Consider the following 72,089-nt stretch of genomic DNA (forward strand, 5'->3'; position numbering starts at 1 on the left):
AAAATATAGCATTTTTAAAAGGCACGGCAATGTTGCTTTGATGTTAATTCTATCTGCTGGGATTTCTGTAATCATTTAAAGAAGTGAAAGAATTTTCAAAATCGACTTAAAAATGAGTAAGTTATGAGCATTTAAATATTTGATAAAAAATGGCAACAAAAAACAAAATGGCGGATTTATCAAATTTCTAGACACATATTTGAATTGTATTTACTTATTTCTATAAAATAATTTCTTTATTTGTTCTAGCTATAATGCAAGAAAGTAGACCTACCATGTTTTACATCTTACACTCGAGAAACATATAAAATTAAATAAAGACTTCAGCAGTGTGTAAATGACGTCATAAACACACAAAATGGCTGCCTCCATGAGCAGCAATTTTCTTAAATTTCAAACTGCCATATCTTTTCCAATAGTCGTCCGATATTAAAAAATTCTTTCAGCGTTATGAAAGGCTTGAAGATGGCTTTCATATGAAATTAACTTACAATAGGCTTTCCTTGTCCTTCAAAGTTTAAAAAATCTTTTGAAAGGGGAACGTAGTGGTACACGCAAGTACAGTTCATAGAAATTACACCTCACTTTGTTTCGTCTAGATCCCTTGAAAATTCAGTAATATCTGGCATTTTGTAAAAGTCATGTCTCCTAAACTAGTTAAAGAACATTCATGCCCTGATAATAAGCGCAACTTCACTGCACAGTGGCACTGTCTGTAAGTTTGGCTCAGATTTTTGGAAAACTATAGCGGAAGCTATCAAGACACGGTTTAGCATCATTATGATATTATGCGCAAGTTCAGTTATACTGGTATATTTCTTTAACTTTGGGCCAAATATCTTGAAAGTGTAAGTTACACGGGAAAGGGCTGTAAGATAACTAAGCAACTTACAGTATAACTGCAATCTGTAAAGAAACTATGTCTCTGAATAGGACAAAGTCAACCATGTCCTAACTTTATGAGCAATGTCACTTCATCTAGTGATAATTTCTGTAAGTCTGGGCCGAATCCCTTGAAAACTGTAAAAGTTATGCAGACAAAATCAGACTGACCGAAGGACGGACAAGTCGGCAGCTATGCCTCATCCACTATGAAACATTTTCAAGGAGCATAAAAAGTACCTGCAGTAGCTTTTTAGAAAATGGTAAAATATGAAGAGTCGTGTTAAAAGATTGGTTAAGTGTATATACCTGAGAGAATTATGGCTTTGCACCATTAGTTCACCAAACAATTTATAGTTGTTATTTTCCAGCGCGTTGGCAGCTTCTTCTGTTCTTTTAATTTCACCAATCACGTGTCGTGCTCGTCTGTACGTGACGTCATCTAAGTTCGATTTGTGCTCTAGAATTACAAAAACATAATAAGTTATACATCTTACATCAATTTTAATGATTATCACAGTATAACGGTACACATAAACTGCCTATTTTCGTAACACCTTTCCAACACTGACAGCAGACGATTCAAGAAATTTCGCTTTTCTAGTAGATTCTAAGTGGAATCTTATAACCATTAGGGCCTAATAATTCGACAATTTCTATAGGAGCATAGATCTACTTCTCTGTGTCTTGTTTTGTCGGAATTTAAATGTAGCCTAATATAAATGAAAAATAAAACTGAGATTAAGGAGGTAAATATTTTCCTAGTTTCCTGGAAATATAACATTGCTGTACTTTGCAGTTTACTAAACAACGTATTTACTTCAATAAAATTGATTGTTTTGATACGAGTTGCTGTACACGTTACTATCAGTTCTGGCAAATTTGATATTATGATATACGTTCCCATGTATGCCCCTTTATACCCCCCTTCTTATTTCCACCCATTTATTTCCCCCACCCCCACCCCCTTTATTTTCGTCGCTGTGTTTCCGTTGCTTTATTTCTATGCTGCTTAATTTCTGCCCCTTCCGTACCGCCACTTTATTTCCATCGTTTAATTTCTGCCGATTGTACTTTTGGTAAGTTGTCTGACGCATGTTAAGTCAGTCAGTGACCAGTATATTTATATATCTTGATTAATGAAGTAAAGCTGAAGAGGAGACAGTAGACTCATGAGACTGTTGACTTCGGCTGGTGATATTGTATGGGCAATTAAGGTCATCATGATTGAAGACGGTTGGCATGGATATGGACCGGTGTGTATCATACGAACGAGAAGTTACTGCACTATGTGAAACCGTGACTTGAGCGACCTGTGGAGTTTCCACTTTTCTATTTTACAAGGAATGTGTCTTGCTGCAAATTCTCCATCGCCTGTACACTCAAAATCGCTTGGTGGTCGGCATTAACTGACAAGACACTCTAAAACTTTGAGAAAATGCCCTGGTTCTTGCGCGAGGCACACCGTATATTCTCATTGTCTGATTTATGCACCTGTCAATAATTTGTCCGCCCGGGGGAGCGGCGGGCATACACGGGACTTTAGACAGAAGACCATTCCCGACAGGCGGGAATTTGACAAACATTTGATGTAGCAACCAGGCTCTAGGGTGGGATTTAGACAAAAAAGGTTGTCTCTAGGGTGGGGATTTAGACAACAAAATTTTTGAAATGTCAATTGCAAAATATTGACAGGTGCATTAGGAATACGAACAATTCTAACAGTTACAGTACTGTTGCTCAAACGTGGCACGTTTTCTCAGACTTTACTTCGTTTTGATTTGAAAGTGAACTAAAATAGATATTGACACAAAATCAATCTGCGGATATAAATAGTAGGGAAACTGAACAGCTTGATTATAATTATCCTACTTCTTTAATATCCGGTGTTTGTTAGACATTGATATTTTCCATTCAGAATAATATGATAGTTCGTGGTTTATTTTCAGCTGTTCTGTAACTATTTTTAGTCTACAGCACGCGGAGAATGACGTAAACATCAGACGTTTCCTCTGCTATACCTGCTCGTATCTGTTATTATGTACTAACCTTTATATTATCGCATTGCGTCATGCATTATCACATTTTATTACATGAGTACCTATAAATAGTAACAAATTTGTGTTGAAAATTCTCCCATTATCGCATTGCGTCATGCATTATCACATTATCATAATAAGCCCCGGGGCCATTATCGATAATGGCCCTGGCGTTAGCGCGGGAAATTAACGTCTGTGAACAGAAATGACGTCATGGCGTTTCGTGGAGGTAAAACAGCGAATATTTCCGTTTTATTTTATCATCTTGAGCGTAACATCGTGTATTCTTCGTGAAATATCGTATTTTATCCCTAAATTATGCAATAAGCAAGAAAGTACAACTATCCAGGTATTTGATTTTATACAGTAAATAGACTCTTATACAAATAATATAGAAACTGAAAAGCTGAAATTTATTGTGCCAGAAGATGCAAGTATCTACCCATAAAAATGACACAAAAAAAAACATTTCTTACTATATTATAGGTAAACATGTAATAAACAGGTAAATACATGGGAGAGCGGTGCCTTTGAGTGATAATGGCCCTGGAAGAAGATAATAGCCCTCGGGCTAAAGCCCTCGGGCTATTATCACCTTGCCAGGGCCATTATCACTCAAAGGCACCGCTCTCCCATTTATTAACCTATACATCATAATAAGCCCCGGGGCCATTATCGATAATGGCCCTGGAGTTAGCGCGGGAAATTAACGTCCGTAAACAGAAATGACGTCATCGCGTTTCGTGGAGGTAAAACAGCGAATATTTCCGTTTTATTTTATCATCTTGAGCGTAACATCGTGTATTATTCGTGAAATATCGTATTTTTATCCCTAAATTATGGAATAAGCAAGAAAGTACAACTATCCAGGTATTTTATTTTATACAGTAAATAGACTCTTATAGAATCTACAAATAATATAGAAACTGAAAAGCTGAAATTTATTGTTCCAGAAGATGCAAGTACCCATAGAAATGACACAAAAATACATTTCTTACTATATTATAGGTAAACATGTAATAAACAGGTAAATACATGGGAGAGCGGTGCCTTTGAGTGATAATGACCCTGGAAGAAGATAAAAGCCCTCGGGCTAAAGCCCTCGGGCTATTATCACCTTGCCAGGGCCATTATCACTCAAAGGCACCGCTCTCCCATTTATTAACCTATACCTTATTCTAGGGGAAAAACATAAAAGGTACATAACCACTGTAATATTTTGAAGTATTAACGTTATCTTCAGGTGAACAGAAATCATACCGACAAGATGTAAATGTTTACCTTCTAATTGTTTTTCATTGGCATCACGAAGACTGGTCAAGCCCATCACTTTAGCACCGTTCTCACACTGTGCACGTCTCGTCGAGTACTCCGAAGCTTCAATGTTGTGTTTCACATTGGAATTCGTCACCAATATCACAACATTAGGATCCTTTAGTGGAACTAAACGACAGTCAAGTGATCTAAACAATAACAAAACATACCTTTTATAAATACACCCTATGATTTTTTAAGTTTTTACCACAACATGTATTTCTCAGAATATACCATGTACATCTAAGTAAGAAGTAGATAAACAAATTCATAACTATAGTTTTCAGAAATTGAACGTTAAAGACTACCTGCAGTCTATGAGAAGAGCGTGGTTAGTTTCTCCCATGATAGATATAAACTGGTCCATTATCCCACACGGTGCCCCAGCAAACACGTGCTCAGCTTTCTGACATGCAAGGGCCTTTTCATTTTTGCTTATCCCGTTTTCAGAGCCGGTTAGTTGATCCAGGAATGTGTAAGTTCCGACTTCAATTGCGGCGGAACTTGATACACCCCCGCCAACTGGCACGGACGATACAATAACACAATCAAATCCAGGAAGAGAGCCACCTAAAACAACAAACAAAAACGCACTGTAAAAGAGCCTTTTCAAACTATGGGTAACAGTCACTAAAGAAACGACTGGCTAGACGTGTATTTCAAAGTAAGCTTTATCAGATCGGCATACATACGACCGTCACGGTTAAGAAAACAGTATTCTGAGGTCCCAAGTCTGGGTCAAGGTCCGGATACAGATGTTTTACTCCGAAATCTACAAGATTTGTCTTCAAGTTATAAGTACACAAGTATCAACTTGGTAGTGTAGTTATTATAATACCTTTATAATTCGCCACAACTCCTTTGACATAGTTGGCCCACTTCGGAGTACCCGGTGCAAGTGGTGAAGTTTCTGACGGGACCGGAAACTCTACATAGTTTGGATCATCTACACCTTCAGTTAAAGTGAGCACACGGCACTGCTGACTCTCCGTCTTCTTGCCCACTATCACGGTGACCAGAGGTAACGCCTATTCATGTAGAAGTTACATGTATGAAGAATAGAAAATGCTAATATATCTAAAGCTCTTTAGCGTATCGAGTAACTGAAAGTTTCACTACACTACACAATAAAGCAGTACGAGTAACTGTCAATTTCACTACACTACACAATGGTGCAGGACGAGTAACTGTCATTTTCACTACACTACACAATGGTGCAGGACGAGTAACTGTCAATTTCACTACATTACACAATGGTGCAGGACGAGTAACTATCAATTTCACTACACTACACAATGGTGCAGGACGAGTAACTGTCATTTTCACTACACTACACAATGGTGCAGGACGAGTAGCTGACAATTTCACTACACTATACAATGGTGCAGGATGAGTAACTCTCAATTTCACTACACTACACACTGTCAATTTCACTATACTACACAATGGTGCAGGACGAGTAACTGTCAATTTCACTACACTACACAATTGTGCAGGACGAGTAGCTGACAATTTCACTACACTACATAATGATGCAGGACGAGTAACTGTCAACTTCACTACACTACACATTGTCAATATTACTACACTACACAATGGTGCAGGACCAGTAACTGACAATTTCACTACGCTACACAATGGTGCAGGACGAGTAGCTGACAATTTCACTACACTACACAATGGTGCATGACGAGTAACTGTCAATTTCACTACACTACACACTGTCAATTTCACTACACTACACAATGGTGCAGGACGAGTAACTGTCAATTTCACTGCACTACACAATGGTGCAGGACGAGTAACTGACAATTTCACAACATTATACAGGACAGGACGAGTAACTGTCTTTTTCACAACATTATACATGAGTTCATGACGAGTAACTAACAACTTTACTATATTATACAGGAGTGCAACGAGTAGTTCACTACATTTGGTAAGGGTGCAAGACGAGTAACTGACCTCTTCACTACAATGTACAGAAGTGCAAGAGGAGTATTTGACAACTTCACTACATTATTCAGCAGTGCAGGACGAGTAATTGACAACTTCACTACATTATGCAGAAGTTCAGGGGACGAATATTTGACAACTTCAATACATTATTTAGCCAAGCAGGACGAGTAATTGACAACTGCACTACATAATAAAGGAGTGGAAAGAGTAGTTGACAACTTCACTACATTATACATGAGTGCAGGACGAGTAACTGACAACTTCACTACATTATACATGAGTGCAGGACAAGTGACTGACAATTCACTACATTATACATGAGTGTAGGACAAGTAACTAACAACTTCACTATATAATACATGAGTGCAGGACGAGTAACTGACAACTTCACTACATAATACAGGAGTGCAGGACAAGTAACTGGCAACTTCACTACATTATACAGGAGTGCAGGACAAGTAACTGACAACTTCACTACATTATACATAAGTGCAGGACGAGTAACTGACAACTTCACTACATTATACATGAGTGCAGGACGAGTAACTGACAACTTCACTATATTACACTATATTATACATGAGTGCAGGACGAGTAACTGACAACTTCACTACATTATATAGAGTGCAGGACAAGTAACTGACAACTTCACTACATTATACAGGAGTGCAGGACAAGTAACTGACAACTTCACTACATTATACATAAGTGCAGGACGAGTGACTAACAACTTCACTACATTATACAGGAGTGCAGGACAAGTAACTGACAACTTCACTACATTAAACAGGAAACATGACGGGTGAACTTCACTACATTATACAGGGCTGCAAGACTTACAACCGACAGCTTCACTAAATAATAGTGAGGTACAGGACGAGTAACCGACAACTTCACAACATTATACATGCGTTTAGGACGAGTAATTGACAACTTCGCAAAATTAACCAAAGGAACATGACGAGTGCACTTCACTACGTCATACAGGGCTGCAGAACTAAAACCGACAACTTCACTACATTGTACTGAAGTGAGGAACGAGTAACTGACAACTTCACTACTTTTTAGAAGTGTAGGATGAGTAACTACGACTTCACTACTTTATATAGAGGTGTAATGACCAGTGACTGACAACTTCAGTACTTTATATAGAGGTGTAGGACGAGTAACAGACATCTTCACTACATTATACAGATGTCCACACGGGTAAATGAAACCTTAACAACATTATGTAGAAGTACAGAAAGAGTAACTGACAACTTCATACATTATACTAGGGCGCAGGTCGAGTAACTGACAACTTCACTAAATTATATAAGTACGCAGAACGAGTAACCAACTTATGACTTGATACATATAACTTTATAACCTTATACTAGGGTGCAGGAAAAGTAACTGACAACTTCACTACATTTCACAGGACTGGAGGACTAGTAACATCAAAGAACACAGGGCATGCAACTGAACACTTTACAGCAATATGTATACCTTATTATTTTTCAAGGACAGAACGTGTAACTGACAACTTTACTTCACAATACACTATATTACATTACATGGGCATGGGACGTGTAACTGACAACTTTACTTCACAATACACTATATTACATTGCATGGGCATGGGACGTGTAACTGACAATTTTACTTCACAATACACTATATTACATTGCATGGGCATGGGACGTGTAACTGACAACTTTACTTCACAATACACTATATTACATTGCATGGGCACGGGACGTATAACTGACAACTTTACTGCTGTATGCACCTTACAACATTACATGGACACAGAATGTGTAACTGACAACTTTAGTGCACTATACACGTTATTACACTACATGGACACAGAAAGTGTAACTGACAACTTTAGTGCACTATACACGTTATTACATTACATGGACACAGAAAGTGTAACTGACAACTTTAGTGCACTATACACGTTATTACACTACATGGACACAGGAAGTGTAACTGACAACTTTAGTGCACTATACACGTTATTACACTACATGGACACAGAAAGTGTAACTGACAACTTTAGTGCACTATACACGTTATTACATTACATGGACACAGAAAGTGTAACTGACAACTTTAGTGCACTATACACGTTATTACATTACATGGACACAGGACGTGTAACTGACAACTTTACTGTATTATGCAGGGATACACGATTTCACCACATTGTTAGGGGAAGAGGATGAGTAACATTATGTTGAACATTACTTATCTGAAATACTTGTTGATCGAACTGGCGCTCTTGCATATAACCTTCTAACTGGGTAACTGGACCTTCATAATTTTGATTTATAGAATCCAAATTTCATTTGCAACTCATAACTTTATTTACAATATGTCCTTTAGCAAAATAAACTTTTACTTTTCCTGACGGTAAACGTTAATTAACACCGTTATAGTCAAGTTTACAAAGAGCTTTGGGCAAATTGTATTTCTCAAAATATATACGTATCAAACTCGCGATAAATTGTGAGTCATTTGTGTGTTGCAAGTTGTACTGCAGAATCGATCAAAATTCCTTTGAATCATGTTAAACGACAGATATGGTCTTGGTGTAAGATAGAAATATCTTTCACGAAATGGACAACAAATAGAATATTTTCACAACTGGCGAAGGCATGCGGGAATATGTCAGATCAAAAATGTTCACGCGTGTTCATGAGAGAAAGATATCATCGCTCCCTTCGAGCAAAAAGGTACCATAATTACCTTCTTCAATTATCAGCACTGCTCCAAGGGGACGTTATGATGTTACACTTAAACAAATACAGATTCTTACTTTATCACGTTTTACAGCGGTTTATCCAAATTTTGTGCACTTTGTATGTTTTATAATTTTCACTCAGTGAAAAATATATTTTTTACTTTCACCGTGAATTATCGGATATATATCACAACTTAGTAATATTTCAATAATATCAAACCCACGTTTTATTTGTTAGTCTTTAAACTTGTAGATTTATCATTTAAACTCTCGCTGTAAAATGTTTTCTTTTCAATTTATTGGCCAAACTATCAACTTGTATTATGTAAGAACTGAAACTTTTAAATCATGTCATGTACAAACACGTGTTATGTAAATAATGTCTAGACAAAGTAAATATCTTGAATGGTCTTTGCGTAAGTATTTGTTTGTATTCCTTCCTATTTTATAAGGAAATGAATATTGTACATCTTCTACTTGAACTGTTTATATACTAACATTTATAATCAGAGAGAACTGTTTAAAGTAGAGTAATGGACAACAGTGCGTCATATATTTTACATCTAAATAAAAATATAAAACTAACAAACCTGAACATTACCCTAAATAAACTTTTAGACCTTACTCTGTTTTAAGGTATTACAAGTGTAGGTAAGTTAAGATACAGTTAAGGGATCTTTGTTGATTATGATGGACATGCCCCTTTGCTCAGATACCCGACAGGGAGAACCAGTACTGGCCTCTTTCTTCGGGTGGAAGACACTTATAGTACCTAACGTAGGACACTGAAACGCTAAATTCATGCAGCAATCGTAACAATATATCAAATAGAATCAAGTACTACCTACATCTAGGTCAAATATAAGTCGCTTAAACACGGTAGAGCGCGCATAATTATACAGACTAACATTCTATGGAATGTTAAATATTTATCATATCGCATATTCATTAAGCAAAATTAAATAACCACGATTTATGTATAAAATACTCATAATAACTGATCTTTTATATTAATTGATTTTTATTTTGTCATGCAAAATCAAACCCTTAAAGGTGAAATGTAGGTCAAACTTTTATAAATACTAAATCTGCCAACATTTTTATTACTCTTTGTGTTATTTATGTACATTTTCAACATTTAATAACCATTTGTTCGTACCAAGTGAAAAGAAAGAGGAAGAAACAAGAAAAAGATATAACAGACAGATATGACGTAAGTATTGCATCACCAGTATACCTTACCATGGGAAAAACAAATCCATCGTTATAGTCCGTGTGTTCACCGATCAAATTAACTCGTCCCGGCGCGCATGCCGCCGTGGTCGGCTCACATCCAAATTTTCCTTTGAATGATATCACTGCTTGTTTAACTAAATCTTCAACAAGAGGAATGGGGCTTTGTAAATCTGCCATTTTGCCACGTTCTTTTCACACGATCGAAAACACCAATTATACTGTAGTACAAACGGAAAAAATCTATAACGTTCCAGTACAGCGAACATTCATTCACTAACACATAAAATATTGGTGTTCTCCCAATAGCACGCTTACAAAAAGTCACATGACTTCCACGCAATACAACAATAGCTTTAAAGTCCCATACGGTAGTTGTTTGAAATGTGCTGCATAAATCAGACTATAGACATAAATTGGAAAAACTGGGAGATAAGAATGCATCTATATTGTGTGAGATCAGCGAAACTGTCCATGTAGATTTATCAGTAGAAAAAAAAACATGTTGATCGTTAATTATAATCATGGCAAAAATCTGATGAATCAATAATGACCAAAATAGCTTTTGGGGCAAGTGATTTTCTAGGTCGGCTATGGTCATATTTTTCCGCAAATCTACCTAATAATAAAAAAATCATGAATGACAATTTGCCGACCAAAACAAAAAGTTATTACTATTTTTGAGGCATCGTTAGGATATTAGAATTCACCAACCGTTGGATTGAAATTTGTTGGCCGACGTTGTTATTAATCAACCCATCACTAATTACCTGCCTTGGACATTCTGATTTTTTTAGAAGTCCTTTTTCAGGTAGTGTCATTTCTACATTAATTGTTAATTATTTATTTCGATTATTAATTTCTTGGATATGAAGTAGGTAGCGGTATTAGACGAAGGTAGCGGTATTAGACGATATTAAATTTAAACAAATTGCAGACTGATTCGGGTGAAATTTGGGTTGAGGTTGGGAGCTTGTTCCTTCAGGCTGCAGTAGTGAGTCTCGTGGTCATCTAATTCTTTAATGCGAGCAAGCCACAACCTGACTCATGCAAGGTCGGTAGTTTTCCTCTGTGTGTGTGTTTGTGGGGGGGGGGGGGGGGGGGGGGGGCGGGTTTAACGTCTTTTTCAACATGTTTTCAGTTATATAAACGACGGTGTCTACTTTATAGTGCTGCCTCACTGGGATATCACGCCGTAGACACATGACATGAAACCCCATCCAGTCACACATTATACTGACACCGGGCTGACCAGTCCTAGTACTATCCTCTTAATGCTAAGCGCCAGGCGAAGAAGCTACTAGTACCATTTTTTCGTCTTTGGTGTAACTCCTCGGCCAGGGATCGAACGCACGACCTCCAGCAGTTGAAGCCCCCACCCCCCACACACACTCACACACGCACACATACAAACACAAGATTAAAACAATAACAACAATAGCAGCGCCAAATTTATACGTCCTTATAGCATAAACGTCTAATTATACGACACCGTGTCATTGTAATCCGTAGACATACGAAGACGCACTCTACAGTCAGGAAATCGGACGCATCATACAGTTATAGGCGGTCCGTAGTAAGTAGGTGGAGCGATGATATTATGATAAAAGTTGTCAGGCGTTTGCGCGGTGGCAAGCAACAGCTAGAAACGAAAAAGACGTTTAAATCATTAAGTAGCCTACATTGAAAGCACTAATCATTGATATTTAAAATATTACAAATGTTCATTGTGTAAATTAATATGAACCCGGGCGATAAATTAATTAATTACCGTAATAAATCTACCAAAAGTTTGTATAGATGATAGAAATATAGATCTAACTAAACTGAAATATATAAACTATACTACAATGTATATAAATCTATAAAGCTTTAATATAATTTTTTAGGGGGGCGGGGGGGGAGGGGGTAATTTTTAAATGGAGCCAAAAACGATACCTTGGCGGTCCATATAATTACAGTAAAATGTATCATACAGCTATTGGACATAGGCATTTATGAGAGCAGGGAGCAGAATGCGAGAAGGTTTGCCTTCTCATTTTATGATAGTGTGGGGGACAGCCCGTGTTACACCCACACTTTAATTTAGCGCAAGAAGAAAAAGAAAAGAAAACAAAACAAAACAAAAACGCTCCTGATTTTCTCAGTAGATAAAGGGGAAAACCAATTTTATAGATCATTTAAATATAAGTTGTAGTACAGCTAAGGATTTAATGAAACTTAGCGGAAGAAGATTGTTTTTGTGTTTCTGTTCACGGTTTCTTTTTATTTTTTTTTTCCTTTCATTATTACTCTTTATTTGGGGTGGGTGTACACAAAGTAATGGTCGTATTTAACTGATTAAGCCTGCTCTAAAGAGAGTCTTTTTAACATGATTCTGGAAAGCGTCTTTATTTCCATTTAAATAGTGGTTTGTTAATAATCTGGCCCTGAGGTGCGTCCTCAACTTTCATAAGATATGCTTAATGTGTCATAGTATAGAAATTAAGGAAACAACCACAGAGTCTGCCTGTATTCGACCCTACTACTGGAAAAGCTGTGGATCCGAGGGCTCTTCAGAGTCAGGTAATACATAAGCTTCTATTGACAGGCTTGGAAATGAATTTATAACTAACTTCTTCTCTAATCCAAGTATTTATTAATTAGTATTTAGGATGCTCTTCAGAGTCAGGTTTTATACGAAGTATCTATTAATGAGAACTTATACTGTAACAGCTGTGTACGCACCTCAGTGTAAAGTTATACATTACGCCTGTATAAAAAAGGAATATACGCTATACACCTTAAAATATGATTATTCATTATGTCAAAATTAACGACGGTTATATTAGAACGTTGAGGATTTTCCTCAGAGTTAATGTTTGAAAATTAACCATGTATTAGAAATTGAGGATGCGCTTCAGAGTAAGGTTATACAATTATGTCTTTATAAATGAGGGCTAACACGTTGAGAGTTGAAGACATCGTAGTGTGATTATACATAACGCCCCCAATATAATACAACGTTAAACGTATACTATGCACATTGAGGATGCATGTCCGAGTAAATTATACATCAATTCATTTTTCAAGAGGACTTTATACGTTAAAGCTTTGGGCGACCGTCAGATTGTTTTTTAGTATTACTTTTGATATGAGATTCTGGTAGAATTTTGCAGACAGTTTTCTACATTTCCTTAGCTGAGTGATGTTTTGATGAGCATGTACATGTACTCTTCAATTTTAAGGGTTTTGTTTTAGCAGCATGTTTGTAAATCGTTTATATCAGTCATTATAGCTATTAAATGAACTGAAAACACCACATGGTGGTGTTATATTTCTTAAGATACAGAAAATAATAATCAATTACACCCGTATACCCCACAGTCATACTTTTTGACGTCTTTGATAAAGGAATTTTTTTCAGCTCAATTTTTATTTATTGTATTCCTCTTTAATAATGACTTAAAATGTATTACCTTACTCTGAGGTGATTCCTCGATTTATATAATGTACATTTCTCATTAATACCGCTTTTTAAACTATTTATTTAACCTGACTGTGAAAGGCACCCACAACTGTTATATAAATAATGCCTCAGTTTAGCCTTTATGATATGTAGTCTTTCTATATACAGTCTATAAATATGTAAACTGACTCTGAGGTGCGTCCTCAACTTTAACAGTATGAACCTCTCTCAAATAAATCTAGTGAATCTGAAGATACGTCCACGATTTCTATTCTGTTTAAGCTGACTACAAGATCGGTATATGCAACTTATATAATATGTATAGTATTCTTAATAGAGGCGAAATGCATAAACCGACTCTGAGACATGTATTCTGTTTCTTTCTATATTTAATATTCCTTCCTCTTAATACAAGCTTAATGTATAATCTGACTCTAAGGTGCGTCCGCAGCTTTTTTAGTAGAAAGTCTTTTTTAACAAGAAGCAAAATGTATATAAATAAATATTTTATACTGACTCTGATCTGCACTCATAGATTTTATAGAATGTAGTCAGTTTATACATAAGGCATCCTTTAAGGAGACTGCTTACTGTAACAGCTGCGGACGCACCCCACAGTCAGTTAATACATAAGGCATCCTTTAAAGAAACTGTTTACTGTAACAGCTGCGGACGCACCCCACAGTCAGTTAATACATAAGGTATCCTTTAAAGAAACTGTTTACTGTAACAGCTGCGGACGCACCCCACAGTCAGTTAATACATAAGGCATCCTTTAAAGAAACTGTTTACTGTAACAGCTGCGGACGCACCCCACAGTCAGTTAATACATAAGGCATCCTTTAAAGAAACTGTTTACTGTAACAGCTGCGGACGCACTCCACAGTCAGTAAATACATAAGGCATCCTTTAAAGAAACTGTTTACTGTAACAGCTGCGGACGCACCTTACAGTCAGTTAATACATAAGGCATTCTTTAAGAAGACTAAATACTATTATTGTAGCTGCGGACGCACCTTACAGTCAGTTTATACATTAGACATCCTTTAAGAAGACTAAATACTATTATAGCAGCTGCGGACGCACCCAGCAGTCGGTTTATACATAAGGCATCCTTTTTACTGTAACAGCTGCGGACGCACCCCACAGTCAGTTAATACATAAGGCATCATTTAACAAGACTAAATACAATTAAAGCAGCTGCGGACGCACCCAACAATCAGTTTATACATAAGGCATCCTTTACGAAGACTAATTACTTTTATAGCAGCTGTGGCCACACCTTACAGTCGGTTTATACATAAGGCATCCTTTAAGAAGACTAAATACTATCATAGCAGCTGCGGACGCACCCCACAGTCAGTTTATACATAAGACATCCTTTAACAGGACTAAATACTATTATAGCAGTCCGGACGCACCCACAGTCAGTTAATACATAAGGCATCCTTTAAAAAGGGATTTAATACTAATTATAGAAGCTGCGACGCACCCAACAGTCAGTTTATACATAAGGCATTCTTTTAAGAAGACTAAATACTATTATAACAGCTGCGGACGCACCCACAGTCAGTTTATACATAGGCATTCTTTATAACAAGACTAAATACTATAATAGCAGCTGCGGACGCCACCCACAGTCAGTTTATACATAAGGCATCCTTTAAGAAGACAAAAATTATTTATAATAGCAGCTGGGGACGCACCCACAGTCAGTTTATACATAAGGCATCCTTTAAGGGAAGACTAAATACTATTATAGAAGCTGCGGACGCACCCCACAGTCAGTTTATACATAAGCATTCTTAAGAAGACAAAATACTATCATAGCAGCTGCGGACGCACCCACAGTCGTTTATACAAAAGGCATCCTTTAAAAAGGGACTAAGTACTATTGTTGTAGCTGCGGACGCACCCCACAGTCAGTTTATACATAAGGCATTCTTTAAGAAGACTAAATACTATTATAACAGCTGCGGACGCACTCCACAGTCAGTTTATACATAAGGCATCCTTTAACAAGACTAAGTACTATTGTTGTAGCTGCGGACGCACCCCACAGTCAGTTAATACATAAGGCATTCTTTAAGAAGACTAAATACTATTATTGTAGCTGCGGACGCACCTTACAGTCAGTTTATACATTAGACATCCTTTAAGAAGACTAAATAGTTTTATAACAGCAGCGGACGCACCCCACAGTCAGTTAATACATAAGGCATCCTTTAAGAAGACTAAATACTTTTACAGCAGCTGTGGCCACACCTTACAGTCGGTTTATACATAAGGCATCCTTTAACAAGACTCAATACTATTATTGCAACAGCGGACGCACCCCACAGTCAGTTTATACATAAGACATCCTTTAAGAAGACTACATTGTAAATACAATTATAGCAGCTGCGGACGCACCCCACAGTCAGTTTATACATAAGGCATCCTTTAAGAAGACTAAATACTATTATAGCAACAGCGGACGCACCCACACAGTCAGTTTATATCACATATAGACATCCTTTAAAAGAAGACTAAATACTATTACAGCAGCAGCGGACGCACCCCACAGTCAGTTTATACATAAGACATCCTTTAAGAAGAACTAAATACTATTACAGCAGCAGCGGGACGCACCCCACAGTCAGTTTATACATAAGACATCCTTTAAGAAGACTAAATACTATTACAGCAACAGCGGACGCACCCCACAGTCAGTTTATACATAAGACATCCTTTAAGAAGACTAAATACTATTACAGCAACAGCGGACGCACCCCACAGTCAGTTTATACATAAGACATCCTTTAAGAAGACTAAATACTATTACAGCAACAGCGGACGCACCCCACAGTCAGTTTATACATAAGGCATCCTTTAAGAAGACTAAATACTATTATAGCAGCAGCGGACGCACCCCACAGTCAGTTTATACATAAGGCATCCTTTAAGAAGACTAAATACTATTATAGCAGCAGCGGACGCACCCCACAGTCAGTTTATACATAAGGCATCCTTTAAGAAGACTGAAATACTATTATAGCAGCACGGGGACGCACCCCACAGTCAGTTTATACATAAGGCATCCTTTAAGAAGACTAATACTATTTATAGCAGCAGCGGACGCAAACCACAGTCAGTTTATACATAAGGCATCCTTTAAGAAGACTAAATACTATTATAGAAGCTGCGGACGTGTGCAGAAGGTGCGCTTACTGTAACAGCTGAGGACGCTCCCCACTGTCAGTTAACATATAAGACATCTTTTAAGGAGACTGCTTAGTGTAACAGCTGAGGGCCCCACCTTGCAGTCAGTTTTTCGCATAAGAACATCCTTTTAAGGAGACTGCTTCGTACTGTAACAGCTGCGGACGCTCCCAGTGTCAGTTTATACATAAGGCATCTCCTAAGGAGACTGCTTACTGTAAACGTTGCGGACGCACCCCACAGTCAGTTTATACATAAGAGATCCTTTAAGGAGACTGCTTACTGTAATAGCTGCGGACGCACCCCACAGTCAGTTTATACATTAATTAATCCTAATTTGAACAGGAATATACAGTATAAAAGTCGCGGACGAATTTCACTCAGTTGATATATTAGTCCTTCATTGAAGAGCACTGTTTACCTAGTCACAATAATAGTTGTGGGCGTTTATATATTAAGAATGTATTACAGATGAAAGTTCGCCGTAGTAGCCGAGGACACATTCTTGAGTCAGTTTATACATGATCCCAACATATTGCAATACTGCATACTATAAAAGCTGCAGACACACTTCCTAATCAGTTGATACATTAAGCCTCTCCTTAAAGAATGTCTTATGTATAAACTGACTGTGGGCAGTTAACAGCCTATACAGCTGTTATCGTAAGCAGTCTCCTGAAAGCATGCCTTATGTATAAATTGACTGTGGGGTGCGCCCGCTGCTGCTATAATAGTATTTAGTCTTCTTAAAGGATACCTTATGTATAAACTGGCTGCAAGGTGCGTCCGCAGCTACAATAATAGTACTTAGTCTTGTTAAAGGATGCCTTATGTATAAACTGACTGTGGGGTGCGTCCGCAGCTGTTATAATAGTATTTAGTCTTCTTAAAGGATGCCTTATGTATAAACTGACTGTGGGGTGCGTTCGCAGCTGCTATAATAGTATTATTATAGGTTAAGGTCAGTAATTCAAATCCTTCTTTGTTTCATATAAAAAACCACAACTTCATGTCGTCTTTACGTACCTTTAGAGAACATCACGTTTTCCTACACCAATTTTTCATGAAAGTTCTATCACAAACTAACGAAAAAATGAAAAAAAAATAGGGGGTTGAAAAGTTCCTAGTGAAATGCCAGTCAGTTGTGGTCTGCTACCCTAAAAATGGCGCATATTTGCTCTCCTCCGCGCAATAAACACCTACTTCCGGTTTCGATCTGCAAAACTTGCCATGTGGGTTGTATGAACATGAAAACCGTCCCATTTCATGCAGAATGTATTCTAGTAGCGAAAAAGTGTGGTAAAAGCACTCGTTCTACACGAATTTGCGCAGAAAATGGGAAAATTAGGATCTATTTATTATGGACTTCTTTCGACTACACCACGGAAGCACATTTTCGACCGAATTACTGACCTTATTCCTATAAAGTCTTCTTAAGGATGCCTTATGTATAAACTGACTGTGGGGTGCGTCCGCAGCTGCTATAATTGTATTTAGTCTTCTTAAAGGATGTCTTATGTATAAACTGACTGTGGGGTGCGTCCGCTGCTGCTATAATAGTATTCAGTCTTCTTAAAGGATGCCTTATGTATAAACTGACTGTAAGGTGCGTCCGCAACTACAATAATAGTACTAAGTATTGTTAAAGAATGCCTTATGTATAAACTGACTGTGGGGTGCGTGCGCAGCTGCTATAATTGTATTTAGTCTTCTTAAAGGATGCCTTATGTATAAACTGACTGTGGGGTGCGTGCGCAGCTGCTGTAATAGTATTTAGTCTTCTTAAAGGATGCCTTATGTATAAACTGACTGTGGGGTGCGTCCGCTGCTGCTGTAATAGTATTTAGTCTTCTTAAAGGATGCCTTATGTATAAACTGACTGTGGGGTGCGTTCGCAGCTGCTGTAATAGTATTTAGTCTTCTTAAAGGATGTCTTATGTATAAACTGACTGTGGGGTGCGTCCGCTGCTGCTATAATAGTATTTAGTCTTCTTAAAGGATGCCTTATGTATAAACTGACTGTGGGGTGCGTCCGCAGCTGCTATAATAGTATTTAGTCTTCTTAAAGGATGCCTTATGTATAAACTGACTGTGGGGTGCGTCCGCTGCTGCTATAATAGTATTTAGTCTTCTTAAAGGATGCCTTATGTATAAACTGACTGTGGGGTGCGTCCGCTGCTGCTATAATAGTATTTAGTCTTCTTAAAGGATGCCTTATGTATAAAATGACTGTGGGTGCGTCCGCTGCTGCTATAATAGTATTTAGTCTTCTTAAAGGATGCCTTATGTTATAAACTGACTGTGGGGTGCGTCCGCTGCTGCTATAATAGTATTTAGTCTTCTTAAGGGATGCCTTATGTATACACTGACTGTGGGGTGCGTCCGCTGCTGCTATAATAATATTTAGTCTTCTTAAAGGATGCCTTATGTATAAACTGACTGTAAGGTGCGTCCGCAACTACAATAATAGTACTAAGTATTGTTAAAGAATGCCTTATGTATAAACTGACTGTGGGGTGCGTGCGCAGCTGCTATAATTGTATTTAGTCTTCTTAAAGGATGCCTTATGTATAAACTGACTGTGGGGTGCGTGCGCAGCTGCTGTAATAGTATTTAGTCTTCTTAAAGGATGCCTTATGTATAAACTGACTGTGGGGTGCGTCCGCTGCTGCTGTAATAGTATTTAGTCTTCTTAAAGGATGCCTTATGTATAAACTGACTGTGGGGTGCGTTCGCAGCTGCTGTAATAGTATTTAGTCTTCTTAAAGGATGTCTTATGTATAAACTGACTGTGGGGTGCGTCCGCTGCTGCTATAATAGTATTTAGTCTTCTTAAAGGATGCCTTATGTATAAACTGACTGTGGGGTGCGTCCGCAGCTGCTATAATAGTAATTAGTCAACTTAAAGGATGCCTTATGTATAAACTGACTGTGGGGTGCGTCCGCTGCTGCTATAATAGTATTTAGTCTTCTTAAAGGATGCCTTATGTATAAACTGACTGTGGGGTGCGTCCGCTGCTGCTATAATAGTATTTAGTCTTCTTAAAGGATGCCTTATGTATAAACTGACTGTGGGTGCGTCCGCTGCTGCTATAATAGGATTTAGTCTTCTTAAAGGATGCCTTATGTATAAACTGACTGTGGGGTGCGTCCGCTGCTGCTATAATAGTATTTAGTCTTCTTAAAGGATGCCTTATGTATAAACTGACTGTGGGGTGCGTCCGCAGCTGCTATAATAGTATTTAGTCTTCTTAAAGGATGCCTTATGTATAAACTGACTGTGGGGTGCGTCCGCTGCTGCTATAATAGTATTTAGTCTTCTTAAAGGATGCCTTATGTATAAACTGACTGTGGGGTGCGTTCGCAGCTGCTATAATAGTATTTAGTCTTCTTAAAGGATGCCTTATGTATAAACTGACTGTGGGGTGCGTCCGCTGCTGCTATAATAGTATTTAGTCTTCTTAAAGGATGCCTTATGTATAAACTGACTGTGGGGTGCGTGCGCAGCTGCTATAATTGTATTTAGTCTTCTTAAAGGATGCCTTATGTGCATATTTACTCAGGGATCCGTCCTCCATTTCTACAATGTATATTTCTCTTTAATATATGCTTAATGTATAAGCAGACTCTGAGGTGCGTCCGCAGCTGTTATAGTATGCAGTCTTCTTCACTGACTCTGATCCGTCATGAATATTCCTCTTTGATATATGCTTAATATATAAGCTGAATCTAGGGTGCGTCCGCAGTTGTTATGTTATGCAGTTTTTTTTTAAAAGGAGGCCTAATATATCAAGTGACTCTGAGACGCGTCCTCAGTTTCTAGACTGTATATTATTCTCCAATATAGGCTTAATGTATCAACTGACAAGGAGGTGCGTCTGCAGCTGTTATAGTATGCAGTATTGCAATATGTTGGGATCACGATTGTATTAACTGACTCAAGAATGCGTCCTCGGCTTCTACGACGAACTTTCATCTGTTATACATTCTAGGTATACAGTGATTTTCGAGGCCTAATATATCAACAGACTGAAATTCGTCCTCGATTTTTATACTGTATATTCCTGTTCAAAATAGGATTAATTAATATATTAACTGACTGTGAGGTGCGTCCGCAACTGTTATGGTATTTCAGTTTCTTATTTAATAGATGTCTTATGTATTAACTGACTCAGGGATGCGTCCTCCATTTCTTTCAATGAATATTCCTCTTTAAAAAATTTTAAAGGGAATTATCTGACTCTGGGCTGCGTCCGCAGCTTTTATATTGAGTGAGTTGCGAATCGACACAAAATGCATGCGCGGATCCAGAGGGGGGGGTGCGGGGGTTCCCGGGCCCCCTCTGACAAATCCCTTTTAAAAATAAAATAGGACCGCATTCAAAGTATATGCGGTGCTGCTTCGTACGACCAGACATAATTCATATTTATATTAATTTTTTAAAAGAAACTAAGAATTCTACCTTGAAGAAAACTTTATTCATTTTCCCCAAATTTAACAGGTTAGCTCAAAAAAAAATTGAAAATAAGGGGTATATTCATTGTTGTATATAAAATTGCAGTGGAAAGGTGTTCTTAAATGCCCTAGAATGCAGAAAATGAAGCGCAAAATTTCAAAAAAAATTTTTTTGGGGGGGGGTGGGGGGGGTGGCGGGGAGAGGAGTCGGACCCCTTCTGAGAAAATAATCTGTATCCGCACATGAAATTGTCATATATCGCCGAGAGTGTTTATGGAACTATGCAGTCCTCATCAATGGAGGCTTAATGTGTAACCTTACTCCGGCAAGATGCGTCCACATGTAGCTTTTTAAGTACAACGTAATCTGAAGTAAAGTGACTTAATAAATATGTTGAATTGCGCCCGTAGCTGAATTTTATGGTATATATTCCTTTTTAGTTTTGACCAATATAATAGGCCCTACTGGATTACGAGGTCCGTAACTCTTCATAAGCCCTCTTTATAGCGTGTAGTCCGCTTCTATTGTGTAACGTATAGTGTACATTCCTTTCTCTAAAAGCTAAAATGTATTTTCTGACTCTAAAGTGCGCCCATAATTTCTCTTTTTAACTTAATCGAGTACCTGTCAATCATTCATCCAACTCCGCCCTATAAATTTACCGCCCCTTACTGTAAGGTGCGTCCGCAGAATCCTAACTGCAAGGTGCGTCTTCGTATATCATTGAAATACTTTTTGTGAAATATATCCGAGATATATTTTGCCAAAAGCTCTTTGTAAACTTGATTATAACGGTGTTATTTCATGTTTACCGCCAGGAAGAAATATTTTGCTAAAGGACATATTCATGATATTGTAAATAAAGGTATGAGTTGCAAATGAAATTTGGATTCTATAAATCAAGATTATGAAGGTCCAGTTACCAAGTTAGAAGGGCTATATGCAGGAGCGCCAGTTCGATCCCTGTGGTCGACAAGTATTTCAGATATGTAATGTTCAACATAATGTTCAACATAATGTTACTCACCCTCTTCCCCTAACAATGTGGTGAAGTCGTCTGCTACTTGCCACGTCTCCCTGAATAGCGTAGTAAAATTGTCAGATATACGTCCTGTGTCCATGTAATGTAGTGTACTGTGCAGTAAAGTAAGTAAAGTTGTCAGTCACAGTTTCTGTGCCCATGTGATGTAGTAAAGCGTATAGTGCTGTAAAGTTGTCAGTACACTTCCTGTATAAGGTCATAGTGCAGTAAAGTTGTCAGTTACAAGCTCTGTGTTAATGTAATGTTATAAGGTGCATAGTGCAGCAAAGTTGTCAGCTGCATGTCCTGTGTCCATGCAATGTTATAAGGTCACAGTGCAATAAAGCTGACAGTTACACGCCCTGTGTCCATGTAATGTTATAAGGTGTATAGTGCAGTAAAGTTGTCAGCTACATGTCCTGTGTCCATGTAATGTTATAAGGTGCATCGTGCAGTAAAGTTGTCAGTTACACGCCCTGTATAACTGTAATGTTACAAGGTCATAGTGCAGGAAAGTTGTCAGTTACATGCCCAGTGTCCATGTAATGTTATATGGTCATAGTACAGCAAAGTTTTCAGTTACAGGCCATGTGTCCATGTAATGTAAAAGGGACATAGTGCAGTAAAGTTGTCAGTTACAGGCCCTGTGTCCATGTAATGTAATAAGGTGCATAGTACAGTAAAGTTGTCAGCTACATGTCCTGTGTCCATGTAATGTTATAAGGTGCATAGTACAGTAAAATTGTCAGCTACATGACCTGTGTTCATGTAATGTTATAAGATGCATAGTGCAATAAAGTTGTCAGTTACACGCTCTGTGTCAATGTAATGTTATAAGGTCATAGTGCAGTAAAGTTGTCAGTTACAAGCCCTGTGTCCATGTAATGTAATAAGGTACATAGTGCAGTAAAGTTGTCAATTACACGCCCTGTGTCCATGTAATGGAAAAAGGTGCATGGTACAGTAAAGTGGTCAGCTACATGACCTGTGTCCATGTATTGTTATAAGGTCTTAGTGCAGTAAAGTTGTTAGCTTCATGTCCTGTGTCCATGTTATTTAATAAGGTGCATCGTGCAGTAAAGTCGTCAGTTACAGGCCCTGTGTCCATGTAATGTAATAAGGGGCATAGTGCAGTAAAGTTGTCAGCTGCATGTCCTGTGTCCATGTAATGTAATATGGTCATAGTGCAGTAAAGTTATCAGTTACACGCCCTATGTCAATGTAATGTTATAAGGTCATAGTGCAGTAAAGTTGTCAGTTACACGCCCTGTGTCCATGTAATGTTATAAGGTCATAGTGCAGTAAAGTTGTCAGCTTCATGTCCTGTGTCCATGTAATGTAATAAGGTGCATAGTGCAGTAAAGTTGTCAGTTACACACCCTGTGTCCAATGAATGTTATAAGGTCATAGTGCAGTAAAGTTATCAGTAACATGCCCTGTGTCCAATGAATGTTATAAGGTCATAGTGCAGTAAAGTTGCCAGCTTCATGTCCTGTGTCCATGTAATGTTATAAGGTCATAGTGCAGTGAAGTTGTCAGTTACATGCCCTGTGTCCAATGAATGTTATAAGGTCATAGTGCAGTAAAGTTGTCAGCTTCATGCCCTGTGTCCAATGAATGTTATAAGGTCATAGTGCAGTAAAGTTGCCAGCTTCATGTCCTGTGTCCATGTAATGTTATAAGGTCATAGTGCAGTGAAGTTGTCAGTTACATGCCCTGTGTCCAATGAATGTTATAAGGTCATAGTGCAGTAAAGTTGTCAGCTTCATGTCCTGTGTCCATGTAATGTTATAACGTCATAGTGCAGTAAAGTTGTCAGTTACACGCCCTGTGTCCAATGAATGTTATATGGTCATAGTGCAGTGAAGTTGTCACGTACATGACCTGTGTCCATGTAATGTTATAAGGTCATAGTGCAGTAAAGTTGTCAGTTACACGCCCTGTGTCCATGTAATGTAATAAGGTGCATAGTGCAGTAAAGTTGTCAGCTACATGACCTGTGTCCATGTAATGTTATAAGGTCTTAGTGTAGTAATGTTGTCAGTAACACGCCCTGTGTCCATGTAATGTCATAAGGTGCATAGTGCAGTAATGTTGACAGCTACATGTCCTGTGTCCATGTAATGTTATAAGGTCATAGTGCAGTAAAGTTGTCGGTTACACGCCCTGTGTCCATATAATGTTATAAGGTGCATAGTGCAGTAAAGTTGTCATTTACACGCCCTGTGTCCAATGAATGTTATAAGGTCATAGTGCAGTAAAGTTGTCAGCTTCATGTCCTGTGTCCATGTAATGTTATAACGTAATAGTGCAGTAAAGTTATCAGCTTCATGTCCTGTGTCCATGTAATTTTATAACGTCATAGTGCAGTAAAGATATCAGTTACACGCCCTGTGTCCAATGAATGTTATAAGGTCCTAGTGCAGTGAAGTTGTCAGCTACATGAACTGTGTCCATGTAATGTATAAGGTCATAGTGCAGTAAAGTTGTCAGTTACACGTCCTGTGTCCATGTAATGTAATAAGATGCATGGTGCAGTAAAGTTGTCAGCTACATGACCTGTGTCCATGTAATGTTAAAAGGTCATAGTGCAGTAAAGTTGTCAGTTACACGCCCTGTGTCCAAAGGTGCATAGTGCAGTAAAGTTGTCAGCTATATGTCCTGTGTCCATGTAATGTTATAAGGTCATAGTGCAGTAAAGTTGTCAGTTACACGCCCTGTGTCCATGTAATGTAATGAGGTCATAGTGCAGTTAAGTTGCCATTTACACGCCCTGTGTCCATGTAATGTTATAAAGTGTATAGTGCAGTAAAATTGTCAGTTACACTTTCTGTGTCCATGTAATGTTGTAAGATGCATAGGCTGTAAAGTTGTCAGTGACGTTTTTTGCGTTGGTGTTACTGCACTATGCACCTTATTACATTACATTGACATTGAAGGTGGAATCATACTGAAAAAGGGACCAGATGATGATACTAAAATCACTGCGACAAGATGCTTATGGGAATGCACTTATCACATTTCAGTTTCATCCAACTGAGTCGGCTTTGATAAAGGTACAGAACGACATCCTCATATCTCTTGACCAAAATTCTGTAATAGTCGTCGTGCCACTCGATCTGTCTGCAGCTTTCAACACGATTGACCACCAAACACTGTTACACCGACTCGAACGTCATATTGTAGTCACAGACAAAGCACTTGCACGGATGTCATCATATGGTAGTGACCGCTATCAAACTGTGTGCGTTGATGGTGAGGTGTCGGCGCCTATATTGATGAAATGTCAGTGTGCCCCAGACAAAGCACTTGCATGGATGTCATCATATGTTAGTGACCGCTATCAAACTTTGCGTTGATGGTGAGGTGTCGGCGCCTATATTGATGAAATGTCAGTGTGCTCGGAGGGATGTCCAAATAACTATATCATATACACTAAACCCATGGGCGCGATATGCAACCGCCATGGACTTCTTCATCATTTCTTCGCCGATGACTCTCAATTATACCTGTCCATTAAGCCGATAGAGACTGTAGCTAGAAGTGAGGCTTTGTGCCGCATTGAGAGCTGTCTGGCTGAAATTGTCTCGTGGATGCATTGCAACATGCTGAAGCTCAGTGCTGATAAAACGGAGGAAATGCTACTCACATGAAAACATATCTCCAAGTACATTAATGACGTCTCTGTGAAGGTCGGTGACTCTTTGATAAAATCCACAAAGTGTGTTAGGAATCTTGGTGCACTATTTGACAACAGTATGGATATTGAACAACAAGTCAACTCTGTATGCCGGGCTGGATATGCACAACTACGCAGAATAGGTCACATCAGATGGTATCTTACCAGTGATGCCACATAGACCCTTGTCAACAGTCTGGTTATTTCACGGTTAGACCACTGTAATGCCTTGTTAAGTGGTATTCAAAAACAGCACACTTAACAAGTTGCAACATGACCAGAACACGGCAGCTGGCGTCATCAATAAGACGCCCCGTCGCAATCATAGAACACCGGTTCTGAAGGAGCTCCATTAGTTGCAAGTGAAATACTGGGTGCAGTATAAGGTTCTGACCCACACCTTTAAGGCTTTGCACAATCAGTCCCCTGCCTATATAAGGGATATGATAGAAGTTAAACCGGTCAGAAACCTAAGATCACAAGAGACGCTGTCACTGGTTATGCCAAAAATTAAAACCATGATGTATGGCAATCGCAGCTTTTCGTTCTTTGGAACTCCCTTCCCGTCAAGATCAAGGGAGCTCACACGCTAGCTGCTTTCAAATGACTACTAAAACCTACTTCTTTGTACAGCATTTCATTAACTGACCGATACATTTTTTTCTGTTCATAAAAACAGCAAAAAACAGTATTTTATCCTAGGGCCACTTAATACTTTTGAATATGTATGTTTGTCTACGTGTTTTACATTCATGACTTTTGTTAAAGTGGAATACATTTTTGTTTGTGTTGAGTGCGTATATTTTGTGCTGTTTGCGATTTGTTCTGTGAAGCACTTTTGAACGTGTACATGTGCATGAAAGAGTGCTATATAAATGTAGTATAATAATAATAATAATAATAATTGTGGTGTTTAATAATAATAATGATAATTTTGGTGTTGGTGCAACGGTCAGAAGAGCTTAAGAGTGTAGTTTTTGTTGTAGCTTTAATTTATTTGTTGAAAAATGCGAAAAATTGCAATATGTTTCGAAGTGCACAACCTAGGGAACCCTTTGTGCAAAATGAATTTGCCGAGAGACCACTCGAAAATTGGTGTTGATTTGCTTACATTCGATGGGAAGTCTTATTAAATCACTTAAGACTACTATTCAAATTTCTTTGAAGATGACTATCTACTAGAAACAACATCTGAAAGTGTAGTGAACAAACTCTGAAGTCAATTTTTAAGATATCGTATTCCATTTATTTCTTCGCCAACTTTTCCTCTAAGCAACTGGAAAGCAGAAAAACAAAGCCATCATGAAGAAAGCTAAGCAGTCAAGGACTGATCCTTATCTTAATCTGCTAGAATGGAGAAACACAAAATACCAGTCCAGCACAGAGAATTATATCACGTAGAATAAATTCTGTACTAGCTATAGTAGAAGGTCAGCTGAAACAGCATCAGATAGATGAGGAGAGACTGAAGCAGAAAGGAAAAAGTGTAAAAGATAAGTCGATATAAGGTCATATTATGTAGCTACACAATCTGCTAAAATACTGCGAACTTTATACACATAGCATAATGATATGATAAATTCAAAGTACATGTATTCTTTGGAATATTTTCAGATGTATTATATGTTACACTAATAACATCAAATGTTTAAAATGCTTAATACGTTTGTGACTCTAGTAGTTAAGAAGTCATTTATCTCTTGTCATGTAAATTGAATTTGATGATAATTGTTCATACGTCTATTCTAAGTTTGGATTAAACATTGCTGAATTAAACAAAGGGAGATGTAACAAAATGGTCAGCTTGTATTTCGTTTCAAAATAGTTAAATATTAATTGTAGATGACGTTAAATTACAGAAACAAAACACAAATATATATTCAAAAAAGGTCAGACGGACAATTTCATGCTTTAGTGTAAACATGAATTTATTATAAGTGAATACATAGTACATATACCATAAAATGATCCCAACGGATATCATCGATTTCCTTACAAAAATATGCAGAATAAGTTTGGACGTAACGGGACAGCGGCAGTCAAAGTCATCACGTTGTCTCTCTGTCTATTATTTTGACTACATCAATTGTTATTCATTTAGCACACTGAATTATGCAGCGCTCAGGTGTCTGTTTCAAATATTCTTATGCAAGTTCCTGTGACTGAGAACTTCGTTTACTCTCCAATGTGATTTCCTTACTTCATGTGTCAGACAGAAGGCCATGTAAGAAGTTGTTTATTATAACTTTATACATTAGCAATGATAAAGTTACATAGTTTATAAATTGACTTGTTCAGTATATCTTCTTCATAAAAAAGCAATTCATGCGTAGCCTTAAGATGTCAGTAAACTGCTTAAAGGTCCATTACTATGGGAAAGTGAGTTGGCATTTTTTTCATAGCCAGTGCATAGACTTCTGCAAGACACTAAATAATGAAGATTGGCAGGTCAAAATTTACAGAAGGTCTTTGGAACTCAAAGAAATGTATGTGTATTATGTTGAAATTTCAATGAATCGACAGAATGACCCCCAGGTCTTTTTAACTTTCTTCATACTTCATAGAAAAATAATTGTACATATACTGCGATTTATTTCGAATTTCTACATACCAACTTTCATTTTCCAATAAAATGAAATAGTTTCTGTGCTTTTTAAAAGAAATTAAAATGTTCACTTTCCTTAGTATTGGACCTTTAAAATAACCTCAAAATATGACATTCGGAAATACCCTACCACTTACAAAAATCTTTATTGTCAAACGGAAAGTCTTCCTTAATTGAAAAATTTATGACAATGAATCAAAAACATCTGGTGGATTTTATATTATTATGTCTCCCCCAGGAGACATATTGTTTTTGCCCTGTCCGTCCGTCCGTCTGTCCGTCCGTCCGTCCGTCCGTCCGTACGTCACACTTCATTTCCGAGCAATAACTGGAGAACCATTTGACCTAGAACCTTCAAACTTCATAGGGTTGTAGGGCTGCTGGAGTAGACGACCCCTATTGTTTTTGGGGTCACTCCGTCAAAGGTCAAGGTCACAGGGGCCTGAACATTGAAAACCATTTCCGATCAATAACTAGAGAACCACTTGACCCAGAATGTTGAAACTTCATAGGATGATTGGTCATGAAGAGTAGATGACTCCTATTGATTTTGGGGTCACTCCGTCAGTCACAGGGGCCTGAACATTGAAAACCATTTCCGATCAATAACTAGAGAACCACTTGACCCAGAATGTTGAAACTTCATAGGATGATTGGTCATGAAGAGTAGATGACCCCTATTGATTTTGTGTTCACTCCATCAAAGGTCAAGGTCACAGGGGCCTGAACATTGAAAACCATTTCTGATCAATAACTAGAGAACCACTTTACCCAGAATGTTGAAACTTCATAGGATGATTGTACATGCAAAGTAGATGACCCCTATCGATTTTGGGGTCACTCCATTAAAGGTCAAGGTCACAGGGGCCTGAACATTGAAAACCATTTCCGGTCAGTAACTTGTGAACCACTTGACCCTGAATGTTGAAACTTAATAGGATGATTAGTCATAAAGAGTAGATGACCCCTATTGATTTTGGGGTCACTCCATCAAAGGTCAAGGTCACAGGGGCCCGCACATTGAAAACCTTTTCCGGTCAGTAACTTGAGAACCACTTGACCCAGAATGATGAAACTTCATAGGATGATTGGTCATGCAGAGTAGATGAACCCTAACGATTTTAGGGTCACTCTGTTAAAGGTCAAGGCCACAGGGGCTGGAACATGGAAAACCATTTCCAATCAATAACTTGAGAACCTCTCGACCCAGAATGTTGAAACTTCATAGGATGATTGTTCATGCAGAGTAAATGACCCTTATTGTTTTTTGGGTCACTCCGTTAAAGGTCAAGGTCACAGGGGCCTGAACATTGATAACCAGTTCCGATCAGTAACTTGAGAACCACTTGACCCAGAATGTTGAAACTTAATAGGATGATTGGACATGCAGAGTACATGACCCCTTTTTATTTTGAGGTCACTTGATCAAAGGTCAGGGTCACAGGAGCCTGAACAGTGGGTTGAGAACCACTAGGCCACGAGTGTTGAAATTTAGCGGGATGACTGGACATGCCAAGTAGATGATCCCTATTGCAGCCAACCATCAGTGTCTCTTTGACTTTCCTTCGTGACCCCTATTGACTTCTTGCCTATAGGACTTTGCATTGGGGGAGACATGCGCTTTTTTACAAAAGCATTTTCTAGTTTTTGATCTGTTTATCTATGAAATTTAAAATGTCGCGATGTGTTAACATCAATGATTTATTGCCTCCAACGGGCTGTACATATAATTATGAAATTCTGGTGTGTAACGGAACTGTACCGGATAGTTTACCGGCTCATATATCGGTAGTGCACATATATGCTGTGGACTTCCAACAGTATGAAAATTCTCCATTGGACAAATGTGACACACTTAGAAGTTTTGCCGGATGAAACAGTAGACGGAGTGGAAATAAAAAATAAAGAATATTTCACATTGCGTCATAAAACGTTTTATAATCTTAAAAACCTCAGGCATTTACGTTTTCCTTCAAACAGTTTAAAGATCATTGAGGAGGCAGCTTTTTATGGACTTGGAAATTTGAATAGTCTTGACCTAAGTATGAATACTGAACTTGGTTTAAAATATTTGAAACTGGGATTTTCTCGGAGTAATTTTACAAAATTGACCTCGTGTTCATTTCGAAATCTTGGTCATCTCTCAACACAACGAAACATGTTTGATGGTGCCTTCTTTGACGTTTTTCAAAATTCACCCGTCTTGTCTTTTGACTTGAGCTATATTGACGATGCCATTATGGATATTTTGACTTTTTCGAGATCCTTTCCCCTATTGGAAAACCTCAATTTGGAAGGTAGCGTTCAGTTAGGCAGACAGTTCATGTTCATTTTATATTCAATAGCTACAGGTAATTACGAATACTTCGGAAACTGTCCAATGTGCTTAAATCTAAAGGAAGTTAACTTCAATTATGTATCAATTCATACAGTCATAAGAGAAAATTTAAATGATGTACCTTCCAAAGTAGATGTTAAAAAAGTTCCGAATAATTTTAAAAAACTTCATCTAAAAGGTTGTTTACCAAGCGATAGATCTCCTCAACTTTCGATTGAAACATCAGAGGAAGATACGGTGATTGTTAAGTTAAGTTTTAGACCCGCTGCAATACAATGGATATTTTCATTTCCAGCAGATTTTATCAACAACTTAGAGTTCATAGACCTTTCTGAAAACGAACTGGAACATATATCCATGGATCTAAAAGGAATGTCGAAATTGAAGGCGTTAAACGTTTCAAAAAATAACTTGTTTCTGATGAACACGGACACTTTAATTATAACATTTGATCTTCCCGAACTTGAAGAATTACTAGCTTCATACAATGAATTAGGGCAAGTACCACGTGATATTTTCACTCGGACTCCAAAACTAGCAATAATTGATTTATCGCACAACAAACTCAGTAGAATATCATTTAAGATTGAACATCTCAAACTGTTAAAACGGTTAGATGTAAGTTATAACAACATAAAAAGTATAGGCGATGAGACTAGATTTAGTTTAAGAAATATGATACAGTCACGGTCGTCATTTAATAGTAATTTGACAGAAAGAAACAATACCACGTTTCAACTGAATATAGCTGGCAACCCGATTGAATGTTCATGCAGCTCATTAGAGTTTCTTAAATGGGCGATGTTCCAACATTTCATAATTCCACAAATGCTCACATGTTCTCTCAAAGGTGGAAGACATGTTATTGACACAGACACCGTCGCAGAATTAGAAGAAGCATGTAAACTTCCTATAGTGGTCGTTATTGGTTCATCCATTGGAGGAGTAACATTTTTGCTAATGATATTTGCTGCTTTCATTCTGTTTAAACGCTGCAGTCAAAATAAAAAACGTCGCATTTTGCAAAATCGTATCCAGAACTATGTACAGAAAAACGAGGAGAAGGAGTCATTTCCGATCTTTTTATCATATTCGAGTAAAAATTCTGATTTCATTTTGCGATATATTTTACCTGAGTTAAATAGAAGACTTAAAGAACGTTTGAAGGTCGATACTGATTGTGTCGCGCTGGGAGATTATAATTTTGCAATTGGTCGACAAGTTCCTGATGAAATGATTCGATGTATAGAAAACTAATCAGTTATAATTTTCTGTGTATCTAGAGATTTTTGTGAAAGTAGATGGTGTAAAGAAGAAGTGTTGGTGGCACATTACGAGAATAAACCGATGGTTTTGATGTTTCTCGAACAGGTACGGGTGAGAACAATGCCTAAAGTACTTCAAAAACTGTACAACAGACAAACACGAGCTAGATGGACACAAAATGAGAATAGAGACTTTATTCTTATACCCAGTTGGGACAAATTTTGTGACTCTTTATTGGAAATAATAGTACAAGAAACAAATAATTAAAAATAAGATAAATGGTGATATAGTATGGAAATAGTTGTATTTACAGTTAGAAAATAATTTACAATACTGAATCTAAAACATATATCGCCCTTTAATGGAGGTGATAAAGACAACCTAAATGACATCAGCATGGCTGTGGACATTGATAGATCAACCGATAAGCGGGACTAACTATATTGACAGAAATATAAAATACGAAAATGGCCCGTTCATGCATGTGTCCGTTAAAATTTCTACTCTAAAGTGAGCTGTTAATGGCCAGATGAACGAGAAAGTGTTATTCTGTCTGTTGATGTTTTAATGTTCATTGCCTAATTCTCATTGTGCTGCTCGAAAATCAAAATAACCCCTAAATACTGCAACAGATTTAGGCGAACATGGGTTACTAATATCTTGCAATACAAGTGTTATTACCATGTCTTGTTGACTAGATCTTGTTGTTCAATTTGGCTCAGTTATCGCTTTTTTTTTAGTGTGTAGTTAAGAACGGAAATTTAGAGCGCTCAGGGTATCACCGAGGTCTGTATGAGATGCTATTCGAATTAAGTTTTTGTAATTGATGTGCCGTGCCGATATAACATTAAATATTGACCCCGTTGAAAATTGACCCCAATGATCAAAATTTAATGCTGAACTTGGATTTTCATATTTTCAGCAATTACTGCGTACCTTCTCCCGCCTAGTCATGCATACTACTAGATAATATATAGTTTTGACCGTGTTCCGTTGGGACTTTATCTCCACATCATGAAATGGTACTTCTTCACGTGCAATCTCCTTATTGTTCCGCCACTTTGTCGTCGGTCCATATCAGAGGCTACAGCTACGGATTCGCTATTAAAAAGCACTCAGTTATCCCATACAATTTTCCACCAAAAATCTAAACGGTATGTCCAATATGGTGCAGCGTAGCCGTCCTTATATGAGCCGTGCCATGAGAAAACCAACATAGTGGGTTTGCAACCAGCATGGATCCAGACCAGCCTGCGCATCTGCGCAGTCTGGTCAGGATCCATGCTGTTCGCTTTCAGAGCCTATAGCAATTAAAGAAACCGTTGGCGAACAGCATGGATCCTGACCAGACTGCGCGGATGCGCAGGCTGGTCTGGATCCATGCTGGTCGCAAACCCACTATGTTGGTTTTCTCATGGCACGGCTCATATAGTAGTTAGAAGAAACAGCAGTAAAAAGGATTCGAAGCAGTTTTTAAATGTAAAAACGAACAAATGTCTCTTGTTAGAAACCACGCTGTCGCTGTAGAATAAAACAGTAACTGAGCAACAAAATGTACTTTCAGCCTAGCCTACATGTTGAAATCAAAATGCACTAAAACAAAGCAAACATAGTTAAACAATTCTGCGTTTTAAAATAAAATCTGGGGACTTTAACTTCACCTGTACATTATTTTCGTCATGTCGAAACCAGTGTTTCATGTCAAGAGCAGCAATAGGAGATCTAGATATCAAGGTCTGATTAGCGTCTTTTCCGTCGGCATATTGAAGCTGCGTCGGCAATGCCCTATGTACATACCAAGTTAAAAAAGACGCCACGCTGGTTCACTGGCAATAAAATCGGTGTAGCGACAAAGAGAACTATGAATACCAGATAGTCCTTTGTACTGATGAACACTCGATTACAATTAGTAGCCAAGTGGTGCATAGACTGGCTGAGGCTCATGGAAACATTTTTGCTAAACGTATAGAAGTTGTTTACCTGTTTAAACAACTTCATTTGAAATTCAATAAACAATTTGTTCATTCAGTGTCACTGTTGAAACTCTAAATCACGTTTAATATACCCAGCATTAGATAAGTTTGTAAGATAACGATGTATATAGATATGTCTTCCGTTTATATGTTAACTGTACTTTGTTACTTGTTAAATCTTTCCGGTGGATACTCTCTTAAATATAAGGATTACCAAAATTTAGCGACAGATCTAAATCACTTGTTGAGTAGTCATGCTGTACAGACAGACAGAAACATTTGTTGTGCTAATGGACAGTGGGAAGCAAACGCTTTCTTAGACTATGGTGCTGTGTTATCTATTCCTGAAGCAACTTCGTTCTTTCATTACAACGGCACTGGACGAATTGCTTTTGATGATGTGAACAAGAAGTCCTTTATAAGTTTTAACATAACGGCATTTTCCCCTCAAGTTCCAGTCTATTCTCATTTTACAACAACAACAATTAAAGACTTTGCTAAGGTAAGTTCGGAATTTTGTTTTAGCAAAGTTGCTGCAGACAGCCTGTTTCTTGGGCTCTGTTTATTGCAGACAGCTTCTTTCTGTGGGCAGTCAGTGGGCTATGTGGGCTGTAGACAACTAGTTTCTGTGGGTTCTACTTGCTGTTAGATATCGCTATTTAGTTACTGCAGTCTGATAAGATTCATGACAAGTGTATCAATACGTTAAATTAAACATATAAAATCTTATGAAGATCTAATTGAGGTTTATTGTGGGATAACATATGTATTTAAGTATTCATTATTGTGAGTCTGCACTATGATACAGGATGGGCCTATTTATTGAATCAAACACTGAATTTTCAGTCGCAACTCCGACGTAACAGGTTTGCAATATGAGCCGTGCCATGAAAAAACCAATATAGTGGGTATGCGACCAGCAAGGATCCAGACCAGCCTGCGCATCCGCGCAGTCTGGTCAGGATCCATGCTGTTCGCTTTCAAAGCCTATTACAATTAGAGAAACCGTTAGCGAACAGCATGGATCCTGACCAGACTGCGCGGATGCGCAGGCTGGTCTGGATCCTTGCTGGTCGCATACCCACTATGTTGGTTTTCTCATGGCGCGGCTCATATAATGTATAGGTTTATGTAGAAGACCCTATGCTTTCTCTAACAGCTACTTAAGTCCACGAAAGTACATTTCTCATATCTTATTTTTGTATTTTCAGGGGATAATGTACGAAATTGATGATGATGGTCATTGTATGAAAGACAGCATTTCTCGGGATATGCAGTTAGTCTGCGTTCCAGGTGTGTAAGGGTTATTTCATGGTTGAGTTTTTAAAGTGAGTGATACTTTCAACAAAGAACATTTGTATATGCTGACATAAGAGTGTACAGAAGTGTCAGAAATATTACGTACGTTTGAAATAAGCTTAATTTCTTTCAAATGTATTTTCAATAATTCCATCTTTAAACTGTTGGTTCTTTGAACTGCTGGTCACCCGTTTGGTCTGTTTTAGATTTATAATTTCAAAAGAATGTTCTATTTCAACAGGAAATGTTACGTCCCTGTCAGTGGGTGGGGTAGGAACCGAGGTTGTTTCAACATACCAGTTTTCAGCACCAAGCCCTGGATCAGTACGAACTATAACAGCATCAGTTCTTAAAAATGGTAATTATTTAATCATTACCAAGTTATTTCAGGAAGATCTAGCTGTGAAATGTATAATGTCAAAACTTTTAATTGCATTTTTACAATTTAGTGCCTGACTTAAATTGTGATGGAGAAATCATAATTTCATTTGATTGCAAAATTTCATCCTAAAGGGTATTAGCACAGGAGTCTGAAATTCTATCAATAAAATCATAGAAGTCTATCTTTACAAAAATTACCCCCTATATATATAAAATAAACACATATAGGGGGTAATGTTTGTAAAGATAGACTTCTATGGTCTTATTGATAGAATTTCAGACTCCTGTGGTATCAGTATGTTCCTTCCCTCAATGTCCCTGTGGCAATCAATCACAATATAATGTTAAATTTTCTTTTTTGCAGGTATTCAATGCGTTCCAGTGACGTTGTCACAGTCCGTGTATGCCGAGAATGATGTTTCCCACGGTACAGTTTTTAGTCTTGATATAATGGACGTCACGTTTGGAATTAAAGATCCATCGATATTTGTTCTTCCAAAGTCTTGTGACAATCAACATTAAATTACATTGTCGGAAACCTTTCAACAAGCCTTGTTCTGTATTAGAACATTATAGTGGCGTATACATTGCTATTTGTTTCCTGCTTGTATCATGAATATATTTAAATACTTTGACAGAAGACACATTGATTTCCTCATTTGAACCGCCTCTTAAATGCACTACTGTTTTCACAATGTACCCATATCAAATACCTTGCGCAATATGTTGATCTTGTAATGGTTGATATTTACGAACTACTTCTGTTGACGACATGAAATCATAAAAAGTATTTTAATATTTTTATTCATATCGTATATGTTATAATGACTCCTACTTCCGTATATACGAAGCCGCTGCATACGATTTCTGTGTTGATAAATCGTAAGTACTGGTTGAAATACGAACAGAAGACTTTGTGGTTGTTTCGTATATCTGAAAATATTTATCACAATATCTTTACATGAACCTTAACCTTAATCTGGATAAATGATTGACACATGATATATAGAAGTTGCTTAATCTAGATCATGTAAATTTGATATCTCACTATAACCTCATTGTTGAGGTTAGTTCAAGTACTAAAGCTACAATACATAACCAACATGTCTGTTGCTTTGATACTTATCTTGTCTGGTGTATTGGTACAAGCTTCTCTTGGATATTACGTTAAACTTGACGACGGACGTTGGAACCATGCAACATTTCACGCAAACCTGAAACACTTGTTCCATGAAAGTTCCGCAGCCTCGACAGAAAATATCTGCTGTGCGAACGGTCAATGGGAAGCGAATGCCTACGTAAATGCTGTTACTAAACTGACGATAGAAAATGTAACGATGATTGTTTACTACAACGGAACAGGAAAAATTGCTTTTGATGAAGTGGATAAAAAATCCTACATCAGTTTCAATGTAACGGAATCCGCACCTGGTACTCCTAAACAGTATCATAAGAAATCAACGGCTATCAAGGATTATGCGACGGTATATTACTTCTTCAGTAGACTATTGTGTCCATCTTCTATGGATTATTATTTAAACTATATGCATTCCAAAATACTAATTACTATGCATTGATATAAAGCAGAAATAGATACTGTCTACCATTTCTACCTTTTCAATAATCGGTACATTGTGTAAAAACTGATGGCTGCACTGATTTAGAAACAGGCCATGATAATACAAAACACAACAATGAAAGACCAGCCTCGCTGTTTTGAGATGATTAAAAATTTGTATACAATGAAAACAAAATGCATGTAATTTGTACTTATTTATCCAGGGAATAACATATGAAATTGATGACGGAGATTGTTTTCAACAAGCAAACTCTGAGGGTATGCAAATAGTCTGTGTTCCAGGTATGTATAAACTTTCCGGGTGAGCAAACAAATATTTTATTTGTATACAAATAGTCTTAGGTCCAGATGTGTACAAATTCTATGGTTATGCTAATAGTTCGTGTTTCATGAATGTAGAAACTCTGTAGGTAATTAAGTAGTCTGTGTTCCGGGTGTGTACAAAATCTGCGGGTATACAAACAGTCTGTGTTCCGTGTTCCGGGTGTGCACTATCTCTGATGTGTTGCGATGACACACTTGTTGCGTCACTGACAGCTACCCGACGCAAGAAGCTCATCTTCTAAACGAGTCAAATTCAATATAAAAAGAGAATGTTTTATTGCAATGCATAAAGGTGCAATAAATATGTAAACGTGTAAATCTTGTCATTCGATTTGCCCGTGCAAGAAGTCTTTCAATTTCAAGGACACATGACAAATAACCGTTAAATGTAAGCCGATTAGTGCAATATGCAGGCAAACAAGTATGCGTGTACTAATACTGGAAAATTTCACTCAGTTATTCCGAATTATTAAACCTATAGTCAATAAAAAGTGCACATTTTCGTTCTTTGTGTGTCAGTATATAACATGGCAACAAACAAGTCCATTTTACGACGTTTAGTAAAGATTTCCTAAAACATTTTCTGATATTAAGCGGTGATGCCATTGTGCCTTTTATTTTGACAGAAAATGCAAAACAGATCTCAAAAGGTTCGTTTGGGAGTACAGACGTTACAACATTTCAGTTTTCAACAAGTCAACCACCACTGGAAATAGTAACTACACCGACAGTACGGCAAAATGGTAAGTCTTTTAAGGTAGCTCACATTTGTCAAAGTATGTGGACGAAGTAATATGAAAATAATGGCAACATTTAAAGGACTATACAATAGAATGAAACAAAAGAGAAGAAACAATAATATGTGAAAATACTTCTCAAAACATTAAAAGTTTAAATCCAATTTAGCATAAAATAGACAGAAATTCTAAAATTATACATGTCCAAAATTATCAGTTCACATTTCTTCTTGCAGGTACTTACTGCGACACAATTATGTTTTCCTATGCCTTATTCTCAGATGATGGAGTTCAAGAATTCGTGTATGACATCGAAGTTATAGATATAACTCGAGGAATTCAAGATCCTTCTATCTTTGTGCCACCGAAATCATGCGGCTAAGCTTCGTGTCTTTCTACAAATGACAATAAAAAGATGATCTAGAAATACATCACATGTATATTATTGATTTTACAACAAGGTTGTCATAATAATGCTTACAATTGTAACAAACAGTTATTTTAAGACTTGAAACAGACAGTAACTGAAACTATTATATGGACAAAACATGATAGTAGACCATGTTAGACATGTGTCGCATTATACTGTATACAACAGACAAGGTGTTTGTATTGCCATATAGAACTAACAGAGACACACATATTAGGATATAATTTATCCCGTGATTTCAGACTTATACAACCTTCTTTTGTTGTCAAAGATACAATAAGATGTTCTTTATTGAGACATTTCTGTATTTGTTTTTGTTCATCTATTCCTAGTTTAACTATTATGCGTGAGGAAGAATTCTGAAGTAAATACTAGCAAATGGAGAGTAAATAAAATACTGACACCTACATTAACTGAATAGGAAAATCCATTTTGAAAATAATATACACTTGGATTAATCTAATTATTCCTTGTTTCACATAACTCGAACTTCAAAGAAATGTATATCAACGTGTCATATAAACTATGTCTTAGTTCCAGCATAATGACATTTAATTAAAGCTTACCTTTATTTGAACCCCAAATTTTCACAATCTCGGTTCATTGCACGTCCATTTCCACGTAATAATTCTGTAGTTACAAAAGCAATATTCTTTTGACTTTGAATCTTACTGCGACAGTTTTGTTCTAAAGTCTATGGAAAACTTCGTTAATTGTTTGTTCAACTGACAGTTCCAGAAGAATTACAAAAGAGTTATTAAGTTAACAAGTTAACAATTATGCAGAAGAAGTTTTCGATAATATCCAACCCTCCAAATTTCAAGAGATTTTAAAAACTCAGCATGTTATTCATGTTTTGGCTCAAACATTTCACAATGTCTATCGCCATACTGCAATCGTCGCAACGTTTCCTATTTGATAGTGTAGCGACTCCTCGTGATCTCACGGCGGACTGAGGTTGTGGACGTTTGATTTCCTAGCCGTGAGTTCCATTTGTCTAATACTGTAAATTTCTGAACCTTGTATGATACTTTGCTTCAGATAGGTCATTGAGTACAATGAATAGATATCTCAAGCTAACCCCTAAATACAATACGGTTATTATATCAATACCTTGGTCTGTAATGTTGTATTGGGCCTGGATCCCACGAGACGATTGCGCGATTGCAAATCAAGGTACCGTTTTAATAACCGTTTCATTATGTCCATAGTGTATACCTATTTCTAATGTGGTATTAGTAAATAAATAACAAACCTTTAACATGAAAAAGACTGAAATCTCGTTTGAATTGGTGAACTTTGAACTTTTCATTACGTCATTTCCAACTGAACATTTTTCAAAGGATGGGTATCCGATGGGAGTTGAATAATGAAATATGTGATGTATTCGAAACATAAAATTCGTCGGTATCTGTTAAAACAGAATAATTAGACTGTATGGATCTGGTTGTGTTTTCTGTATGCAATGTTTCCAGGCAGACTGCTATTTGTGGCTGTTATTGTATTTGCTATATTCAATGCTTCCAGGAAGTCTGCTATATGTGACTGTGGCTGTATTTGCCATATTCAATACTTCATGGGAGTCTGCTATATGTGGTTCTGATTGGTTGTTATTGCTGTTTTCAATACTTCCAGGAAATCTATTTTGAGTGGCTCTTGTTGTTTTTTCTCTATTCAATACTTCCTGGGAATCTGCTATATGCGGCTTTGGATAGGTTTGCCGAATTCAGTGCTTGCAGGGATTCTACTGCGGAACGGCATGGCCTACACTTGTTAAAATCATAAAGCAAGTCGAACATATGGCTATTTATTGGTCACTTTTGTTTGTGATGTCATCAGGAGAAATTACAATTTCAGTTACCTCCAATAGAGCATATCTATCATATAATAACAAAAGTGGAAAACCACAGGCCGCCCAACACGACATAAACGAAAATGTTGCAGGATCGGTTTTATTGAGCCTATTCATAGACGGTAGTGGAAATGGAAGCTACCGTTGACGCCTTCTAACTCCTGGTTGAGCAGAACTCACAATGTATTCATGCTTTCAGTACCAGAATATAATTTAGAGACCCAAGCAGATGTATTCATACGGCTGTGCACATGGAATCTTGAATGATACACAAAATGCAATTCCATGAAATCGCTGTTTGATCCCCAGTAAAATAATGGCTTTGCCCTAAACGAGAAAATAATGGACAGGACTAAACAAACTGGAATTTGGAGGAAGGAGAATCTGAGGTCATGGAGCCTGCATATCAAAGAAGCTGTCAAAGGACAAATTTAAAAAGTAAGCATCATAATCCAAGGAATGATTAAACAATACCAAAAGCTATTAAAGAACCATCCAAGCCGAAATGTTCAAGCTGAAAAATTAAACAGTATACTAACGCAATATAAATATCTTGATGAACGATCTGAAGAGATCGAAATACAACAGCACTGACTGATGGTATAGGGAGACCTTCTACGGCTGCCACACGACACAAACAACGCTGCTGTGAAAACAAAATAGAAAAAGTGGAAAACCACAGGTCGCCCAACAAGATATAAACGAAAATGTTACTCATCGATGGTAGTGGAAATGTAAGCTTCCGTCCACGCTCCGTAGCCTCGGGTTGAGCAGAACTCAACAATTATAAACACATAGTACCAAAATATAACTGAGAGACAACCGCAGATGTATTCATACGACGGTGCACATGGAATCTTCAATGATACACAGAGTGCAATTCCATGAAAAGCGGCGTATATGTTTCACTAATATGAAAATAATCTTATAATTATTCAAATATGCCTTAATATAGTATATACTTTCTTTAATGTGCTATAGTAGTATCTTGGTATGTACTCCAGACCTTAGGTTTTGTCTTTTGTCTTCATGTTTACGCATTGTTCTAAAATAATGTCTGACTATTCTACTTTAATGGCAACTTCATTTGCTGTTACGTTCGAACATGTACATGCACAGTTTAACATGTAGATTTGATAAGCGGTGGTGAAGTAGGGTAAATAATCGAGGTAATTTAGTCGACCTACATTGTTTCAACATGGAGATATATAAATTTATTTTCAGATTTAACTTAATTTATCTGTTGGTTCATATTTCTAGTGAATTCCCCCTAGGACATAAGGAATACCAGAATTTTACAAAGTTTCCAAGAGATGTTAAGACCACAACTGAAAATGCTGGTTCGATTTGTTGCACGCACGGGCAATGGGAAGCGAACGCTTACTTAAATGTGGGAGCTACGATATCAATGTATAACGAAACAGTGTATCTCTTCTATAACGGAACAGGAAATGTTGCTTTTGATGAAGTAAACCAACGGGCATATGTCAATTACCAGCTGACGACATTTTCTCCAATTATACCTACACATTACCGTTTGAAAACGACAAAGATTTTCGACTTTGCAAAGGTCTGTATGGACGGCTGTGTTCTTTAAATGCTGACTTTCCTGTTTCAATAAGCCTGTTGTCCTTGCTTGTACATTATGATAATTTTCATGGACTTGCTCAACGCCATATCAATTATTTTCATTATTCTGTTTTATATAAAGGATCTTATTACAGTGTCTTTTCAAATTGAAATTATAAAACGAGTTCAATATAGTAATAGATTGCTAGGGTCTGATGAGTATATATATTTTCTGATTCGGGGAATAATGTACGAAATTGACGAACAAGGTAAATGTGCAAAAGAAAACAGCGAACAAACACTAGAGATAGTTTGTGTTCCTCGTAAGTGATTTGTCAGTTATTATTGTAAGATAATTCATAAATCCGTAACTATGTTATATTTGTTCGCACGTTTCCTTTTGTCTATCTACGTTGATCTCATAGAAATACATATGTATGTATCTGAACATTCATTGCCCATTGACTGTAAATGTGATGTTTTCAACTTCGGGACAATCAGCCTGAACCCGACAGGAAAGCAAATGTCAGATATACATGTACTTCAAAGCACAAATATCGTCTCCATATGTCACACCCTTCTTTCCTTTATCTGATAGCTTGAACATGTTTATGTATTCGATACATTCATGTGATAGGTATTTCAACAACAACACGTATCAAAGTTTTTATGTATAGTTTTTCTTTTATCTCATCAACGTTTCGGCTCACGCCTTCATCAGGATAATTCACATACAAATATAAACAACGGACGTGACATAAAACTGATAACGTCTTTATACATTCACGTGGAAATTTCCTCTCTTCTTTTACCTGCTTGGAAATTGATTTCTTTAGGGTAACTTGCCTTTATGAGTAAAATTCTGTGCAATACTTTTATATAGATACACAAATGAAAAACCTGTTTAGAGACCTTCAATATATATGTAGCAATGTCTGACATAAATATAATGTGCTTGTTTACATATCATTTAAATCTCTCTTCAACTCATGAACACGATTTTTGTTTCGTGATAATATTGCATCTAGGGTTTTCCTCGTGAAGGATATTCCAATAAAGAAATGGGGTTTTTCACCGATCTTCTTGTTTCCCTGGCCGAGACGACTAATGTTTTGATACATAAAGCAATTATTAAATGGTTATTAGACGCTTCTATTTTGTAGAAAGTGCAAACCAGCTGTCTCAATGTGTGTTTGGAGGAGAAACCGTTTCAACGTACCAGTTTTCAAAGAGAGATATACTTGAAGAAATAACCACAGTAACAGTACTTCAAAATGGTATACTATGATGTTGTTTTACTTAAGGAAATGATGATTTGTAAACATTAATTATTTCTATTGTGCAAAATGCTCCTGGAATATGAAGCACAATTGCGTAAGGCCAGTATCGTAGCAACTTAAAATCAGGGATGTATATGCTGCCTTAATGACTTTGTCTGTTCATGAACATGAACATTCTTCTAACGATTTCATTATTCTCCATGATACAAAAATTAAGCATTTGCCTTAGCAAACCTGTATAAGTAAACATTATGTTAAAATGTGCCAAAATATCTGCTCATTTAGTTCATATCCTCCTTCAACCTTTCAGGGAGCTACTGTGCGACCGTTTCCTTGTCCTACGCCTTTTTCACCGACCCTGATACACTAGGAGGAACAGTATACGATGTCGATGTTGTCGATTTCTCCCATGGAATCAAAGACCCGTCAATTTTTGTGCCACTAAAATCTTGCGATACTTAGATATATTGTACATCTTGTTATATAGCTGGGTGAAAATAAAACTGATCCATCCCTATGCTGCGCCGAATATCTGTTTTACAGATCGACTTTGGTTGCAAGAATGCAGTAACTTATTTATCTTGAAACTGCTGCACATTACGTATAGTTGATGATAAATCTAAAACAAAAGTAAAATAAAACATTAAATTTGCTAACAAATAAATGCTTAGCTGGGCAAGTATCGGGTGGAGTATGTGTCTTTAATTGATTGTGCATAGCAACAAAACATTCGTCTTAGTGGTGAACAACAGCAGAAAGTAACCATTGGTGACGTAAAAACATAAAAATGTGTTATATGAATAACAGAGTTTTTATAAGATTGACCTCTAATTGTGACCTTCGCCTGGTGGTAGGGAACCCATGATATATGGTATACATAATCGTAAAAAATAACTTGTCCCGATGGACTCGAGTATGAAAAATCGTTAGATACCAAACATTTTATGATGCTTATTCCGAACTAATTTGCATACGAGCTACAGTTCAAAGAACATAATTTTCTTTATTATATACCTATATGAATTCTGTAAAAATATCGGCTTGTATTTCAAAATTAAATATGAACAGGCAGAAAAAAAAAATCCGTATTGTACCTTCCGTATTGTATGCTGCCGGACTACTTTCATTAATATATATGACTGACACAGATCTATAAATAGCGCACATAAAAACTTCACTTAATTCCATTTTAATATCGATAAACATTAAAGATTTCGTTCGATAACAAAACAACAACAAAAAAGGTAGAGAGATCGAGATACTGTTATAATAACCCTTTTATATAGATTTGGTTCTTTCAAGCCGGCAGTGTTTTTCATATATTTGCTACACACAATGCTTCCAGGGAGTCTGCCATTTGTAGTTGTGGTTGTATTTGCTATGTTCAATGCTTCCAGGGAGTCTGCTATTTGTAGTTGTGGTTGTATTTTCTATATTCAATGCTTCCAGGGAATCTTCTATTTGTATCTATGGTTGTACTTGCTATATGCAATGTTTCCAGGGAGTCTGCTTTTTGTGGCTGTGGTTGTATTTGCTTTATTCAATGCTTTCAGGGAGTCTGCTATTTGTAGCTGTGGTTGTACTTGCTATATTCAATGTTTCCAGGGAATCTTCTATTTGTATCTATGGTTGTACCTGCTATATTCAATGCTTCCAGGGAGTCTGCTATTTGTAGTTGTGGTTGTATTTTCTATATTCAATGCTTCCAGGGAATCTTCTATTTGTATCTATGGTTGTACTTGCTATATTCAATGTTTCCAGGGAGTCTGCTATTTGTAGTTGTGGTTGTATTTTGTATATTCAATGCTTCCAGGGAATCTTCTATTTGTATCTTTGGTTGTACTTGCTATGCAATGTTTCAGGGAGTCTTCTATTTGTGGCTGTGGTTGTATTTGCTTTATTCAATGTTTCCAATGAGTCTGCTGTTTGTGGCTGTGGTTGTATTTGCGTTATTCAATGCTTCCAGGGAGTCTGCTATTTGTAGTTGTGGTTGTATTTTCTATATTCAATGCTTCCAGGGAATCTTCTATTTGTATCTATGGTTGTACTTGCTATATTCAATGTTTCCAGGGAGTCTGCTATTTGTGGCTGTGGTTGTATTTGCTATATTCAATGCTTCCAGGGAATCTTCTATTTGTATCTTTGGTTGTACTTGCTATATGCAATGTTTCCAGGGAGTCTTCTATTTGTGGCTGTGGTTGTATTTGCTTTATTCAATGTTTCCAATGAGTCTGCTGTTTGTGGCTGTGGTTGTATTTGCGTTATTCAATGCTTTCAGAGAGTCTGCTATTTGTAGCTGTGGTTGTACTTGCTATATTCAATGCTTCCAGGGAATCTTCTATTTGTATCTATGGTTGTACTTGCTATATTAAATGCTTCCAGGGAGTCTGCTATTTGTAGCTGTGGTTGTATTTGCTATATTCAATGTTTCCAGTGAATCTGCTATTTGTGGCTGTGCTATGGTTGTATTTGCTATATTCAATGTTTCCAGGGAGTCTGCTATTTGTGGCTGTGGTTGTATTTGCTTTATTCAATGTTTCCAGGGAGTCTGCTATTTGTGACTGTGGTTGTATTTGCTATATTCAATGCTTTCAGGGAGTCTGCTATTTGTAGCTGTGGTTGCATTTGCTACATTCAATGTTTCCAGTGAGTCTGCTATTTGTAGCTGTGGTTGTATTTGCTATATTCAATGTTTCCAGGGAGTCTGCTATTTGTGGCTGTGGTTGTATTTGCTTTATTCAATGTTTCCAGGGAGTCTGCTATTTGTGACTGTGGTTGTATTTGCTTTATTCAATGCTTTCAGTGAGTCTGCTATTGGTAGTTGTGGTTGTATTTGCCTATATTCAATGCTTCCAGGGAGTCTGCTATCTGTATCTATGGTTGTACTTGCTATATTCAATGTTTCCAGGGAGTCTGCTATTTGTGGCTGTGGTTGTATTTGCTTTATTCAATGCTTTCAGGGATTCTGCTATTTGTAGCTGTGGATGTATTTGCCTTATTCAATGCTTCCAGAGAGTCTGCTATTTGTAGCTGTGGTTGTATTTGCTATATTCAATGCTTCCAGGGAGTCTGCTATTTGTGACTGTGGTTGTATTTGCTATATTCAATGCCTCCAGGGAGTCTGCTATTTGTGACTGTGGTTGTATTTGCTTGATTCAATGCTTCCAGGGAGTCTGCTATTTGTCGCTGTGGTTGTATTTGCTATATGCAATGCCTCCAGGGAGTCTGCTATTTGTGACTGTGGTTGTATTTGCTTGATTCAATGCTTCCAGGGAGTCTGCTATTTGTCGCTGTGTTTGTATTTGCTATATGCAATGCCTCCAGGGAGTCTGCTATTTGTGACTGTGGTTATATTTGCTATATTCAATGTTTCCAGGGAGTCTGCTATTTGTGACTGTGGTTGTATTTGTAATATTCAATGCTTCCAGGGTGTCTGCTTTTTGTGACTGTGGTTGTATTTGCTATATTCAATGCTTCCAGTGAGTCTGCTATTTGTGACTGTGGTTGTATTTGCTATATTCAATGTTTCCAGGGAGTCTGCTATTTGTGACTGTGGTTGTATTTGCTTTATTCAATGCTTCCAGTGAGTCTGCTATATGTGGGAGTGGTTGTATGTGCTTTATTGAATGCTTCCAGGGAGTCTGCTATTTGTGACTGTGGTTGTATTTGCTTTATTCAATGCTTCCAGTGAGTCTGCTATTTGTGGGAGTGGTTGTATTTGCTTTATTCAATGCTTCCAGTGAGTCTGCTATTTGTGGCTGTGGTTGTATTTGCTATATTCAATGCCTCCAGGGAGTCTGCTATTTGTGGCTGTGGTTGCATTTGCTATATTCAATGCTTCCATAGAGTGTGTTATTTGTGCCTGTGGTTGTATTTGCTGTATTCAATACTTCCATGCAATCTGCTACCGGGAATTTGTAGTTATTGTTGCACTTGCTATATTCACTGCTTCCAGGGAGTCTGCTATTTTTTGCCGTGGGTGTATTTGCTGTATTCAATGCTTCCAACGGGACTGCTATTTGTGGCTGTGGTTGTATAATCTATATTCAATGCTTCCAGGCAATCTGCTATCTGTGGCCGTGGTTGTATGTGCTATATTCAATGCTTCCAGGCAATCTACTATTTGTGGCTGTGGTTGTATTTGCTGTATTCAATGCTTCCATGCAATCTGCTATTTGTGGCTGTGGTTGTATTATCTATATTCAATGCTTCCAGGCAATCTGCTATTTGTGGTTGTGGTTGTATTTGGTATATTCAATGCTTCCAGGCAATCTGCTATTTGTGGCTGTGGTTGTATGTGCTATATTCAGTGCTTCCAGGCAATCTACTATTTGTGGCTGTGGTTGTATTTGGTATAGTCAATGCTTCCAGGCAATCTGCTATTTGTGGCTGTGGTTGTATGTGCTATATTCAGTGCTTCCAGGCAATCTACTATTTGTGGCTGTGGTTGTATTTGGTATAGTCAATGCTTCCAGGCAATCTTATTTGTGGCTGTGGTTGTATTTGCTATATCTGCTGATATTTGTAGCTGTGGGTCTATTTGCTATATTCAATACTTCCAGAGAGACTGATTTGTGGCTGTGATTGTATTTGCTGGATTCAATTCGTCTTCAAGACAGACTACTATTTGTAGCTGTGGGAGTATTTGCTATATTAAATGCTTCAAGCGGGTCTGCTATTTGTGGTTGTGGTTGTATTTGCTGGATTTATTGCTTCAAGGTAGACTGCTATTTGTACCTGTGGATGTTTTTGCTATATTAAATGCTTCCAGCGGGTCTGCAATTTGTGGCTGTGATTGTATTTGCTGGATTCAATGCTTTAAAGCAGACTGCTATTTGTAGCTGTGGGAGTATTTGCTATATTAAATGCTTCAAGTGTGTCAAATGGTCTACCGATGCGTCTAGTGTGGTGTGCTTTGTGTTGTGTGTGCTTGTCACCTTTCACTTACAGCCTCCACCGCTGGATAGCCTTTACGCGGGTGAAAAGGAAGCAGAGTGTGTAAACCTTTTCTGCCAGTATATTAGCCTCTATGTAGACAAACCCCATGCAGTGCCTTCTCTTGGTGACACACGGATACTGAATACCTTGCGGCCTCAGGAAGTCATTCTCATGATGGCCTACAGCGCCTACTAGACCGCTTTTGGAATGCCTGCCGAGAGCATAAAGAAGACAGAAATCATGGCACAGGATGCTCCAATACCTCCTTCAATTTCAATAAACGGCTCGCAGTTGGCAAACGTAGACAACTTCAGATTCCTGGACTCACTCATCTCGGAAAACCTCTCCCTTGATGCAGAAATTAATGCCCGTGTCGGAAAGGCCACAGGTGTGATGTCAAAGCTCACCAAGAGAGTTTGGGAGAACAAAAACCTGGCTCTAAACACAAAGCTGAAAGTCTACCAGGCATGTATCCTAAGCACCCTTCTATATGGTAGTGAAACCTGGACAACATATGCAAGACAGGAGAAAAGACTCAATACCTACCACACGAGATGTCTACGTCGGATCCTAGGCATCACTTGGAAAGATAAAGTTACCAACTGCGAAGTCCTCGAAGTCCCGGATGGACAAGGGCAGATTCCCTAAAGACCTTCTGTATGGACAACTCGTGGAAGGTACACGCCCAGTTGGCCGGCCATACCTCATGTACTCTGATGTATGCAAGAGAGACCTCAAGTCCGCTCATATAGACATTAAGTCATGGGAGGACATGGGAGCACAAGATCGCCCATCCTGGAAGCTCGACGTCAGTGCAGGTATCAAGAAAGCAGAGGGAGAGAGAAACGACAAGCAGAGACGGAGGAGGCTGGAGAGAAAGGTATCAAGTTCATGTACAGTGGCAAGCTCAGATTACATCTGTGACGACTGCAACAGGGACTGTCATTCCAGGATTGGTCTCTATAGTCATCGCAGACGCTGTTCCAGCTCGCAAGTTCTTCCTGGCGCAACCCATCTTCTTCTTAGACGGACGGAGGCCGACAAATGCTTCAAGCGGGTCTGCTATTTGTGGCTGTTGTTGTATTAGCTGTATTCATTGCTAAGCTGAGATGTTCATGCTTCAAAATTAAACAATGTACTAACAGTAAATAATTGTTCTGCTGAACGATCTTAAGAGATCGAAATACAACAGCTATGATTGAAGGTACAGGAAGACTTTTTACGGCCGCCAAAAGTGGCAAACCACAGGCCGCCCAACACAATTTGATTGAGGCTGTTCATGGACGGTATTAGAAACGCAAGATACCGTCCCCGCCCTCTTGCCCCGGGTTGAGTAGAACTTAACATTTACACATGTTAATGTACCAGAATATAATTCAGAGAAAACCGCAAATGTATTCATACTGCGGTGCACATTGAATCTTGAGTGCAATTCCATGAAAAGCCTTGTTCTCGATGCGTCCGAGGGATCTACTTTCCAGATTTTATTATACGTTTCACGAATATAAAAATGATCAGATTAAATTATTCAAATTTTATCAGTCTCCTTAATATAGTACCTATTTTCTTTAATGTGATGTAGTAGTATTTCAGCATGTACTCCAGACCTTAGGTATCGTCTTTTTTTTTCTTTATGTTTACGCAGTGTTCTAAAATAATGTCTGACTGTTCCACTTTAATATCAACTCATCATTTGCTGTAACGTTCGAACTTGTACACGGACGGTTACATATGTAACTGTGATAAGCGATGGTTAAGTAGGGTAAATAATCAAGGTCATTTAGTCGACTTACACTGTATCAACATGGAGATATGTAAAGATATTTTCAGATTTTACTTAATTTATCTGTTGGTTCATAATTCTAGTGAATTCCTCCTAGGACATAAGGAATACCAGAATTTTACAAAGTCTCAAAGAAATGTTTTAACCACAACTGAAAATGCTGGTTCGATTTGTTGCACGCACGGGCAATGGGAAGCGAACGCTTACTTAAATGTGGGAACTACGATGTCAATGAATAACGAAACAGTGTATTTCTTCTATAACGGATCAGGAAATGTTGCTTTTGATAAAGTAAACCAGCGGGCATATGTCAATTACCAGCTGACTGCATTTTCTCCAATTATACCTACACATTACCGTTTTAAAACGACAAAGATTTTCGACTTTGTAAAGGTATGTATGGACGGCTGTGTTCTTTGAATGCGAACTTTCCTGTATCAATAAGCATGTTTTCCTTGTTTGTACAATATGAAAATTTTCGTGGACTTGCTCAAAACCATATCAATTCTTAGCGTCGTTGCGTTTTATATAAAGGGTCTTACTAGAGTGTATTTACAAATTGAAATTATAAAACGACTTTAATATAGTAATAGGTTGCGAGGGTCTGATGAGTATATATATTTTCTGATTCAGGGAATAATGTACGAAATTGACGAACAAGGTAAATGTGCAAAAGAAAACAGCGAACAAACACTACAGATAGTTTGTATTCCTCGTAAGTGATTTGTAAATTTATTGTCAAGATAATTCATGAATCCGTAACTAGTTAATATCTGATCAGACGTTTCCTTTTGTCTATCTATGTTGATCTCATTTAAATACATATGTATGTATTTAAAAACTAATTGCCCATTGACTGTAAATGTGATGTTTGTTTTCAACTTCGGGACAATCAGCTTGAATCCGACGGGAAAGCAAATGTCAGATATACATGTTCTTCCAAGCACAAATATCGTCCCCATATGCCACGTATCTGATGGCTGAACCATCTTTATGAATTCGATACGTATCATTCATGTGGATTTTTTCTATCTTCTTTTACAAATATCGTCTCCATATGCCACGTCCTTCTTTCCTTTATCTGATAGCTGAAACACCTTCATGTGGAAATTTCCTCTCTTCTTTTACCTGCTTGGAAATTTATTTCTTTAGGTAACTTGCCATAGAAATAAAATACTGTGCAATAATTTGATATAGATACACCAATGAAAAAAATATTAAGAGAATTTCAATATATATGTAGCGATGCCTGACATAAAGTCAATGTGTTTGTTTAAATATTATTTAAATCCGTCTTCAACTTATAAACACGATTTTTGTTTCGTGAGAATATTGCGTCTAGTGTTTCCCTGGTGAAGGATATTCCAGTAAAGAAATGAGGTTTTCCACCGATTGTCTTGTTTCCCTGGTCGAGACGGCTAGATGTTTTGATACATAAAGCAATTATTTATAAATGGTTATTAGACGCTTCTATTTTGACAGAAAGTGCAAACCAGCTGTCTCAAGGTGTGTTTGGAGGTGAAAACGTTTCAACGTACCAGTTTTCAAAGAAAGATTTCCTAGAAGAAATAACCACAGTTACAGTACTTCAAAATGGTATACTATTATGTTGTTTTTCTTAAGGAAATGATAATATGTAAGTATAAATGATTTGTATTGCGCAAAATGCTCCTGGAATATGAAGTACAATTGTGTAAGGACAGTATCTTAGCAACGTAAAATCAAGTATGTATATGCTGCCTTAATGACTTTGTCTGTTCATGAACATTTACCTTCTTCTAACGATTTCATAATTCTCAAAGATACTACAATGATATTTGCGTTAACAAGCTGTATAAGTAAACAAAATGTTGAAATGTGCAGATATATTTGCTCATTAATTACATTATCCTCCTGTTACCTTTCAGGAAGTTACTGTGAGACTGTTTCCTTGTCTTACGCCTTTTTCTCCGACGACCCTGATACACTAGGAGGGTCAGTATACGATCTGGATGTTGTCGATCTCTCCCATGGAATCAAAGACCCGTCCATTTTTGTGCCACCAAAATCTTGCGATACTTAGATACATTGTACATTTTGTTATATAGTTGGGCGACATCCCTAAGCTACACCGATTATCTGTTTTACAGATCGACATTGGTTGATTTATCTGCACGAATGCAATAATTTATTTATCTTTATACTCTCTATTGCAAAGTTGCACATTATGTAGTTGATGATAAATCTTGAAAATCAAAACCAAATGAAAAATAAAACATGTAAAGATAGAAATAGATAACAAACAAATGTTTTGCTGAGTATAGTGGTAGCGAGACCTTTGTTCGGGATATGGCGGGTGGTGTATGCGTCTTTAACTGACTAGCAACATAAGCATTTATCTGGGTGGTGAACAACAGCAGCAAGTAACCATTGGTCACGTGAAAATGTGTTATATTGATAACAGAGTGTTATAAGATTGGCATCTAATTGCCCGATTTATATCATACTTAGGACCCGACTATGAAAAAGCGCTACTTGACAGCTTATTCCGAGCTATAGCTCAACGAAAATGACAATCCATATGGATTTTGTTCTTTCAAGTTGGCAATGTTTTTATTTTTTTTTAAGCTTAAATACTTCGATTTATTTTAGTTCGCATGGATTATATTTGAATCATCGAGTGTTTCCTGCTAAAACAGTACTTGTGTCATATGAGAAGGCATACTCGTAGCACAAATGAGCACACGATATGGTCAAATGTTGTTATTATTTGCCGGCTTCGGATTGGTTAAAAATGTGTAGGGAAACCCGTAGCATTCAATGAGACTTCAGCTGATTGGTTAAAAATGTGTTGCTTTGAAATATGAAAATATTCTTAAAATCTGGAAATATATTGTTTTCTGTGCATTTTGAAGTATTTTATAGCTGTCTTGCTATATATTTAACTCTGAAATTAGCAATTTAGTGAAGTAAGTACTTGTTGGAATTCACCACTAAATTCCATGCACAGTTGAGGGTGGTTGTCTTTGAATGGAAATAGAAAAAAAAAGGATCCTGCATGCCCATGTAAAAATATTATTTTTTGGTGTCTGGAAGGCTATTTGACAGGGTAAATGGCACCTCATGTGTCAACAAAAGTTTTGAGGGGGTCCTACAGAGTCATTTCTTACAATGTAAGCCTATGGAAAAATTAATAGCAGTGTCTGACCTAAAGAAGGTTTCATTTCAACTGTGACTTAACTGAAGTAACAGGTACAGAAAATAGATTTTGCTATTTAACATGCTTCTGCTGGTGTTTTCAGCAGAATCAAAGCTTCCAAGGTTGTCCAGTACTATAATTGCAGGAATTTAAACAAGTAGGTAGATACTTTTAGCCAATATCAAGACCAGAGGTGCTCAAACTTTGTATTATCAATATTTCAAATATGTGTTTTCATGTGATCCAAGTGATATTTCAAGTTTTTGGTGTCTGTATGGATTCAGAATTTTCTCATTGAGCAGGATATTAAGAAGGGGTAGTGTTGGATGAATGCATTGTTATTTTCTTGTAAATCTTTTATTTAGGTCTCAGAACATACTCAACTGGCTGTGGTTCCATGAAGATTTTTGAACAAGATTGTAGGAAAACCATGTACTGACAGTGCCAGAATGCTTACTGATAAATAAATGTAGAGGTGTGGCACTAAAAATACATAGTTATAGGCAGACTTAATTTAATTTTTGCCCCTACAACCTTCAAATTTATATATATATATATATATTTTCTCTTTTCCTTGAAGCAATGAAAGTCTCCGGGGCGCCATTTTTGCCATTTTTATTTCTCTTTTTGTGTGAACAAAGATAATGTATCACTTATTTCAGATTTTTTTACTGATTCAGACGCTCAAAAGCTCATTTGGAAGCAGGAATAACATTGAAAGTAGAATATTAAAATATCTGTAAGCTTGCTGCTCACATTATTTAAAAAAAAACAAAAACAGTACATTAAAGGACACATGAATATTGTGTAAAGACTCAGCTAGATAGACATTGCTCGAGACTCACTTATTCAGTAAAATGTGTTGTTTGTGGGGTTCAGCTTGAAGTAATATTACAAAAATTAGTTATTTTAATTGTATTGTTTAAGTGGCCAGTCTTCAGTTATATTATATAGGCATTCTAAGGATCAAACAGTAGTCTATTGTGTGCTGTCTTGTTGGATAGAGCAGGAGAGGTATTTGTCATTTGAACATTGCTTTGGTGGTAAGTTGATACAAATTTTATTTGCTTTCCAGCCTGATGTACAGCTATTATAACTCATTTTTAGTCTTTTTGTTAGTCAGGTTGTCAGAATAATGCCAAAACTGAGCCAAGGAGTTATCAAAAATGAAAAGTAATACATATTTTAAGTGAATTATCTCCCTTTAATTTTTTGTTATTCTTATATTTCTGCTTTTAACTGTTTCAGTGAAGTATTTTGGGCTCTACAATATTAATTTCATGCAAGAGTAGTTTGTCAGGCATTCTTAATTGCAAAAATATGTTCTAAAATATGTATTTTCATTTTCCATGGTCAAAATATGTGTGAAAACAACCTTACAATGGCACTTCAGAGGTGGTTGACTGTCATTTATTTGAGAGTACAGCAATTTTCAACAGCAAAATTGATATACCTTGCAAGATTATGCCTCCTTTTGCTTACATTTGCATCATTTTTATATGATTTATTGTCTTTTAATGGGAAAAATGCTTATATCTATGGCATAGTGGCCAAAAAACTGATGAAAAGAATATGCAGCAGAGGTCTGTTTGAAAGACATGTAAGGTGCAAAATGCTCTAATGACAGTGTCAATAGTGTGTAATCTTTATGTTAATATCAGCTAGTGTTTATTTATTGTATTTTGAATGCTTAAGTCACTTCCAGTAACCCCTAGGATGAGAAATGTGTTGATAATGCAGAAAAACACTGTTTTGTGATGGGTGGGGTATGAAAACAGCTCTTTGCAGAAGCATTTATGCTTAAAAGTGTATGTAAGTAGTATTTGGTTGAAGGAGACTATATTCATTCAATACAGGAGGAGTTTCATGTATATTGCCTCAACATTGACTCCATGGTGATCATTTAAATAAGAAAATGCAGTTTTACTCCATATTTTCAATATAGCTGATTTAAGACACTGTGACACACTATAGATAAAATTGGACAAGAGGTATGGATTTTGGATGAGAGTAAAAATAACACATTTGTAACTTTGGTAAGTGTTTACTTTAAAATTATAATAGCTGAAACTGAAATTTTATATTTTCTTTAGGTCAAATGTTGTTATTATTTGCCGGCTTCGGATTGGTTAAAAATGTGTAGGGAAACCCGTAGCATTCAATGAGACTTCAGCTGATTGGTTAAAAATGTGTTGCTTTGAATCATGAAAATATCCTTAAAATCTGGAAATGTAATGTTTTCTGTGCATTTTGAAGTATTTTATAGCTGCCTGGCTATATATTTAACTCTGAAATTAACAATATAGTGAAGTAAGTACTTGTTGGAATTCACCACTAAATTCCATGCACAGTTGAGGGTGGTTGTCTTTGAATGGAAATAGAAAAAAATGGATCCTGCATGCCCATGTAAAAATATTATTTTTTGGTGTCTGGAAGGCTATTTGACAGGGTAAATGGCACCTCATGTGTCAACAAAAGTTTTGAGGGGGTCCTACAGAGTCATTTCTTACAATGTAAACCTGTGGAAAAATTAATAGCAGTGTCTGACCATATATGGGATGAGCGGTCGACACCTTGGTCACTAGACAAACGCTCCACTTCAATTTAGTATAAGGATATAAAAGGGAAAATAAAGAATTTAATCACGTAACTAATAACGAAGTAACAATCATTGTCCTTTATTGACAATTTGTGAAATTGAAAATTAAAAAATAATGTCAACGTAATCTTTAAACAATAAATGCAGTGATATCCGTTTATTTTCTTGCGTCGAGTATCAACACAATAACTGAAAACATTGGCCCGGGAATATATCATAGCAAAATGTATGAAAAAAGAAGGTATTTTAGGTGGTTCTGCACGGTCGTTTTTTAAACAAAAAGTCATGTCGTAATTTCATTTTTCCCAATAACATAAAGATAAAAATGAAAACACTAATTAAATATTGGCTCCAAATCGCTCTCCTAAATCATGCGCAAATATCTCAAATCTAGAAGATGCTTTTGTAGAAAAGCATATGTCTCCCCTAAAGCATAGTAATAACATGCAAGAAGACACAAAGGTCAAAGAGACATTGATGGTTGGCGTAGTGACTGGAATGAAATAGGCATCATCTACTCGGCACGTCCAATTATCCCATGATGTTTCAACGTTCTGGGTTAAGTTGTTCTTAAGTAATGGATTGGAAACGTTTTCCATATTCTGGCCATTGTGACCTTGACCTCTAAAACAATTGCCTCAAAATCAACAGGGGTCATTTACTACGCATGTTCAATCATCCCGTGAAACTTCAACGTTCTGGGTTAAATAGTTCTCAGGTTATGGATCGGAAAAGGTTATCCACGTTCTGGCCCCTGTGACCTTGACCTTTGATCGAGTGACCCCAAAATCAATAAGGTTCATTTTGCATTTCCAATCATCCCATGAAGTCTCAATATTCTGGGTCAAGTAGTTCACAAGTTATTGATCGGAGACGGTTTTCCATGCTTTGGTTCCAGTGACCTTGACGTTTGATCGGGTAACCCCAAAAGCAATAGAGGTCATCTATTCTATAATTCCTATCATCCTATGACGTTTGAAGGTTCCAGGTCAAATGATTGTCAAGTTATTAACCGGAAACGGTTTTCCATTTTTTTGGCCCCTTTTACATTGACCTTTGATCGAGTGACCCCAAAAACAATAGAGGTCATTTACTCTGCATGTCCAATCATCCGTTGAAGTTTCAACATTCTGGATCCAGTGGCTCTCAAGTTATTGATCTGAAATTGTTTTCCATGTTCAGGCCACTGTGAACTTGACCTTTGATTTAGTAAACCCAAAACCTACAGAGGCCATATACTTTATAAGCTCTATCACCCTTTGAAGCGTGCAATCAAATGCTTCTCCAGTTATTAATCGGAAACGAAATGTGACGGATTCTGGCCCCTGTTGCCTTTCATTGAATGATCCCAAAATCAATAGGGATCACCTACTCATCAAATGAAGTTTCAACATTCTGGGTCAATGGAGTTCTCAAGTGATTGATCAGAAATGACTTTCTATGTTCAGGTCCCTGTGATCTTGACCTTTGATGGAGTGACCTCAAAAACAATAGGTATCATTTACTCTGTAAGCACTATCGCCCTATGAAGCTTGATGGTTCTAGGTCAAATGGTTCTCAAGTTATTGGGCGGAAATGAAGTGTGACGGACGGACGGAAAGGTAAAATAATATGTCTCCAACCCCCACAGTTCATTGCCAGTCAATTTCCACGTATTAATTCTGTAGTTTCAACAACAATCTTCTTTTGACTTAGAATCTAACTGCGACAATTTTATTCTAAAGACTATGGAAAACTTCGTTTATTGTTTGTTCAATCAACAATTCCAGATGTGTTACAAAAGAGTTATTAAGTTATCAATTAAGCAGAATAAGTTTTCTATAAAATCAAATCCTCTAAATTTCAAGAGATTTTCAAAATTCAACATTTTATTGGCTCAAACATTTCACAATGTCTATCGCCATACTGCAAACATTAAGCAGACGTTTCCTACATGTATTTCATAGTGCAGCGACTACTCAAGATGATTTTTTCTTCCTTCTCACGGCGGACTGAGGTTGTGGACGTTTGATTTCCTAGTGTCTAATACAGTAAACTTCTGAACCTTCAAAGACGATAATGTATGATATTTTGTTTCAGACATTACACTGAGTACAATGAATAGATATCTCAAGGTAACACCTAAAGACAATACAGTTATTATATCAATAACTTGATTTGTAATGTTTTATTCAGCCTGGATCGATCCCACGAGACGATTGCGCAATTGCAGATCATACCTATTTCTATTGTTGTATCAGTGAATAAATAATTAACTTTTTACATAAATAAGAATGAAATCTCGTTTGAAACGGTGAACTTTTCATTACGTCATTTCCAGTTGAACATTTTCCCTATCCGATGGGAGTTGAATACAGGGTTTTGTATTCGTTAATGAAATATATTATGTATTTGAGACAGAAAATTCGTCGGTATGTGATAAACAAGGTAATTAGACACATATGTCTGCAATGTATGGATCTGGTTGTGTTTTCTGTATGCAATGCTTCCAGGGAGTCTGCTATTTGTGGTTGTGGTTGTATTTGCCTTATTCAATGCTTCCAGGTAGTCTGCTATTTGTAGCTGTGGCTGTATTTGCTATACTCAATGCTTCCAGGGAGTCTGTAATTTGTGACTGTGGTTGTATTTTCTATATTCTATGCTTCCAGTGAGTCTGCAATTTGGGGCTGTGGTTGTATTTGCTATATTCCAGCTATATTCAATGCTTCCAGGGAGTCTGCTATTTGTGGCTGTGGTTGTATTAGCTATATGCAATGCTTCCAGGGAGTGGGAGTCTGCAATTTGTGGCTGCGGTTGTATTTGCTATATACAATGCTTCCAGGGTGTCTGCTATTTGTGGTTGTGGTTGTATTTGCCTTATTCAATGCTTCCAGGGAGTCTGCTATTTGTGGTTGCGGTTGTATTTGCCTTATTCAATGCTTCCAGTGAGTCTGCTATTTGTAGCTGTGGCTATATTTGCTATATTCAATACTTCCAGGGAGTCTGTATTTGGGGAATGTGGTTGTATTTGCTTATTCATATTCCAGGACTCTGCAATTTGGCTTGTTGTATGTGTATATCCAGTATTCAATGCTTTCCATGGAGTCTGCTATTTTGGTTGTGGTTGTATTTGCCTATTCAATGCTTCCAGGGAGTCTGTTATTTGTAGCTGTTCTTGTATCTGCTGTATTCAATACTTCCAGGGAGTCTGTTATTTGTAGCTCTGGTTGTATTTGCTATATTCAATGCTTCCAGGGAGTCTGTTATTTGTAGCTGTGGTTGTATTTGCCTTATTGAATGCTTCCAGGGAGTCTGCAATTTGTGGCTGTCGTTGTATTTGCTATATTCAATGCTTCCAGGGAGTCTGCTATTAGTAGCTGTGGTGTATTGCCATATTAAATGCTCCAGGGAGTCTGTTATGTAGCGTGTGTATTTTATCAATCCTCCAGGGAGTCTGCTATTTGTGGCTGTGTTGTATTTGCCATATTCAATACTTCATGACAGTCTGCTATATATGGTTTTGGTTGTGTATGCTGTATTCAATGCTTCCAGGGAGTCTGCTATTTGTAGCTGTGGTTGTATTTGCCTTATTCAATGCTTCCAGGGAGTCTGTTATTTGTAGCTGTGGTTGTATTTGTCTTATTGAATGCTTCCAGGGAGTCTGCTATTAGTAACTGTGGTTGTATTTGCTATATTCAATGCTTCCAGGGAGTCTGCTATTTGTAGCTGTGGTTGTATTTGCTATATTCAATGCTTCCAGGGAGTCTGCTATTTGTGGCTGTGGTTGTATTTGCTATATTCAATGCTTCCAGGGAGTCTACTATTTTGCTAGGTATTGCTATATCAATGCTCAGCATCTGCTATTTGTAGCTGTGTGTATTGCATATTCAATACTTAATCTGCTATATTGGGGGTAGCTGTATCATCTCAGGAGTCTGCATTTGTAGCTGTGGTTGTATTTGCTATATTCAATCCTTCCAGGGAGTCTGCAATTTGTAGCTGTGGTTGTATTTGCTATATTCAATCCTTCCAGGGAGTCTGCTAATTTAGGCTGTGGTTGTATTTGCTATATTCAATGCTTCCATGCAATCTGCTATTTGTGGCTGTGGTTGTATTTGCTATATTCAATGCTTCCATGGAGTCTGCAATTTGTGGCTGTGGTTATATTTGCTATATTCAGTGCTTTCAGGGCGTCTACTATTCGTATATATATTTTGACAGATGCATATACTTTTTATACTATGAAAAGTACTAACATAAATTTGTATGATTCACTCTTTTGTCACAATATATAGTTGTATATATATTCTCATTTGATTCGATAAATACTAATTTTACTAACTTCTGTATCTACTGAACCGATAATGATATTGGGCTGAAAATCCTTTTTTATATCACATAGTACCACTGTATGGTAACTACCCGGTAGCCGTGTGTTTGGATCTGTCCAATATGGCCTCTCCCGAGCAAAAGAGTCAAAACATCACGTAAGTTCTGATGTTTTCTACGATTAAACACATATTTTTACAAAAGGATTTATTAGGTATTCAGTTAAATTAACATTGTACCTAGAGTAATTATTTTTGGTACTGGTGCATAAAAATGTGTTAAATTGAATAACGAATTTATTTCATGGAATAGTTTCAAAATAAATCACTATATATCCTGATAGGTAGGTTAAATGAATTCTAAAAAAACAGCTTGATTTGAATTCTTTGACAATAAATGTTCATTTGTTTATCATATTTATCAATTGCTTGTTTAGAAGAGGAATTAGTAAATGCTTAGAAAATAGGCCCGAAATAAACAAAAACGTTTGTTTGCCCTTTTATCTACCAATTTAAAAGCAACCCCTCTGCACATTAGCTATTTCACTTTTCCAAAAGATGATTTACATCGACTTCATGAAGAATACGAAGGGCTATTGCACGCATCCGTTCGTCGACTTCCGCATACTCTTTGTTAATTATTTGTAAGATGTTTAACTTCATTGCAGAGTTATGCCGCTTCATTGAGCTAACAAATACTGCTGTAGCTTTGGTATGTAAGCAGGTACCTCACATACTACTTTTAAGAATGAAATGATGCTTCAAAAACCTGTTCACTCTAATTATCCGACATGCAATGCACAGGCTCAAAGATTCTCCTGCTTTTTCGAAACAAGTATATATCGCTATTTTGACTTGACTAAGCAAGTTCTGGTTAAGTTCATGTATGTAAGCAGGTATCCTAGTGTTATTTAGCATCAGAAGAGGGGAAATTTCTATGACTAAAACATACGCCTTACCAAAATTCTTGGCCCTTTTGTACTTGTTTATGTCATTGATTCATTCAGTTAGTTTTTTTTTTGTGACATGACATTTGAATAGTCGACTATTATACTTGATATTTGCCCTTTTTCATCGAAATGTATATAAACAGTCATGAAATTAGAACAGAAGTCAGTATACTATTAAACAAGCTAGTGAATCAGTTCCTTTTAAAAGCTCTGTTTTGAAATGTGAGATTGGGAGACAGGAAACAAAGCTTTTAATGTGACCCTACTATTGAACTAACAATCATGCATTATCAACAATAGTATTCTTGCACTTGCAGCCTATCTTACTTAGTAACAGGCCTGTGTGTTTGAATTTCCTACAAAGATTAATGGTGTTGACCATTGCTTTTTGTGGCTATTCCTCTCCCACTGGTGTTTAGATTGGAAAATTTCACTGCTACGCTTGAGAAAAGAAATTATAAAAAGGGAAACATATCCAACAGGAGAAAAACACGGAAGTCTACAGCAGTGTATGCATAGATGTGTAAATTATTAAACTCTCATAATATATAGATATACTATAACGTATATGTAACATAGAAGAAAGAAACAAACAAACATCAGGACGTCGCAATGGCACTGTCAATAGCAAATAAAATCTGTAAAAAGATCCTTTGGAAGCAAGGAATGCAACCAAGAAATATAATAGCAGACTCGGTTTGATTGAGTCTGTTCATGAGAGGTAATGAAATGTGCAAACACCTCTCAAGCCCTCTAGCACCGGCCTAAGCCGAACTCTATTACACATAATGTTGAATGGACTCCATGATGCCAAAATATCAGAAAACATAACAACACTGAATCCTCGCTGGGTTATAAACCTGTTAGTACATACTGAAAGGTGACAAGGTGTAGCAGTCGTGTGTTAGCCCTGTATCAAACACTATGTATTAAAACTGTCGCTTAACGTATTTCCGGCAGATTATGGAGCTATGCCTTCCACGAGGATGTTCATTTGGGTAAGTGCTGAAGCAAATATTACTTGTGAGGTGTGCGTAAATATGTAGCGAATCTTCAGTATGCATTGATTTTGCTCAGTTTGCTCAGTTTTAACACATTTTTTCTGGTCATCAGCAAGGATGTGTATACTCATTTCAAAAATTCTTGAAAAGTCTGATTTCAAAATTGTTAGCAGTAACAATAAACACTAGAAAAAGTAGCATCCATATTGATCAACATATGAGTATTTTATAAGCATATATATTTAATATAATCTAAAATAAATGGTCTGTCGGAAGACATATATGAACATGTACCATTGTAAAATATGAAAACATTACTTAGAAACAAACATTATTTTAAAATTAGCAGTAAGAAGTGTTAGTCCAAACCGCAAGCATCCAAAGAGATTACGTTATCCAAACCGGTGTACACTTGTTATCCAAACCGTTACAATCACGTTTTCACAACACTATACGTTTCGAGTCCTTTCGAAGTTTAGGTACATATCACAGATTATACATACTTATACTAGAGATTATCATATAGAACATTTACATCTACTTAGTCCAAATAGTTTGATTTTATAGATAATAAAAATGAAATTTTGGAACATCTGACGCGAAAATGAACAATTTCCATGAGTTTATAAGATATATTTATGCTAAATACGATTCCTATCGCCATGTCAGTCCGGCGATTACTTCTTTGGACATTACCAGTGTTACTGAACAGAGGTTGGTAACGAAACGTAGCAAGACGTATTAAATATCTATAAGAACTTACATGACCTTCCATTGTTTTTTGCTTTGAGCGGCCATATTGGACAAATCCAAACACACGGCTACCGTTGTAGTTACCATACAATGAGTACTGGTATCATGTAACAATTCGCTCCTTGCTTTAAATGCGCAATATGAATACGTTGCTAAAGTTTGAATAATACTTTCCGAGATAAAGCTCATTAAAGTATTGAATTTATGACTATTAGATTTGTCATAAAATTTCCTAGCGATATACCTCACGCCTGGTAAACAACAGAGCTACCTCTTTCAGAGGTATACGGTAAATCGCTCTATCGCAATTTCCGAGCTGGTGCAAGTCGCGATAAAAGAACGTCAACAAAGATGAGTGTCATATTATTTTCTGTATTTTTACAAGCATTGTATCGAATATCAAAAATCGGGGAATGGTATGCGATGTAGATTTGATTTAACTTTATATATAACTTAAAGTTCGCTAATTGTTTATGCACTATGAAGTGTACTAACATAAATTTGTATTAGTCACAATATATTTAGGTTTTGAGGAGCATTTACGTCCGCCTTTTTATGAAAAGAAACTATTATCGCCTTACTCCATGATTCTGGAAAGGAACCGGTATCATACAACCTGTTAAAAATCTTGCAGATTAAAGGTAGTAGCAAGTCAATGGCATTAATAAAAAATTCAGGAATGATGTTATCATCTCCCCCGCTCGAACCGAGTTTAAGACATCTAACGACTCTAAGAATCTCATTGTCTGTTATTTCTGAGTTATATATCATACATTCTATGTCATTAGATACCTCTTCAGGGAACAATATATCTTTCTCGTTAATTTCATCCAGGTTATCTACATTAAACAACGATTCAAAATATTTTTCCAGTCATTCTTTGCAATAGCATTTAACCCCTTTGCTTTTTTGGAACACATACTTTTAATTTATTCCAAAACGATTTCGGACTATTTGAATTATCAATGAGTTTATCCCGTTGTTTGTTTAAAAATTGATCCCGTTATTAGTTACACGTTTGTTTATTAGTATTTTTGTCATAATGTAGTCATTTAAATTTTCTTCGGTTCTATTTCTTCTGAATGTGCGAAGTTTGCTATTTTTTTTATATATTTCAATGTTTTACATGATTTATCAAACTATGTTGGTTGATGATTGATTTTACATTTCATCTTCTTTAGACAACATTTTCCACTTGTATCCAACAAATTATTAAATTTTGAAATCAAATCCGTTAAGATATTAGAGTAATCAACTATTTTTAGGATAATTTGATTTATAAAGTCAGGGGACATAATCGAAGATAATTTTTGAAGGTGAAATCGCCCTTATCTTTATCTCCAAATAAACGCCCATTTGCTATACGCAACATTTAGGTTTGACATAGCTCTAATACTCTAATAAATCAATTCCAAAGCTAACTTTTTATTGCATGATATTCTAGGACCAAAGAAGTCATCTTCAAACATGTCAGGATAAGCATCTACTTCAACAGAATAATGTGAAACAAGCACTCCATCACTTCTTTCAGCTGTGCGAGCATTAAAGTCTCCAATAAGAACTAAATCAGAGTTGTAATCTAAATTAAACTGTATTATAACACCCTCCAACATTGAAATTCCATTTTGCACTCTCGCCCAATAGAATGGGGATGAGGAGGTTGGTAAATATATAAAACAAATAGTAATTCCCCTGTCCGCTATACAAAAGTTCTTATCTAACTTCAAAAATACACCAAAATCACAACAAGATAATACATTTACACGAGAAATCAACTTGCTACTGATTTGCTTAATAAAAACAACTATACCCGTCATTGTTCTCCAACGCAATGATTGTTCTAAACCTGGAAGAAATAAAAATCATAATCTGGTAAATATGACTCAATACCTGTATGGTCTGTCAACAAAGTTTCTACTAAAGCTACAATGTCAAGCTGTTGAAAGCAGGATTTTAATTCAGTATCAAATGTTTTATTATTAAAACCCTCTATATTCCAACACAAGCAGTTTAAACCCCTTTTGTTGAATGGATATTGGCCACTTTCCTATATATAAGCATCATCATTTACCCCCTCTGTAAAAACAACTTCGTTCATCTGATTTTCACTCTCACCATTCCCACCCAATCTTTCAGCTATTTTGATAATGCGGTCGCCGTCTTCTTGGCCGCCTTCACTAGATTTGTTTTCTTTATCCTGGCTTTTGAACGGCTGTAATTTACCTGTAAGTAACCCGTTTTGCATTGACTTCTTAATTTACTAAGGACTTGCCTCTGTAGTTTAGTTAAATCACCACTGACTCGAATTCCCTTACTTCGGAGAATATCTCGACCTTGAAAGATTTCAAACTTGTCATCATCAAATCTGAAAGTAACTAATACCATACGGCAATACTCTTCCGACTGTTCACCTTTTCTTGACATATATTTTGTATCATCTGCTGGGCAAGTTGTTTGTAGAACATCTGTAGAACATCTTTAATTACTTTTGACTTTAAAACTTCCTTGGATTCGTTATCAGACTTTTTTAAACCAAATATTCGAAGGTTACATTTCTTAGCTTCGCGTTCAAGAAAATCTATGTCGTTTTCCATCGCTTCGAGAGCTGCCGTTTTCCTATCAATATTATCACTAATATACTGAACACCTAGCTGCAAATTTTCTATAGTGTCTAATAACATTTCAATTTCAGTTTTTATTTGTGACATTTCTGCCTCAGACCTATGATTTTATTGATATCATCTCTCTTTTAACCTCGTGAAGCTCATTCATAAGACGATGGTCAAGTGCGCTTATTGCTGTTCATGGACGGTAAAGGAAATGCAAGCTACCGTTCACGCCCTCTAGCCCCGGGTTGAGCAGAACTTAACATTTACACATAAGTACGAGAATTTGATTTAGAGACACCCGCAGATGTATTCATACGGCGGTGCACATGGAATGTTCATTGATACACAGAGTGCATTCCATGAAAAGCGGCGTATATCCCCAGTTAAAATTATGGCTTTGCCCTAAACGAGAAAACAATGGGCAGAACCAAGCAAACTGGGATTTAGAGGGAGGATCTGAGGTTATAGAGTCAGCATATCACAGAAACAACCAAAAGACACTATTAAAAAGTAGGCACCATGTCCAAGGGTGATTAAACAATACAAAAATAATTAAAGCCGTAGTAATAGAACCAGTCGAAATGTTCAAGGTCAAAAATTAAACGGTACACTCACACAACATAAATGTCGTGCTGACCGATCTAAAAAGATAGAAATATAACAGCTCTGACTGAAGAAACAGTGTGATTTGTACGGCCACCACACGACACAAACAACGCTGCTGTGAAAATAAAATAGAAAAAGAGGAAAACAGCATGTCGCCAAACACGACATAAACGAAAATGTTGCAGGATCGGTTTGATTGAGCCTGTTCGTGGACGGTAGTGGAAATGCAAGCTACTGTCCACGCCCTCTAGTCCCGAGTTGACCAGTTGCATGTTAAGGTACCAGAAAATGATTTAGAGACACCGCAGATATATTCATACGGCGGTGCACATGGAACCTTCTATAATACACAGAGTGCAATTCCATGAAAAGCAGCGTATATGGCTTACGAAAATAAAACTAATCTTATAAACAATACACTTATTCAAATATAATATTATATCAGTTCCCTTAATATAGTATATACTGTCTTTCATGTGCTATAGAAGTATCTTGGCATGTACTCCAAACCTTAGGTTTCCTCTTTTGTCTTCATGTTTACGCAGTGCTCTAAAATATTGTCTGACTGTTCTACTTTAATGACAACTTCATTTGCTGTAACGTTCGAACATGTAAACGGACGGTTACACATGCAGATTTGATAAGCGATTGTTATGTAGGGTAAATAATCAAGGTAATTTAGTCGACCTACATTGTTTCAACATGGAGATATGTAAAGATATTATCAGATTTTACTTAATATATCTGTTAATTCATAATTCTAGTGAATTACTCCTAGGACATAAGGACTACCAGAATTTTACAAAGTCTCCAAGAAATGTTATGATCACAACTGAAAATGAGGATTCGATGTGTTGCACGCGCGGGCAATGGGAAGCGAACGCTTTCTTAAATGTGGAAGCTACGATGTCAATAAATAACGATACACTGTACGTCTTCTACAGTTGCCTACGATGAAGTAAACAAACGGGCGTATGTCAATTACCAGCTAACGACATTTTCTCCTGTGATACCTACACATTACCGTTTAAAAACAACAAAGATTTTTGATTTTGCAAAGGTCTGTATGGGCAGCTGTGTTGTTGTTGTTTTGTTGTCGTTGTTGTTGTTGTTGTTTTGAATGCGGACTTATTTCCTGTTTCTATAAGCCTTCTGTCCTTGTTTGTAAAATATGATAATTTTCGTGGACTTCATCAACGTCACATCAGTTATGCATTATCCGTTTTATAGGAAGGTTCTTATTCGGGTGTTTTAACATATTGAAATTATAAAGTGATAAATTGCAAAAAAAACGGAGTATATATTTTTCTGATTCAGGGAATAACGTACGAAATTGACGAACATGGTAAATGTACGAAAGAAAGCAGCCAACAAACACTACAGATAGTTTGTGTTCCACGTAAGTCATTCGTTGATAATTATTTTCAAGATACTTTATACTACTCCGTATCTATTTGATATTTTATCAGAAGTTTCCTGTTGTCTGTCTACGTTCATCTCAGAATGGCAATGAAATATACATGTATATTTCTGAAAATTAATTGCCCATTGACTGTAAATGTGATGTTTTAAACTTCGGGACAATCAGCTTGAAACAGACAGGAAAGCAAATGTCAGATATACATTTACTTCCAAGCAAAAATATCGTCCCCCATATGTCACGTATCTGATAGCTGAACCATCTTTATGAATTCGATACGTATCATTCATGTGGCATTTTTCTATCTTCTTTTACCTGCTTGGAAATTGATTTTTTTACTAAAGGGTAACTTGCCTCAGAACTAAAATACTGTGCAATAATTTGCTATAGATACACCAACGAATAATTTATTTAGAGACCTTCAATATATATGTAGTAATGCTTGACATATTTAAAGTCAATGTGTTTGTTTAAATATTATTTAAATCTGCCTTCAACTCATGAACACGATATTTTGCATCTAGTGTTTCCCTGGCGAAGGATATTCCAATAAAGATATGAGGTTTTCCACCGATTTTCTTGTTTCCCTGGCCGAGACGGCTAGATGTTTTGATACATAAAGCAATTATTTATAAATGTTTATTAGACGCTTCTATTTTGACAGAAAGTGCAAACCAGCTGTCTCAAGGTGTGTTTGGAGGTGAAACCGCTTCAACGTACCAGTTTTCAAAGAGAGATTTCTTAGAAGAAGTAACCACAGTTACAATACTTCAAAATGGTATACTATTATCTTGTTTTACTTAAGGAAATGATAATATGCAAGTATAAATGATTTCTATTGTACAAAATGCTCCTGGAATATGAAGCACAATTGTGTTAGGACATTATCGTAGCAACGTAAAATCAGGGATGTATATGCTGCATTAATGACTTTGCCCTGTTCATGAACATTTACCTTCTTCTAACAATTTCATAATTATCCATGATACAAAAATTAAACGTTTGCGTTAGCAAACCTGTATAAGTAAACAAAATGTTGAAATGTGCAGAAATATTTGCTCATTAATTACATTATCCTCCTTTTACCTCCTGTTACCTTTCAGGAAGTTACTGTGAGACTGTTTCCTTGTCTTACGCCTTTTTCTCCGACGACCCTGATACACTAGGAGGGACAGTGTACGATGTTGATGTTGTCGATCTCTCTCATGGAATCAAAGACCCGTCAATTTTTGTGCCACCAAAATCTTGAGATACTTAGATAAATTGTTCATTTCGTTATATAATTAGCCGAAAATTAAACTGATCCATCCCTAAGCTACGCCGACTACCTGTCTTACAGATCGACATTGGTTGATTCACCTGCAAGAATGCAGCAACTTATTTACCTTTCAACTGCTGCACATTACGTATAGTTGATGATAAAGTTAAATGAACATGTAAAATAGCTAACAAATACATGTTTAGCTGAGCAAGTATCTAGTGGTAGTGTGGCCTTTGTTCGGGATATGGCGTGTGGTGTATGCGTCTTTAACTGATTGTGCCTAGCAACATAAACATTTATCTAGGTGGTGAACAACAGCAGCAAGTAACCATTGGTCACGTGAAAATATGTTATATTGATAACAGAGTTTTATAAGATTGACCTCTAATTGTAACCTTCGCCTGGTGGTGGGGAACCCATGGAATACATAATCTTATAAAATAATTTGTCCCGATTTATATCACACTTAGTACCCGACTATTAAAAGGCGCTACATGACTGCTTATTCCGAACTAATCTCAAAGGCGCTACATGACTGCTTATTCCGAACTAATCTCAAAGGCGCTACATGACTGCTTATTCCGAACTAATCTCTAATTTGCCTACGAGCTACGGCTCAAAGAACATGATAATCCATATGGATTTGGTTCTTTCAAGTCGGCAATTTTTTTCATTTGTACAAGTTTAAATACTTCGGTTTATTTTAGTTGTTCGCATGGATTATATTTGAATCATTGTCGAGTGTTTCCTGGTAAAACAGTTCTTGTATCATATGAGAAGGCATGCTCGTAGCCCAAGTGAGCACGCGATATACGGGATGAGCGGTTGAAACCTTAGTCACTAGACCAACGCTTCACTTCAATTCAGTATAAGGATATAAAAGGGAAAATAAAGCATTTAATCACGGCATTAATAATGAGGTAACGGTCATTGCGCTTGCACACATTTACTGACAATTTGTGCACATATAATTTTGAAAAAAGAATCTCGTTTCATAACACATACATAGGAGACATCGAATGATTATAACAACTAAACTTCACAGAACCGCTCTGTAAAAACTATCAAGAAATTGGAAAACGTTTATTCCTGGTTGTTCAGAGGATTAAACAATTATTTTACCGTAATCATTAAACAATAATATTAATGCAGTGATAACAGACCGTTAATATTCTTGCGTTAAGTATCAACACAATAACTGAAAAAAATTGGCCCGGGAATACATCATCGTATGGAGACAGACAGTATATTTAAACATTATTTATTTTATGTTTTTCGGTGGTTTATCGAAATATAACGGTGAATTATATCCTGATAAACTCACTGGCCACTCAGTGAAAATTATCAAATCTGATACCCGGATTAACGTCAAAAAGTTTACCGAGCGTACTGAAAGCCGGAAACAATATGACGATGACGTCGTTAAAATGACGTCATCTTTGCGATGCTTCCTGATAAAATTTCCCGCAAATTTCGACATTTTATTGAAATAAACACAACAAAAGTAGAGTTTTAGACATAAAATAAACAGAAAAATTGTTGGTATCGATGTAATATCACGGTAATTTCACTCGTGAACACCAAAAGTTGTTATTTTCACTCGTGGCTGCGCCACTCGTGAAAATATCACTTTTGGTGCCCACTCGGTGAAATTATAACGTGATATTACACCGAAACCAACAATTATCCTCTATATACTCCCCGATTTTACGAGCAAAATTTATGATAAAAAAGAAGATATTCTAGGTAGTTCCCCACGTTCGTTTTATAAACGAAAGTATGTCGTAGTTCCATTTAGAATCTATCCCGAGAACATAAAAATAAACCCTGCTTATAAATCTCACCTCGTGTGTTCATTTATAAATCATTGCAACATACCTTTCTGTCTAAAGATAAAGTTGATGACAATAACTAAATATTGCCTCCAAATCGCTCTCCTAAATCATGCAAAAATATCTCAAAACTAGAAGATGTTTTTGAAGAAGAGCACGTCTCCCCTAAAGCATAGTAGTAACAGGCAAGAAGTCAATAGAGGACAGGAGCGGAAGTCAAAGAGACAGTGATGGTTGGCTTAGTAACAGAAAAGCAATAGGGATCACCTACTCGGCATGTCCGATCATCTCATGAAGTTTCAACGTTCTGGATTAAGTGCTTCTCAAGTAATGGACTGGAAACGGTTTTCCATGTTCTGGCCATTGTGACCTTGACCTCTGAAAGGATGGCCTCAAGATCAATAGGGGTCAGCTACTACGCATGTCCAATTGGTTCTCAAGTTATGAATCGGGAAAGGTTTCCCATTCTCTGCCCCCTGTGACCTTGACCTTTGATCGAGGGATCCCAAAATCAAATGGGGTCATATTGCATTTCCAACCATCTTATGAAGTCTCAATATACTAGGTCAAGTACTTATCAAGTTATTGATCGGAAACGGTTTTCCATGTTTTGGCCCCTGTGACCTTGACCTTTGATTGAGCAACTCCAAAGCAACAGGGGTCATCTATTCTGTAAGTCCCATAATCCTATGAAGTTTAAAAGTTTTGGGTCAAATTGGGAGGAGGGAGATCAAGTTATTAACGGTTTTCCATCTTCTGGCCCCTGTGACATTGACATTTGATCGAGCGACCCCAAAAACAATAAGGGTCATCTACTCTGTATGTCCAGTCATCCACTGAAGTTTCAAATGGTTCTCCATTTATTGATCGGAAATGAAGTGTGACGGACGGACAGGGTAAAAACAATATGTCCCCACCCGCACTATGCAGGAGACATAAAAACGTACATGGGGCTATACATTTTATTTGACCATACAATAGGCAAAAATGGTAAAATGGTTATTAAAGTCTACATTGTAGAAACAAATATTCACTCACATCTCATCGAAGTTCAGATACTCCCATAGAACTTGCATGCGTTCATTTTGTTTATGAAAAATCACACGACCCCATTTGTTGTTTGCGGAGATTTTAGGTATTATCCGAAAAATCAGGGTTTGAAAAAATCTACTTTGTAGAAAATTTATTTTAGCTTTTATTTATTATCTCTCTTTTACAACTGTGTATATTTGAATGCTTAGAGCAAGTTATAGCTGAAT

At 36.9% G+C, this 72,089-nt stretch overlaps 5 protein-coding genes across 7 annotated transcripts in view; 4 read left to right on the forward strand and 1 right to left on the reverse strand.

Annotated features, from left to right (window-relative positions):
* LOC123564139 (galactokinase-like) overlaps window positions 1-10,428 on the reverse strand; it is a 16,058-nt gene extending 5,630 nt beyond the window's left edge. Inside the window, exons 1-5 of the mRNA XM_045357497.2 lie at window positions 10,165-10,428; window positions 5,074-5,263; window positions 4,544-4,805; window positions 4,203-4,384; window positions 1,192-1,342 (exon numbers count right to left, since the gene is read on the reverse strand). Coding sequence (XP_045213432.2) covers window positions 1,192-1,342; window positions 4,203-4,384; window positions 4,544-4,805; window positions 5,074-5,263; window positions 10,165-10,335 — 956 coding nt within the window. The 5' untranslated portion in view covers window positions 10,336-10,428. The remainder of the gene's footprint in view (window positions 1-1,191; window positions 1,343-4,202; window positions 4,385-4,543; window positions 4,806-5,073; window positions 5,264-10,164) is intronic.
* Window positions 10,429-30,945: 20,517 nt separating this feature from the next.
* Window positions 30,946-32,160, forward strand: LOC128549512 (toll-like receptor 4). The gene has a single exon (XM_053526280.1). The coding sequence runs from the start codon at window positions 30,946-30,948 to the stop codon at window positions 32,158-32,160; it is 1,215 nt and encodes a 404-aa protein (XP_053382255.1).
* Window positions 32,161-34,081: 1,921 nt separating this feature from the next.
* On the forward strand, window positions 34,082-39,828 carry LOC123564140 (uncharacterized). Of its 2 annotated transcripts, none has more exons than XM_053523576.1 (7): window positions 34,082-34,644; window positions 35,354-35,435; window positions 35,683-35,799; window positions 36,187-37,306; window positions 37,605-37,683; window positions 38,352-38,468; window positions 38,699-39,828. In XM_053523576.1, exons 1-4 carry the CDS (start codon window positions 34,264-34,266, stop codon window positions 36,342-36,344), a joined length of 738 nt encoding a protein of 245 aa, XP_053379551.1. In that variant the 5' UTR covers window positions 34,082-34,263; the 3' UTR covers window positions 36,345-37,306; window positions 37,605-37,683; window positions 38,352-38,468; window positions 38,699-39,828. The 2 variants fall into 2 exon arrangements, with proteins under 2 accessions (XP_053379551.1, XP_053379554.1); XM_053523579.1 differs by having other exon boundaries at window positions 34,098-34,644; window positions 38,699-39,823.
* A 2,065-nt stretch (window positions 39,829-41,893) lies between these two features.
* On the forward strand, window positions 41,894-44,277 carry LOC123562794 (uncharacterized). 2 transcript variants are annotated; one of them, XR_006688642.2, is made up of 3 exons: window positions 41,894-42,314; window positions 43,477-43,590; window positions 43,904-44,277. XR_006688642.2 is itself a non-coding variant. In XM_045355387.2 (3 exons), the coding sequence occupies exons 1-3, from the start codon at window positions 42,561-42,563 to the stop codon at window positions 44,053-44,055; spliced, it is 342 nt and encodes a 113-aa protein (XP_045211322.2). In that variant the 5' UTR covers window positions 42,425-42,560; the 3' UTR covers window positions 44,056-44,277. The 2 variants fall into 2 exon arrangements, 1 of the variants encoding a protein (XP_045211322.2); XM_045355387.2 differs by lacking the exon at window positions 41,894-42,314 and adding an exon at window positions 42,425-42,636.
* A 5,978-nt stretch (window positions 44,278-50,255) lies between these two features.
* LOC123562795 (mammalian ependymin-related protein 1-like) lies at window positions 50,256-53,199 on the forward strand. Its single transcript, XM_045355388.2, has 4 exons — window positions 50,256-50,707; window positions 50,948-51,029; window positions 51,797-51,910; window positions 52,222-53,199. The coding sequence occupies exons 1-4, from the start codon at window positions 50,336-50,338 to the stop codon at window positions 52,374-52,376; spliced, it is 723 nt and encodes a 240-aa protein (XP_045211323.2). The 5' UTR covers window positions 50,256-50,335; the 3' UTR covers window positions 52,377-53,199.
* Window positions 53,200-72,089: the final 18,890 nt, after the last annotated feature.

This window comes from Mercenaria mercenaria, chromosome 2 (genome assembly GCF_021730395.1).
Source record: "Mercenaria mercenaria strain notata chromosome 2, MADL_Memer_1, whole genome shotgun sequence".
In the NCBI taxonomy this organism is placed as follows: domain Eukaryota; kingdom Metazoa; phylum Mollusca; class Bivalvia; order Venerida; family Veneridae; genus Mercenaria; species Mercenaria mercenaria.

Excerpts from the sequence above, each read along its gene's own strand:
- LOC123562794 (XM_045355387.2), top strand. The coding sequence starts at position 42,561 with ATGTACGAAATTGACGAACAAGGTAAATGTGCAAAAGAAAACAGCGAA. Across the intron at positions 42,637-43,476 it reads AGAGATAGTTTGTGTTCCTC|AAAGTGCAAACCAGCTGTCT; the intron begins GTAAGTGATTTG and ends TCTATTTTGTAG. Across the intron at positions 43,591-43,903 it reads AGTAACAGTACTTCAAAATG|GGAGCTACTGTGCGACCGTT; the intron begins GTATACTATGAT and ends TCAACCTTTCAG.
- LOC128549512 (XM_053526280.1), top strand. The coding sequence starts at position 30,946 with ATGTGCTTAAATCTAAAGGAAGTTAACTTCAATTATGTATCAATTCAT.
- LOC123564140 (XM_053523576.1), top strand. The coding sequence starts at position 34,264 with ATGTATATAGATATGTCTTCCGTTTATATGTTAACTGTACTTTGTTAC. Across the intron at positions 34,645-35,353 it reads CAATTAAAGACTTTGCTAAG|GGGATAATGTACGAAATTGA; the intron begins GTAAGTTCGGAA and ends TTGTATTTTCAG. Across the intron at positions 35,436-35,682 it reads GCAGTTAGTCTGCGTTCCAG|GAAATGTTACGTCCCTGTCA; the intron begins GTGTGTAAGGGT and ends CTATTTCAACAG.
- LOC123562795 (XM_045355388.2), top strand. The coding sequence starts at position 50,336 with ATGGAGATATGTAAAGATATTTTCAGATTTTACTTAATTTATCTGTTG. Across the intron at positions 50,708-50,947 it reads AGATTTTCGACTTTGTAAAG|GGAATAATGTACGAAATTGA; the intron begins GTATGTATGGAC and ends TTTCTGATTCAG. Across the intron at positions 51,030-51,796 it reads ACAGATAGTTTGTATTCCTC|AAAGTGCAAACCAGCTGTCT; the intron begins GTAAGTGATTTG and ends CTATTTTGACAG.